Below are 52,515 nucleotides of genomic sequence, written 5' to 3'. Positions count from 1 at the left end.
TTACCTCATATTAGTGAAATCATACAATATCTGTTCTTTTTTGTCTGACATATTGCATAGCATATGTAAAGATTCGTGCATGTTGACACCTGCTTCAGGGCCCAATTTCTTCCTACTGCTGCATAATATTCCATATGTAAAATTCTGTCATTCATCTGCTGATGGGCATTTGGATTTTTCCAACCTTTGGCAATTGTGAACAATGCCATTATGAACATTGGTGTGTAAATGGCTATTCATGTCCCTGCTTTCAAATCTTCTGGATACATGCTGAGTGGCAGAATTTCTGGGTCATAGCACTTCAGTATATACTTTTCTGAGGAACCACCAAACTGTCTTCCACAGTGGCTGTACCATTTTACAGTCTCACCATCAGTGAATGTGTTCCTATTTCTCCATTTCCTCTCCAAAGTTGGAGTTTCCTGTTTGTTTAATAGCAGCCATACTTATAGGTATGAGATTATATCTCATTGTAGTTTTGATTTGCTGATGAAGGTGAGCATCTTTTCATGTGCTTTTTAGCCATTTGTATTTCCTCTTTGGGGAAATATCTATTCATGTCCTTTGTCTTTTTAAGTTGGGTTGTTTGTCTTTTTATTGTTGAGTTGTAGGATTTCTATATATATACTGGACATCAACTCTTTATCAGATATATGGTTACCAAATATTTTCTCCCATTGAGTTGGCTACCTTTTCACCTTTTGAGAAAGTCCTTTGAAGCACAGAAGTGTTCAATCTTGAGGAGTTCTCATTTGTGTATTTTTTCTTTTGTTGTTTGTGCTTTTGTGGTAAGATGTAAGAAGCTACCTTCTAGCTCTGTCTTGAAGGTGTTTCCCTATATTTTCTTTTAGTAGTTTTATAATACTGGCTCTTATATTTAGTTCTTTGGTTCATTTTGAGTTAGTTTTTCAATAGGGTGTGAGGTAGGGGTCTTCTTTCTTTTGGTTACAGTTATCCAGTTCTCCCACCACCATTCATTGAAGAGACCTTTATGTCCCAATTAAGTGGACTTGGGAGGCTTTTCAAATATCATTTGGTTATAGAACTGAGGGTCTGTTTAAGAACCCTCAATTTATTGCACTGTCAATATGTCTATCTTTGTGCTAATACCATGCTGTTTTGACCACTGTGGCTTTATAATAAGCTTTAAAGGCAGGAAATGTAAGTCCTCCCACTTCATTCTTTTTAAGGATGTTTTTGGCTATTCATGACCAGTTTTACTTCCAAATAAATTTGATAACTATCTTTTCCAATTCTGCAAAGTATGTTGTCAGAATTCTGATGGGTACTTCCTGAAATCTATAGACAATTTGGGTAAAAATGGCATCTTAACAACATTTAACCTTCTTATCATTAGTGGACTTTTTATGAACAGGAAAATCATCCCAATGAATGGGAGACAATTTAGAAACTACATCTGATAATGGTTTAATATTTTAATATGTAAAGAAATCATACAATACAACATAAAGCAAACAATATAATTTAAAAATTGGCAAGACTTGAAAAGACATTTCTCCAAAGCATGTGTAAGATTTCTCTACATCATTAGCCATTAGGGAAATGCAAATTAAAACCAAAATGAGATACCTTTTCTTGCCCAATAAAATAGCTATGGTCTTAGTTCCCTAGCCACTAAAACAAATTCTATAAAATGGGTTGGCTTAGCAACACAAATTTGTTGGTTCTAGAAGGCTTCCTTCCTCACAGGTTGTTATTTTCTGGCTGTTCAGCAGTCATGGGGTTCCTATGCATTTCCTTCATATGGGAATGAACAAAACAGCATACCCTTTCTCTTTTGTGCTCCATTTTCTTCAAGCTTCTGGCTGCTCCTCATGTCTTCCTCATGGCTTCCACCTCTGTGTCCAATTTCCTCTGCTTACAAGGACTTTAACCATATTGGTCAAGGCACACCGTCATTCGGCTTAGGCACACCTTAACCTTCAGATGTCCTCTCCACAAATGAGTTCACAGGGCCAGGGGTTGGGACCTTAATATGCCTTTTGTGGGGGAAATAATTCAATCTGCAAAAACTGCTTAAAAATATCAGAATCTATAATGTGTTGGAAAACATGTAGAGAAAAAAGAGTAGTTTACTGTTGGTGGGAATATAAAATGATACAGTCACTATGGAAAACAGTGTGGCAGTTCCATAGAAAGCTAAGGGTAGAATCACCATATGACCCAGCAATTCCACTGCTGGGTGTATACCCAGAAGATCTGAAAGCAGTGACATGAACAAACATTTGCACACCAATGCTTATAGCAGTATTTTTCACAATAGCCAAAAGATATAAGCAATCCATGTCCCTCAACAGATGAATGAATAAAATGTAGATACATAAAGTGGACTATTATTCAGCCATAAGAATGAAGTTCTGATTCATGCTACAACTTGGATGAACTTGCAAGACAGCATGTTGAGTAAAATAAGTTACATAGAAAAGGATACTGTTGTTATGAATTCAATATGCAAAAATTAAGAAACTAGAATACAGGTTACCAGAGACCAGAGTGGGTGTTGGGAATTGAGAGTTTATGCTTAGAATTTCTGTTTTGGATGATGCAAAAGTTAAGGTACTTGATGGTTGCAGTGGAAGCACAACATTGTGAATGCAATTAGCACCACTGAATTGTATATTTAAAAGTGGTTAGAATCGGAAATTTCAGATGTTGTATATATTACCAGAATAAAACCTTTTAAAATTCATTGAACTGTACAATAAAAACAGTGAACCCTGAGGTAAACATTTTATTAGTTGATATTATAGTATGTCATTAATTTTAACTAAAGTGCTACACTGATGCTGTATGTTAATAAAACAGAAATAATTGAGATGACTGTTATGGACACTGTACTTTCTGCATGATTTTTCAGCAAATCTTCAGCTTCTCTCATTAAAAAATAATGATCTGTACAATGAAATTATTCATATCTTCTTTATTAGCCAGAGTGAAGACTCTCACTTCTGGCTCTGGAAGAGGAGGGTCCTCCCCATGTTTCATGTGGAGCACACTTTATGTTTCTGTTGATTCAATGCAGTTCATCCAAGGTGATACATTGGAATTCATGACAGTTTGGTCTTGAAAGTTTGCTCAAGTCTGGGGTCTCATAACTTCTTTCTCCATTCTCAGTTGACTGGACTACTGCTTTTCTGGTTGTGATGGAAATTCAGAGGAAGACAGTTGTCAGCTGAGCTGTTGGAAATGCAACCACTAGTGAGTACAGAATTCTTAACTGAAATTACATGTGTGTTGCCAGCAATGATCAGGTTCCTCCTATTGACTTGGGTATCCTAAAGACATTCATGAGCTCAGGCTCTGAGTTCCAGTTAAGTTTATCCCTGCCCCTGGGATGGTCTTGGAATGTTATGGTTCATCAATAAGTAATCACCTTTCCAAAATTATACTAATTTTTCCAGGATCCACTAAATCTGTTCACTGAACAGATGTGAGAAGTTTCCATTTTTTTATCCAGTCCATGGCCACATTAGGGAAATAATGCACTCACTAATAATTTCAGTTCCTCCAATGGCTTAGGCATGTTGTAAAAATGGATGATAGGTTTTAGTTACTCCTCCAGGAAAGTAGGTAAAAAGCCAGGAACTGCGTGGACTGGACACCACAGAGCAATCTGTCTTTGGGCATACTTCATACAACACTCATGAAAATGTGGAACTGCTGAGATCAGCGAAATCTGTAAGTTTTTGCGGCCAGAGGACCCGCGCCCCTCCCTGCCAGGCTCAGTCCCGGGGGAGGAGGGGCTGTCAGCTCCAGGAAGGAGAAGGGAGAATTGCAGTGGCTGCTCTTATCGGAAACTCATTCTACTGATTCAAACTCCAACCATAGATAGACTGAGACCAGACACCAGAGACTCTGAGAGCAGCCAGCCCAGCAGAGAGGAGACAGGCATAGAAAAAAAACAACACGAAAAACTCCAAAATAAAAGCAGAGGATTTTTGGAGTTCTGGTGAACACAGAAAGGGGAAGGGCGGAGATCAGGCCTTGAGGCGCATATGCAAATCCCGAAGCAAGGCTGATCTCTCTGCCCTGTGCACCTTTCCTTAATGGCCCTGGTTGCTTTGTCTCTTAGCATTTCAATAACCCATTAGATCTCTGAGGAGGGCCGTTTGTTTTTTTTTTTTTTTTTTTTTTAAATCCTTTTTGCTTTTTCTAAAACAATTACTCTAAGAAGCTCAATACAGAAAGCTTCAAAGAATTGAAATTTGGGCACGTCAAGTCAAGAGCAGAACTAAGAGAGCTCTGAGACAAAAGGCAATAATCCAGTGGCTGAGAAAATTCACTAAACAACACAACTTCCCAAGGAAAGGGGGGTGTCCGCTCACAGCCACCATCCTGGTGGACAGGAAACACTCCTGCCCATCGCCAGCCCCATAGCCCAGAGCTGCCCCAGACAACCCAGTGTGACGGAAGTGCTTCAAATAACAGGCACACACCACAAAACTGGGCGTGGACATTAGCCTTCCCTGCAACCTCAGCTGAATGTCCCAGAGCTGGGAAGGGGGAGCAGTGTGAATTAACAGAGCCCCATTCAGCCATCATTTGAGCAGACTGGGAGCCTCCCAACACAACCCAGCAGCCCAGAACTGCCCTGGGGGGACGGCACTCACCTGTGACATAGCACAGTCATCCCTCAACAGAGGACCCGGGGTGCACAGCCTGGAAGAGGGGCCCACTTGCAAGTCTCAGGAGCCATACGCCAATACCAAAGACTTGTGGGTCAGTAGCAGAGACAAACTGTGGCAGGACTGAACTGAAGGATTAGACTATTGCAGTAGCTTTAAAACTCTAGGATCATCAGGGAGATTTGATTGTTAGGGCCACCCCCCTCCCCGACTGCCCAGAAACACGCCCCACATACAGGGCAGGCAACACCAACTACACACGCAAGCTTGGTACACCAATTGGGCCCCACAAGACTCACTCCCCCACTCACCAAAAAGGCTAAGCAGGGGAGATCTGGCTTGTGGAGAACAGGTGGCTCGTGGACGCCACCTGCTGGTTAGTTAGAGAAAGTGTACTCCACGAACCTGTAGATCTGATAAATTAGAGATAAGGACTTCAACTGGTCTACAAACCCTAAAAGAACCCTATCAAGTTCAGCAAATGCCACGAGGCCAAAAACAACAGAAAATTATAAAGCATATGAAAAAACCAGACGATATGGATAACCCAAGACCAAGCACCCAAATCAAAAGACCAGAAGAGACACACCTAGAGCAGCTACTCAAAGAACTAAAGATGAACAATGAGACCATAGTACGGGATATGAAGGAAATCAAGAAGACCCTAGAAGAGCATAAAGAAGACATTGCAAGACTAAATAAAAAAATGGATGATCTTATGGAAATTAAAGAAACTGTTGACCAAATTAAAAAGATTCTGGACACTCATAGTACAAGACTAGAGGAAGTTGAACAATGAATCAGTGACCTGGAAGATGACAGAATGGAAAATGAAAGCATAAAAGAAAGAATGGGGAAAAAAATTGAAAAACTCGAAATGGACCTCAGGGATATGATAGATAATATGAAACGTCCGAACATAAGACTCATTGGTGTCCCAGAAGGGGAAGAAAAGGGTAAAGGTCTAGGAAGAGTATTCAAAGAAATTGTTGGGGAAAACTTCCCAAATCTTCTAAACAACATAAATACACAAATCATAAATGCTCAGCGAACTCCAAATAGAATAAATCCAAAAAAACCCACTCCAAGACATATACTGATCACACTGTCAAACATAGAAGAGAAGGAGCAAGTTCTGAAAGCAGCAAGAGAAAAGCAATTCACCACATACAAAGGAAACAGCATAAGACTAAGTAGTGACTACTCAGCAGCCACCATGGAGGCAAGAAGGCAGTGGCACGATATATTTAAAATTCTGACTGACAGGAATTTCCAGCCAAGAATACTTTATCCAGCAAAGCTCTCCTTCAAATTTGAGGGAGAGCTTAAATTTTTCACAGACAAAGAAATGCTGAGAGAATTTGCTAACAAGAGACCTGCCCTACTGGAGATACTAAAGGGAGCCCTACAGACAGAGAAACAAAGACAGGACAGAGAGACTTGGAGAAAGGTTCAGTACTAAAGAGATTCGGTATGGGTACAATAAAGGATATTAATAGAGAGAGGGAAAAATATGGCAAACATAATCCAAAGGATAAGATGGCCGATTCAAGAAATGCCTTCACGGTTTTAACGTTGAATGTAAATGGATTAAACTCCCCAATTAAAAGATATAGATTCGCAGAATGGATCAAAAAAAAATGAACCATCAATATGTTGCATACAAGAGACTCATCTTAGACACAGGGACACAAAGAAACTGAAAGTGAAAGGATGGAAAAAAATATTTCATGCAAGCTACAGCCAAAAGAAAGCAGGTGTAGCAATATTAATCTCAGATAAAATAGACTTCAAATGCAGGGATGTTTTGAGAGACAAAGAAGGCCACTACGTACTAATAAAAGGGGCAATTCAGCAAGAAGAAATAACAATCGTAAATGTCTATGCACCCAATCAAGGTGCCACAAAATACATGAGAGAAACATTGGCAAAACTAAAGGAAGCAATTGATGTTTCCACAATAATTGTGGGAGATTTCAACACATCACTCTCTCCTATAGATAGATCAACCAGACAGAAGACCAATAAGGAAATTGAAAACCTAAACAATCTGATAAATGAATTAGATTTAACAGACATCTACAGGACATTACATCCCAAATCACCAGGATACACATACTTTTCTAGTGCTCACGGAACTTTCTCCAGAATAGATCATATGCTGGGACATAAAACAAGCCTCAATAAATTTAAAAAGATTGAAATTATTCAAAGCACATTCTCTGACCACAATGGAATACAATTAGAAGTCAATAACCATCAGAGACTTAGAAAATTCACAAATACCTGGAGGTTAAACAACACACTCCTAAACAATCAGTGGGTTAAAGAAGAAATAGCAAGAGAAATTGCTAAATATATAGAGACGAATGAAAATGAGAACACAACATACCAAAACCTATGGGATGCAGCAAAAGCAGTGCTAAGGGGGCAATTTATAGCACTAAACGCATATATTGAAAAGGAAGAAAGAGCCAAAATCAAAGAACTAATGGATCAACTGAAGAAGCTAGAAAATGAACAGCAAACCAATCCTAAACCAAGTACAAGAAAAGAAATAACAAGGATTAAAGCAGAAATAAATGACATAGAGAACAAGAAAACAATACAGAGGATAAATATCACCAAAAGTTGGTTCTTTGAGAAGATCAACAAGATTGACAAGCCCCTAGCTAGACTGACAAAATCAAAAAGAGAGAAGACCCATATAAACAAAATAATGAATGAAAAAGGTGACATAACTGCAGATCCTGAAGAAATTAAAAAAATTATAAGAGGATATTATGAACAACTGTATGGCAACAAACTGGATAATGTAGAAGAAATGGAGAATTTCCTGGAAACATATGAACAACCTAGACTGACCAGAGAAGAAATAGAAGACCTCAACCAACCCATCACAAGCAAAGAGATCCAATCAGTCATCAAAAATCTTCCCACAAATAAATGCCCAGGGCCAGATGGCTTCACAGGGGAATTCTACCAAACTTTCCAGAAAGAACTGACACCAATCTTACTCAAACTCTTTCAAAACATTGAAAAAAATGGAACACTACCTAACTCATTTTATGAAGCTAACATCAATCTAATACCAAAACCAGGCAAAGATGCTACAAAAAAGGAAAACTACCGGCCAATCTCCCTAATGAATATAGATGCAAAAATCCTCAACAAAATACTTGCAAATCGAATCCAAAGACACATTAAAAAAATCATACACCATGACCAAGTGGGGTTCATTCCAGGCATGCAAGGATGGTTCAACATAAGAAAAACAATCAATGTATTACAACACATTAAAAACTCGAAAGGGAAAAATCAATTGATCATCTCAATAGATGCTGAAAAAGCATTTGACAAAAACCAACATCCCTTTTTGATAAAAACACTTCAAAAGGTAGGAATTGAAGGAAACTTCCTCAACATGATAAAGAGCATATATGAAAAACCCACAGCCAGCATAGTACTCAATGGTGAGAGACTGAAAGCCTTCCCTCTAAGATCAGGAACAAGACAAGGATGCCCGCTGTCACCACTGTTATTCAACATTGTGCTGGAAGTGCTAGCCAGGGCAATCCGGCAAGACAAAGAAATAAAAGGCATCCAAATTGGAAAAGAAGAAGTAAAACTGTCATTGTTTGCAGATGATATGATCTTATATCTAGAAAACCCTGAGAAATCAACGATACACCTACTAGAGCTAATAAACAAATTTAGCAAAGTAGCGGGATACAAGATTAATGCACATAAGTCAGTAATGTTTCTATATGCTAGAAATGAACAAACTGAAGAGACACTCAAGAAAAAGATACCATTTTCAATAGCAACTAAAAAAATAAAGTACCTAGGAATAAACTTAACCAAAGATGTAAAAGACCTATACAAAGAAAACTACATAACTCTACTAAAAGAAATAGAAGGGGACCTTAAAAGATGGAAAAATATTCCATGTTCATGGATAGGAAGGCTAAATGTCATTAAGATGTCAATTCTACCCAAACTCATCTACAGATTCAATGCAATCCCAATCAAAATTCCAACAACCTACTTTGCAGACTTGGAAAAGCTAGTTATCAAATTTATTTAGAAAGGGAAGATGCCTCGAATTGCTAAAGACACTCTAAAAAAGAAAAACGAAGTGGGAGGACTTACACTCCCTGACTTTGAAGCTTATTATAAAGCCACAGTTGCCAAAACAGCATGGTACTGGCACAAAGATAGACATATAGATCAATGGAATCGAATTGAGAATTCAGAGATAGACCCTCAGATCTATGGCCGACTGATCTTTGATAAGGCCCCCAAAGTCACCGAACTGAGCCATAATGGTCTTTTCAACAAATGGGGCTGGGAGAGTTGGATATCCATATCCAAAAGAATGAAAGAGGACCCCTACCTCACCCCCTACACAAAAATTAACTCAAAATGGACCAAAGATCTCAATATAAAAGAAAGTACCATAAAACTCCTAGAAGATAATGTAGGAAAACATCTTCAAGACCTTGTATTAGGAGGCCACTTCCTAGACTTTACACCCAAAGCACAAGCAACAAAAGAGAAAATAGATAAATGGGAACTCCTCAAGCTTAGAAGTTTCTGCACCTCAAAGGAATTTCTCAAAAAGGTAAAGAGGCAGCCAACTCAATGGGAAAAAATTTTGGAAACCATGTATCTGACAAAAGACTGATATCTTGCATATACAAAGAAATCCTACAACTCAATGACAATAGTACAGACAGCCCAATTATAAAATGGGCCAAAGATATGAAAAGACAGTTCTCTGAAGAGGAAATACAAATGGCCAAGAAACACATGAAAAAATGTTCAGCTTCACTAGCTATTAGAGAGATGCAAATTAAGACCACAATGAGATACCATCTAACACCGGTTAGAATGGCTGCCATTAAACAAACAAGAAACTACAAATGCTGGAGGGGATGTGGAGAAATTGGAACTCTTATTCATTGTTGGTGGGACTGTATAATGGTTCAGCCACTCTGGAAGTCAGTCTGGCAGTTCCTTAGAGAACTAGATATAGAGCTACCATTCGATCCAGCGATTGCACTTCTCGGTATATACCCGGAAGATCGGAAAGCAGTGACACGAACAGATATCTGCACGCCAATGTTCATAGCAGCATTATTCACAATTGCCAAGAGATGGAAACAACCCAAATGTCCTTCAACAGATGAGTGGATAAATAAAATGTGGTATATACACACGATGGAATACTACGCGGCAGTAAGAAGGAACGATCTGGTGAAACATATGACAACATGGATGAACCTTGAAGACATAATGCTGAGCGAAATAAGCCAGGCACAAAAAGAGAAATATTATATGCTACCACTAATGTGAACTTTGAAAAATGTAAAACAAATGGTTTATAATGTAGAATGTAGGGGAACTAGCAGTAGAGAGCAATTAAGGAAGGGGGAACAATAATCCAAGAAGAACAGATAAGCTATTTAACGTTCTGGGGATGCCCAGAAATGACTATGGTCTGTTAATTTCTGATGGATGTAGTAGGAACAAGTTCACTGAAATGTTGCTATATTATGTAACTTTCTTGGGGTAAAGTAGGAACATGTTGGAAGTTAAGCAGTTATCTTAGGTTAGTTGTCTTTTTCTTACTCCCTTGCTATGGTCTCTTTGAAATGTTCTTTTATTGTATGTTTGTTTTCTTTTTAACTTTTTTTTTCATACAGTTGATTTGAAAAAAGAAGGGAAAGTTAAAAAAAAAAAAAAGAAAAAGAAAAAAGACAAATAAGGAAAAAAAAAAAAAAAAAAGATGTAGTGCCCCCTTGAGGAGCCTGTGGAGAATGCAGGGGTATTCGCCTACCCCACCTCCATGGTTGCTAACATGACCACAGACATAGGGGACTGGTGGTTTGATGGGTTGAGCCCTCTACCATAAGTTTTACCCTTGGGAAGACGGTTGCTGCAAATGAGAGGCTAGGCCTCCCTGTATTTGTGCCTAAGAGTCTCCTCCTGAATGCCTCTTTGTTGCTCAGATGTGGCCCTCTCTCTCTGGCTAAGCCAACTTGAAAGGTGAAATCACTGCCCTCCCCCCTACGTGGGATCAGACACCCAGGGAAGTGAATCTCCCTGGCAACGTGGAATATGACTCCCGGGGAGGAATGTAGACCCGGCATCGTGGGATGGAGAACATCTTCTTGACCAAAAGGGGGATGTGAAAGGAAATGAAATAAGCTTCAGTGGCAGAGAGATTCCAAAACGAGCCGAGAGATCACTCTGGTGGGCACTCTTACGCACACTTTAGACAACCTTTTTTAGGTTCTAAAGAATTGGGGTAGCTGGTGGTGGATACCTGAAACTATTAAACTACAACCCAGAACCCATGAATCTCGAAGACAGTTGTATAAAAATGTAGCTTATGAGGGGTGACAGTGGGATTGGGAATGCCATAAGGACCAAACTCCACTTTGTCTAGTTTATGGATGGATGTGTAGAAAAGTAGGGGAAGCAAACAAACAGACAAAGGTACCTAGTGTTCTTTTTTACTTCAATTGCTCTTTTTCACTCTAATTATTATTCTTGTTATTTTTGTGTGTGTGCTAATGAAGGTGTCAGGGATTGATTTAGGTGATGAATGTACAACTATGTAATGGTACTGTAAACAATCGAAAGTACAATTTGTTTTGTAAAAAAGAAAAAAAAAATGGATGATAGAGAAAAGTGATAACTATATTTGTCACCAATTGTCCAATTTCCAGTTTTTCATATAACTTTATTCATGTTTTGCAAATGGAAGCACTGAATAGGAAGCATTGTTTCTTTTATTTTGGTTATGCATTCAGGAGAATTATAGTAAGTAGAATAAAACTTAGGTCCTTGGGAAAATTTTCAAAAAATTGGAGAGACCAGACCAGTGAAAGGATTTATATTATTCCTGAAAAAACAGGTGAGATGACAATAAAAAGAGACAAGGAAAATAATGCTTGGAGGTCCCATGGAACATTCAAAATGGAAGGTCTCATATGACTGTATGGTACCATTATGGTCTAGATAATTTTTCAGTAGAGCAATCTCAGGGGTCCAAGATGTGGGCAGGAGGCTATCCATATTTCAGTGTTATGGTGATCACCTGAGTTCTGTAGAGTTGAATGAGGCAGCACCCATTAATCCCAAGTTATGTATGAAACCTGTTTAATTGTGCAGAATACTGCTCTTTGATGCAAGGCTTTCGGCTATTTTAATGAATAGTCCAGTGAGTTGTGTTTAGATAAGTACTTTGCACATTAGCTCATTGGATCTTTCAAAGCTCCTAACATGTTTTTAAACAATATCCTAGATGAGAGGAAACAGGTCATCTAGAGGAATAATCCCACCATACTCATGGTTTAAAAATAGCATGTCATGGATATTGGTTACCTTGTGAAGAATCTATACATTTACATGAAATCAGTGAAGAGTGTTTTTTAATGAATGCTCAAGTGCAAATTTTATCATCTCCATCAGGAAGTCATGATTATCAGTTATTGGGAATTTTCCAGCTTATAACACACCACATGTCATGTGATATTCCTTTATACTGGAGGTTTTGTATTCAGTGTGTGTATGTATCTGTGTATCTGAAATGCAGGTGACACTTCAGCTCTGAAAATGATCTGACTGAAACCCACAAAAGAGTTTGAGCTTTCTGTAAACATATAGTCCTTGCTTCCTCAGTGCTACGATCTTGAACATCCTACTCTGAACATTGGTAGGGGTGGCCCTGTCTGAATCCAAATGTCCATGATGTTTTAGGAATCAGTGGCCTTGAAAGATGTAGCTATAGACTTCCCCCAAGAAGAATGGGCTCTCCTGGACACATCACAGAGAATGCTGTTCAGAGATGTAATGGCAGAGATCATCAATCATCTGGTTTCAGTGGGTGAGTCTCTCAAAATATATCTATGTATCCACTTATCTCTATGTATCATCTATCTTTTTTCTGGAGATGTTTATAACAGTTCTTCCATATTGTTTTACAGTCTTTTATAATATTATATTTTTATTTTAATATTATTTTATAAGATGAACAGGTACCTAAGGCAATATATTCCTTTATGTGTTTCTTATATCTAATTTTTCACCCGGTTAGAATATGATTTTTTGACCAAAATTTCATGTCTTTGTTGCCCCTCCATCTCCAATACTCAGAACAGGGCTGGGAACTCAATAGTTTTTTGAAACTATAAGTAAGTGAATTAAATATCTTTCCAGTAATTGTTCTGCTTGGGAGTCTGTGCTGAGGCTTTATACTATAGTAATAAAAACAAGAGGCATATTCTTTTCCTCATTTAAATGATAGAGTTCTGGTGGAGATTGAGTTCTTTAGATTTTTTTTGAAAATAATAACCAACCACTTATAGAGATACAGAATTTCACCTGTTTGGAAATGTGGAGGATTCTGCAGCCTCTGAATTTGAACATGGGAACAGTCAATAAGAGGTCCTCACTGTATTTGGACACAAGGTCAAGAGTTAGCCTTTTGGTGGTGAAGGATTATGATTCTGTGTTCTGGGTACAGTTTCTTTGTCTGACTTTCAATGTTTACCATTTCCTTCTTTGGTGGCCTGCCCTGGAGTTGACCATCCACTGTTATCTGTGTTGTACATAACCCAAAAATCCATTTATCTTTTTCCTGCAAACAGGGTTTCAAGTCTGCAAATCAGATGTGCTTTCCCAGTTGGAGCAAGGAGAGGAACTGTGGAGAGAAGGAATAAGATTTTTCCAAAACCAGAGTTCAGGTGAGCTCTAGGATCCTATGCTTCTGTACAAGAAGTCTGCTAAGTTAGTGGATTTTTGGAAATATCAATTGCAGAATTCCTTAATTCAGTTATATTTTCAGAAATATCGGTTAGGATATTGTAGAAATTTTCAACAAACTTTTTGATATCTGTGTGTCTTTGGTTTTTGTGAAATGGTATACTATTGGTGTTAAGCTTTCACATAATGGCCCTTTTCCCAGGCCATTAAAACATCTTAATGTTTTGCTTCTCTTTAGCTCTCCAACATCTTATGTTCTTTTTGTTTTTCTCATATTTCAAAATTAAAATCCTTTCTAATTGTCCCAAGTTTCCTATAATGTGTTCTACTTCCTTGAGTGTTACTTAATTTGAAATTTGTTCTTCACTAAGGGCGAATGTTTGAAATATACTTGCAGAGACATTTGGGCCTTTTCATCATTTACATTCTTCTAATGCTAATGAAATGGTTTATTTTTTTTTCCCCTGTTATCTCAGGTAGGGAAAGTGGCTGTAAAAAACAAGAAATGATAATACAAAAAATCTGCAGGAAAGGTGCATCTACCTTCATGTCATTGGTAAGCTTTATGGGTGTAAATTTTCAACTTCCAGATTGATAACTGGGAATGGAATAAATTGAGAATTCAGTACAATCGCCTAAGAACTGATGTTGGTATTAGAGGGTAATTGAGCAAAAATTGATATTTTGAATTTAGGGAAAAATTAACTTGAACGCAGAACCATAACCTGAGTTCTTATAAAGAGAAGTGCATAAATATGGCTTATATATCTAATCATCAGAGCATCATTCAGTCTTCAGAATTAATCTGATAGCTCTGCAGTTGGGTGGCTACAAAAGAGAAATTCTCTGTTTGCAGGAGAATGAGGTATGTATATAGCTAACATGTGGAAGATTTTAATTGGAGAGTATCACTGAAAGGTTTGTTGAGAATTCATATGTAGAGAAAAGGTTAAATGAAAGTATTTGGATAACTCTGAATTCTTTCATCTACTTCCAAAATACAGAGATCTCACATTCCAAAGAATCCCTTTAAATGTAATGATTTGCAAGAAGAATTCACATTCAGAACTGCAGTTTCTCAACATGTGTTAATTCAGAAGGGAAAGAAACTCTGTTTCAGCAAACTATTTGGAAAAGGCCTCAATGACCAGTCATCTCTTACTCAACATAAGCAAGTTCACAATAGAATTAAATCATATGAATCTCATGTAAGCAATAAAGCCTTTATTCAATTGTCTGGCCTTAGACAATGCAATGGATCTGACGTTGGAGGGAAATCCTATGAATGCCTTCTGTGTGGGAAAGTTTTCACCCATTGTTCTTCCCTTAGACGACATGAGATATCTCACAATGGAGAGAAGCCCTATGAATGTCCTCGATGTGGGAAAGCCTTCACACATCGTTCTTACCTCAGACAACATGAGAGAATTCACAACGGTGAGAAAAAGTATGAATGTCATCTATGTCAGAAAGTCTTCACGCACTGCTCTAGCCTTAGGCAACATGAGAGGACACACACTGGAGAGAAACCCTATGAATGTCATCTATGTGGGAAAGCCTTTACCAATTGTTCTGGTCTTAGACAACATGAGAGTACTCACACAGGAGAGAAGCCGTATCAGTGCCATCTTTGTGGGAAAGCCTTCACTCAGCATTCTACCCTTAGGTTACATGAGAGAATTCACACTGGAGAGAAACCATTTGAATGCCATCTATGTGGGAAAGCTTTTAGGACATGTTCTTATCTCAGAAACCATGAGAGAACACACACTGGAGAGAAACCCTATGAATGTCGTCTATGTGGGAAAGCCTTCACTAATCGTTCCCACCTTAGACAACATGAAAGGAGTCACACTGGAGAGAAACCCTATGAATGTCTTCTATGTGGAAAAGCCTTTGCCCATCGTTCTTACCTTAGGCAAAATGAGAGAATTCACAATGGAGAGAGACCATATGAATGCCATATATGTGGGAAAGCTTTTACCCACTGTTTTAGCCTTAGAGAACATGAGAGAACTCACACTGGAGAGAAACCCTATGAATGTCATCAATGTGGAAAAGCGTTCACCGGTTGTTCTGGTCTTAGACAACATGAGAGGACTCACACTGGAGAGAAACCTTATGAATGTCATCTGTGTGGAAAAGCTTTCACTACATTTTCTCATCTTAGAGTTCACGAGAGAACTCACACTGGAGAGAAACCCTATGAATGTCATCTGTGTGGGAAAGCTTTCACCAATTGTTCCGACCTTAGAAAACACAAGAAAATTCACAATGTGTAGAAACCACATGAACATGGACTATGTGTGAATGCTTTCTCATTCTGGCCTTAGACCACACGAGAGGATTCATACTTGAGAGAAATGTATGAATGTTTTTGTATGAATGGGAAGTCCTTAAATTTATTTTTGTAAGCTTAGACAACATGAGAGTAGTCATGTTGGAGGGAAGTGGTTTAAAAGACATGTAAATGGGAGAGTTCTCAGGCAATGTTCTGACCTTAGATGATATGGCAGCACTCAGTAAAAATGATCCCTATATGCAGAGTTGATTGCAGCTTTAGAATGATCCTTTAACACACCAGCAAACTCACACCCTGAAAAAAATACTATGTAATCAACATGGTAGAAGTTTTCATCATCCTTACTACTTCAGCTATTCTAAAGAAAGGTTTTTGAAAAGAATCCCTACAGATATCACCTGTGTAGCAAAACCTTTGTTGATTGATGATATACAAATTGAGTGAATTAATATTTATGTAATAAAAGTGGAAGAATCTTCATCTACAACTCAAAGTTAAGCTAGAGAAATGATGTATGAGAGAAATTCTGTATCTGTAATCAGTGTGAGAATTCCTTTATATTATCCTTTAAATGAAATGAATGAACCTAGCAGGAGAAAAATACTAGGTTTGTAATCAATCTGTATGATGATTTAGTCAAGGACCAACTTTTGTGTGCAAAAGAAAATTCAGTGTAGAAAAACACTGAGAAAATCATGAAATGTCTGTATTAGGAGGATAAAACTCCTAAGGCTAATGCCAGATGATTCATGCTAGAAAAGTTACTCAGTGAAAATCATGAGAAATCATTTATTCATGCATCAACATTTGTAAGGTATATAGGAATTCACATTTAAAACATTCTTGGGGTAATAAATGAAGTGAAGTCATCAGTGAGCCCTCATTTCCTAATAGCGTTAATATTTCTCCCACTGAGGAGGCAACTATCCTGAAGGTGAAATAGGTAAACCATCTACTGATTTCTCATCAGAAAACTCAGACTTGACAATAATACAATTTATTGGTACCCAATTCAGTAAATAATCCAGAATTTCGAAAAAGCCTATTATTGAATATATGTAGTAAGGAAATTTAGGATTGTGAAGTGACCTGTGAATATTGAATGAAGAATTTTGTAAGAATATGAAGTGAGAGTCTATCCAGTCAGTTAGTATTTGCTTATATGGAAGCAGCAAAAGTTGTTGAAAAATCTAATAACTTGGCCAAGTTGTAGTTTTTTATGTAGCTCTAAACAGAAATATTGAATTTCAGAAATTAACTTTGTAAACTAAAACATATAACAGAAAATGATGAGTCCTACTCTTAACATTAAAACATATACAAATCAGGGATGGAGTCAAACATGGGTAAATAAATACACTTTAGAAGTCTGATTATACATAAACTCTCCTGTTTAAATGCCATTTATTATTGTCATAAAAACTTAGGAAAGAATTAATATTTAAATAAAAGAAGAAAATGTTTAAATCCTGGAGAAATATGCATACACTGGCAAGAAAATTTGTCAGAATCTAGACTCTGGCTATGTTTCATTCCATATATTAGATTTTTTTTTTTGCAGAAGGGCTAATGTCAACAAGAACAGATATTGTAACAGGCAAGGATATGGAAGTACATTGAAGATGGGGGCAGTGTCTAGTTTCTGGAATGCCTTAAAAGTTATACTAATTCATGTAACCAAGATCTGCCCTCTTAAGGACAGGCACAGAATACTGGAACAGCTGAGAAAGCAGAAGGAAGCCTTGGAAATTTGATTTAGCACATTTCCCAGAAACAAAACTCATAAATCCTTAAATCACCTCATGGAGTGACTCCCAGGCCATCCTATTCACATGTACAAAGGGCTAGGAAAGAAAATGGTGGATGCTGTCTACCACCAGAAAGACAAGAGGTCTATTTCTTGTACTCATTTGTAATTGATAATTATCCTTGCTTTTCATGTGGGAAAATGAGAACCTTGAAGTTTGTAAGATTTATGCAGTGCCCTCATCAACCCCACTTTATTTGTGTGCTTTTGTTTGAATATTTCATATTGATGAATAGTCAAGTTCAGTAATCTTGCATTTTATGTTTAATGTCTCTTAACTTCATCCATTGAGTTTACCCATAAAATATATTTTGGTGAAACTTACACTATTGTACTTCTCCATTATTTCATATATTTTAATCATTTCCTTGATTTTATGTACTACTGCCTTAGTTTCCAGGCTGCTAGGAGAAGTACCATACAGTGTGTTGGCTTAAGCATGGAAATTTTATTGGATCATGGTTTCAGAGACTAGAAGTCTTGCTTTCTCCCCAAAGACTGTGGTGTTCTAGTGCTTGCTTGTTAATCTTTGAGGTTCCTTGGCTTTACTGTCACATGGTGATGTCTTCTCTTTTCTCTTGTGTTCTAAGGATGTCTAGCTTCTGCTTGTCCACATGGTTTTATCTTCATAGAGTCTCCAGTAATAGGATTAAGGCTGAATCTCATTCAGTTTGGCAACAGCTTACTAAAAACATCTTCTGAAATTCTATTTAGAATGAGCTCACACCCCCAGGAATGGTTTATGATTAAGAACATGCATTTCAGCTATGGATACTTATAGCAATGATTCTACATTATTTCTCTAATGATGATAATCTCAAAATATATCTCTATCTGCTGATCTTGTCTCTATTTTTTTTTAGAAAATGAAAACAAAAATAAACAACCAAAACATCCTATATCCCTTATCCCCCCTATTATTTATATATTTTTTCATTATTTTATTAGTCATCAGTCCATACACTGGATAAAGGGAGGGTCTAGTCACAGGGTTTTCACTATCATGCAGTCACTCAGTAAAAGCTATATAGTTATGCAGTTATCATCAAGAATCATGTTGACTATATTAGAGTTCAACAGACTCAGGTTATTTCCTTCTAGCTATTCTAAGACACCAGAAACTAAAAAGGAATATCTACTTAAATGCATAAGATAGCCTCCAGAATGACCTCTTAATACTATTTGAAATCTTTTGGCCATTGAAACTTTATTTTCTTTCATCTCTTTTCCTATTTTTGGTCAAGAGGGCATTCTGGTTCCCATGATGCTGGGGCCAGGCTCATCAATGAGAGTCATGTCCCACATTGCCAGGGAGATTTACACCCCTGGGAGTCATGTCCTGTATGGGGGGCTGGTAGTGAGTTTATTTGCAGAGTTGGCTGAAAGAGGTCACATCTGAGCAACAAAAGAGCATCTCTGGGGGTGACCCTTAGGCAAAGTTATAAATAGCCTTAGTTTCTCCTTTGCAGGAATAAGTTTTCTAAGGGCAAGTCCGAAGATAAAGGACTTGGCTTATTAAATTTGGCTTCCCTATTGTGAGAATATCAGAAATTGCCCAGGTGGGGACACTTAATATTTCCACATTTATCCTCAGTCTCTCAAGGAGGTGCTTGCATGTTTTTTTTCTTCTGCCCAGAAAGAACACTGTGTTGTATCAGGGTACATTAACCTCTACAGAATAACAAGGTCTTAATCCCTGTTCTAGGTTCCATGTAATTATGTTTAAATAAACTGACCAGATGAGTGAAATTAGTGTGATACAGAGAATATAAATTTTGTACCAAATACCCCTTAACAGTTAAAACTCAAGATATGACTGTTGATCTCATTCATATAAAAAACTGTAAGAGCTTACAGTCTAGGAACCTTTACCATAAGCCTTATTGAACATTCTGTACTCCTACATTGTCAATTGCCCAATCTCTGCACACATTCTGATAACCTGTGCTCTTGAATTCAGTTCTCAGCCTTTGCTCGTTATAGTTTCTATTAGCGAGGCCTTACAGTATTTGTCCTTTTTGTTTCTGACTTATTTCACTCAACATAATGTCCTTAAGGTTCATTGACCTAGTTGCATGCCTCACAATTTAATTTCTTTTTATAGTCATTCAATATTCCATTGTATGTAAATACCACAGTTTGCCCTTCCATTCCCCCATCGACATACCCTTAGGCCACCTCCCTCCATTGCAAATCATGAATACTGACACCATAAACACCAGTGTGCAAATGCCTGTTCATGTCCCTGCTTTCAGTTCTTTTGAGTATATAGCACATCATAGGGTTGCAGAATCATATGGCAACCCCATGCTTAGCCTCCTGTGGAACCATCACACTGCCCTTCAGAGGGGCTGCACCATTCTACTTCCCAACCAACAGTGAACATGTGTATCTCTCCACATCACCACTTGCGTCTTTCTGCTTTTTTTAAGTTTTATTACGTACCATACAATCCATCCTAAGTGAACAATCTGGAGCTCCTGGTATAATTGCACAGTTATGCATTCACCACCATAATCTATAAAATAACATTTTTCTTTCTTCCATGGAGAATGAAGAGGAAGAAAAAATAAAAATATTAAAGGAGGAAAACATCAAGCATCCCATACCTCTCCCTTATATTCTGCTCTTATTGACATTTAGCTTTGGTATATTGCCTTTGTTACAATTAATGGAAGAATATTACAATGTAACTATTAACTGTAGGCCCTGGTTTGCATTGGTTGCATTTTTTTTCCATATACTATCCCATTTTCAACACCTTGCAATGATGATATCCACGTGTTCTTCCTAATGCAAAATTTTTTTTTGTACATTTAATCACCATCATTGTCCACTCGAGGTTTCATTAAGTTATATGGCCAAAGTTCTTATCCTTTAGTTTTCCTTCTGGTGTCTAGCATGACCCTAGCCTTCTTTTTTCAACCTTACAGCTTTGTTCATTATACTTAACAATATTGTGCTAACATCAGATAGGTTTGTGCTATCCATTTCTGGATGTTTTCAGTCAATCCTGTTGAACATTTGTACTCCTTCAGCATCACCTGCCCAATCTCTGCCCTCTTTCTACCTCCTGATAACCTGTGTTGTAAACTTTAATTCTTAGAGTTTGCTCATTAATATTAGTTCATATTGGAAAGACCATACAGTATTTGTCCTTTGGTTCCTGGCAGTTTCACTCAACATAATGTCCTCTAGGTTCATCCGTGTTATTGCATGTGTCATGTCTTCTTACAGCTGTGTAATATTCTGTCGTGTATATACCACAGTTTGATTAGCCACTCATCCATTGATGAACATTTGGGCTGTTTCTGTCTCTTGGAAATCATGAATAATGCTGCTCTAAACTTTGGTTTACAAATGTCCGTTCATGTCCTAGCCTTCAGTTCTTCCTAGTATATACCAAGTAATGGAATTGCTGGATGATATGGCAGTTCTGTACTGAGCTTCCTGAGGAACTGCCAAACTTCCTTCCAGAGTGGTTGCACCAGTCGACATTCCCACTAAACAGTGAATAGGTTTACCTCTCTCTCCACATCTGTCCAACACTTGTAGCTTTCTGTTTTTTTAATGGCCATTCTAGTATATGTGAGATAGCTCATGTTTTTGTGTGTTTTTTTGTTTTTTTTCCACATAAAGGGTTTATTTTAAATGTTTTAAGGGTAGGATAGAGTTACATCATGGTGATAAAAACTACAGAATTAACAAAGATATTTATACTTCCAAATGCAGAGTATAGGGAACTGCCTACACATTGTACAAATAAAGTGTTAATTAAAAATGAATTCAGTCTCTAAAGATGAGGTCATTTACCTAATTTTAGAATATGAGCATGAAGACATCAGAACTGTATGCATTCATTCAGACTTCACTAATGAAAATACAAAAAGTGCAGCATTTCCAAGGAACAACAGACATTTCCACCATAACTTCTGTTCTAAAAATTGTTTCTGTTTTTCTTTGGAGAACTTTTTTTTTTCAAGACAATGAGCTTAAGAATGTTTTTGGGCACTACAATTTGTGACAATCAAAACAGTCTCCTAATAGGTCTACAGCTTTCAAAATTTCACGTCCAGTGCACTTTGGGGTTTGGCACATAAAACAATAGAAATGAAATCTGTTTTTAGAAGTAACTGTGATTTTCTTTTTTTAAGAATACACAGTCCCTTCAAATGCTGCATGACAAATATAAGTGAAAGATTACCTCTATTGGCAATATATTTGCTTCACCAGTGCACTTTGATCCTATAACCACTAAGGATCACACTGAGCAAATATACGGAAGACAGATAAAAACAAAGATTTAAAAAAAAAAAGCTAAATATCCTTAACATGCAATTCTAGTTACATTGAACATTCTACTTAGAACAGAACATGCATAAAAGGATGGTGTGCTTTTGAGATTTTTCTTTGCAGTCTGATATGGCAGCCTGACATATCTCTCCCTCCCTTCCTCTTTCTCTCTCTTTCTCTCTCTCACACACAAACACAGTACAATACTATAGCTGGTAAGTTAGGCCAATAAATTTCATACAGGTTCATATCTTGTGTTGTCACAAGCCACATAGTTTTGGAAATTAATGTTAAATTCCTGGAATAAGGAATTGACATTCAGATAAACCAGTGCAGATCTGGAACATGAGCTTAAAATGAAGCCCCAAGCTTATGGACTGGGGAGTAAAATTCATCACAGCATCAATAAATGTGGTCTAAGCCACCAAAAGAAAGAATAGAAAAAAGGCAGCAAATAAACAAAAACCCTTCCCCTTCTGTTGACCTAAAAGCAATAAATGGAACAATTATTATAATAGTCACATACCACATTCTTCTGTAGATTGGCAGATCATGAGGTGTATTAAAGTTGCTAAAATTGCTTGTGGCAAAACCACAATGCAAGTCATTAGGTAATGCTAAAGTGTTACAGTGGACCCAACCCTCAGGATACTTCAAAATGAACTTTCTTTCTCACCCCCAAATTAACTCTACCATGTTAGGCACACATTTTGTGTGTAGTGGATACACCCCCTCACTCTTATATCACAACTACCAGCTTGCACTCTTGAAGTCAGTTTCTGCCTTGGGATTTACATGCAGGGACTCTTGGGAGTCAATAGAAAACACAATAGAACTAAAGAATGAAACTTGCTCAAACACACAAGAAACTTTTATGACTTGGGTACTCAGTGCTTTCACACTACATTGAGAAGTTTGCCTTTGGTCATCTGAGGTAAAAAAATGGGCACAATACAACTGTAGTCATGGACAGAGAATTGAAATACTATGTTTATACTGTGAGTAGTTTTTACCATCAAACAGCATGATAAGGTACAAACTTTAAGGTTTAAATGAGGAAGCAATATGTGTGGAGGAAGGCCTTTAAACTTCTGAATTTCTAACTTCAAGACCAGTCACAGCAAAGAAGTCTCACAGACTTCAGATGCAAAACCTCTGGTGTTGACTGACAGCATGTATGCCTAGCCTTCTGCCCACTAAATACAGAAGATCAATTCTCAGGCCTCATAATTCTGGCACAAGAGAGATCAGTTTCATATACTGCCTTTCCTCTTGCTTTCAAACTACCAAGGTTCATCCCAAAGTGATATATGGAGATTTCACTGATAAGTCAACTACTTTTGCAGTTCTATTTTGGTTTAAAACTATCTTGCAGGAATAAACCATGGAAGGATTCTGTGGCTAAGGGATGCTATCACTTTTTTTTTCCCATTTTAAAAAAGAATTTAGAATATAACATATACGTAAAAGTGACAACTTTCTGAGTTCAATTTAACAAGTAGTTAGCAAATTTCAAAGTATTATAGGTTACAATTCCACAGTTTCACTTATTTCCTTATTATGAAATGTAACATATACAAGAAGGTAATATCTTTCAAAGTATTATTTAACAAGTAAATATATAGGAAATTTCCAAAGTTATTATGAATTATAGTACCATAGTTTCAGTTATTTCCTTATTGTGAAACACAATATATACAACAATATATAGCTTTCAAATTACTACTTAACAAGTAGCTATAGAACAAATTTCAAAGGATGCTATGGGTTACAGTTCCACCATTTCAATTCTTTCCTAACTATTCTAATATCCTAGCAATTAAGAAAATTTATAAATATTCAGTACTCATAATCCATTGTTAAATTCCATCTTGTCTGTTGCTACATTCCTTTCTTCACTTTCCTGATCTTCAGGGAAGTCTAGGCAGTGACTACCCTAACCTATTGTTCTAGTTTGCTAATGCTGCTGGAATGCAAAACACCAGAGATGGATTGGCTTTTACAAAAGGGGGTTTATTTGGTTACACAGTTACAGTCTTAAGGCCATAAAGTGTCCAAGGTAACATCAGTCGGGTAACTTCACTGGAGCATGACCAGTGGTGTCCAGAAAACCTCCATTAGCTGGGAAGGCACGTGGCTGGTGTCTGCTCCAAAGTTCTGGTTTCAAAATGGCTTTCTCCCAGGACGTTCCTCTCTAGGCTGCAGTTCCTCAAAAATGTCACTCTTAGTTGCACTTGGGGTATTTGTCCTCTCTTAGATTCTCTGGAGCAAGAGTCTGCTTTCTTATCTGCAGCTCCTGTGCTTTCTTCAAAGTGTCCCTCTTGGCTGTAGCTCCTCTCCAAAACATCACTCACAGCTGCACTGAGTTTTCTCTCTTTGAGTCAGCTCATTTATATGGCTCCACTGATCAAGGCCCACCCTGAATGGGTGGGGCCATGCCTCCATGGAAATATCTAATCAGAATTACCACTCACAGTTGGGTGGGGCACATTCCATGGAAACACTCAAAGAATTCCAATCTAATCAGCACTGAAATGTCTGCCCCACAAGATTGCATCAAAGATAATGGTGTTTGGGGGACATAATACATTCAAACCGGCACACCTATTCATGTTGAAAAGAGGTGTCAACATTGTGAGCAAAGGGACACATTTAATTGGTCTTAAAGAGGCTGTTGCCTCTGGGTTTTGGAACTTACCTGACATTGGAGCACTCTGAAGGATCTAAGTTTCTGATGAACAAACTTAAGTGAGTGAAACCTTTATATAGTCTCGGATCGGTCATTTGGCATATCTAGGTGAGGCATGCATATGAGTAACCTCCAAGATAATCTCCTAACTCTATTTGAATTCTCTTAGCCACTAAAACCTTATTTTGTTGCCTTTCTTTTCCCCCTTTTGGTAAAACATTCTTAATCCCTTGGTGCCAGGATCAGGCTCATTTCCAGAATCCATGTCCCCCATTACTAGGAAGGCTCATTCATCTTGGGGGTCTTGTCCCACATGGGGGGGGGGTGATGGATTTATTTGTAGAGTTAGGCTTAGAGAAAGTCCACATTTGAGCAACAAGAGTAGCTCTGGAGGTGACTCCTAGGCATAATTATAGATGAGGTTAGCCTCCTCTCTACAGCCATTAGTTTCACCTGAGCAATCCTCAATATCAAGGGCTTGACTTATAAAGTAGGGGGTTCCTAAGTTCACAAAGCATATGTTAAGTCCATGATAAACCTTCCATATCTCACATTATCATTACTTAGTTGTACAATCCTCATCATTTTAAACAATTTTTATTTTAAACTATTCTCATGACCCAAAATATCTTGTAGCTCTTGTCATCCCTTAATTATTTGTCCCTCATATTTGTGTAATACTAGTATGGTATTCCTATTAATTATAGTCCCTAGTATGCATTATGTAGATTTTTTCCATATACCCTTCTGTTGTGAACTCTCTGTGCTTAGTGTCATAGCATGGAAGTATGTCATGCAAGCTCCTGTCTATATTTGTGGTGCTGATCTGTGAGAAATGTGCCTTTAAACACACAAACAAAATATTTACAATGCTTAGAATTCAAGGCAGCCTTTTAACTGGATTTCTAACCAGTTTGTATAGCTTCTAATGTGGGTCAGTAACTATTCACAATTGTTTCTTGTTCTGACTTGTAGTTTAAAGAGACAATTCCAGATTTAAACTGTGCACTGAGCTTTTGACTTTCAAAACAGGTTGAAAATTCCTATATGCTTCCTGTGCCCGAATTTATTTTAAAATAAAGAATATAGTACAGTAAATATGATTGACTTGTTTCAAGCACTTCTATTAAACTGGATAAAAGTATTTAACCCATACCCCAATCCACAAAGAAGGTATTGCCAATAGTGTATGGGTACATGTATACCTGTGCATATACATATTGCACTCATGTATACACATAAGATATAGCTAGATAAACATAGATACATATTTCAAAAGGCAGTAACAAAAATATCAAACTACACTTGCATTGTGGCAGCAGAATAAGAGAGTGTTAATGTGAAGTGGAAAATGATTAAGATCTATTATAATTTTAGATGACTAGGATATTAGCTTAATGTTTACTAATGTGTCTGTAACTCCTCTTCAAACAGACAAGCTCTTTTAAGAGGAAGGGGTTCCCTAAACAAAATGCTTTGTTTTCACATATATATGTACTATTTAGAACAGTTTTGCTGGCAGAAATCATGGGTTTGCAGGGGGTATTTCAGCTTTCATTAAATTGGAAACAAATCAAGTTGTTTATGTCTACAAATTATACATTTAATAGTTCCACAAATTTGCCAAATTCATGATGACATCTAGGAAGTTTTCACCAAATTGTAGAAATAAATATGGAAATCATTAAACATGATGAAATAGATGGTTTGACTTCTACTTGATGAATGACCATGACAGTCCTCTTTGAGTCATTTTCTTTGGCAGTTTCCACTTGTTTGCCTACCATGCTGTCCACAAATTCTCCTGGTTCCCTTTCTGCTGAAGGAGCACCATTAGAATCAGGAAATAATGCAAAGGTCAACTTCTTTATAGTCATCTATGAGCTGATACATAATCAAGACAGGAAGGTAATGTAAACCACATGTTCATTATAGATGCACATGCCAAGATCATTTCTGTCCATTCATCTTGAGAACCATCCTCCATCTCAAACATTTGCTCCACTGCTTTGCCAATCATTGTGTCTGCTAAATATGCATCATGATCTGAGATGTTGCAACTTTATCAGGGAGGACTTTGAGTGCAGAAACTCTTTCATCTTTATTAAGCTGTAGTCCATAAACAGTCAAATCCATTGTATTTTAGAAGATACAAAGAAAGATTTACAAGAAACTGATTGAGAACTGTTCCTTTCCACTGTATAACAGGTCCATTCCCTTCTTTCCACCCACACTGAATTCTGCAGCCTTTGCTGTTCCTCCAGGACTGGGAAATAGGCTTTCTGGGCCCCACACTGCTCCCATTTTTTGAGAGGGGTGTCCTTCATCATGTTTGTAGATAAACTAGCATGTCCTGCATCAGCTCTGGACAGCTGGCAAGGTGTCTTTCCAAATAGGGTCTTATTCATTTGCATTTAAATGAGAAGCAGAGCTGCTGGACTAGGGTGAAAATTCAACATTCTCAAATATGAAACTTCACAGAGTATCACTGTTCTTATTAATTCACCGTCTAAGAGTCTCTTTTAGAAGTTCAGCAAAAAATCACAAGCAGTATGCTGACCTTTGGAGGGCTGCCATCTGCAAGCCCCATGCAGGCCCCCTGCTGTCCTCCTCCTCTCAGGCTTCCCAACCCAGCCCCAACCCAAGCTAGATGGTGTCTCTCCACTCAGGCCAAGCCTCTCCTTACAGCAGTTGCCATCTGGCTCCCAGCCTCTATGTCACATTCACACTGCCCCCCCTCAAAATGTGATGGCCCACCACCCAGGCAGCCATCTCCAAGCCAGGCACTCAATGTGGTTTTGATATACATTTCTGTAAAAGCTAGTGAAGTTGAGCATCTTTTCAAATGTTTTTGAGCCATTTGTATTTCTTCTTCAGAAAAATGTCTGTCCATGTCTTTTGCCCATTTTTTAATTCTTTACTTTTTGTTGCTGAGTTATAGGATCTCTTTATATATTCTGGGTATTAGACTCTTATCTGATATGTGCTTTCCAAATATTGTCTCCCATTTCATAGGCTGCATTTTTACTTTCCTGACAGTCTTTTGATGCCCAAAAGTGTTCAATTTTGGTGAGATCCCATTTATCTATTTCCTCTTTCATTACTCATGCTTTGGGTATAAGGTCTAAGAGAACATCTCCTATCACAAGATCTTTAATATCTTTCCCTACATTTTCTTCTAAAAGTTTTATTGTCTTAGATCTAATGTTTAGGTGTTTGATCCATTGTGAGTTAATTTTTTGCATAAGGTGTGAGATAGGGGTCCTCTTTCATTCTTCTCGATATGTATATCCAGTTCTCCAAGCATGCCACATTGCTGCACTCACTTAGCTTTGGTAGCTTTGCTGTAGATTTTTTGGGATTTTCTACATATAGGACCATGCCATCTGCAAACAGTGAAAGATTTACTTCTTTCAAATTTGGATGCCTGTTATTTATTTTTCTTGCCTAATTGCTCTAGCTAGAACTTCCAGCACAATATTGAATAACAGTGGTGACAGTGGACATCCTTTTCTTGTTCCTTATCTTACATGGAACTTTCAGTCTTGCACCATTGAATATGATTTTAGCTGTGGGTTTTTCTTATATTTCCTTTAGGGGATATTTGAGGAATTTTCCTTCTATTCTCATCCTTTGAAGTGTTTTCATCAACAGAGGATGCTGAATTTTGTCAAATGCCTATTCTGCATCAATCAAGATGATCATGTGGTTTTTTCCCCTTTGATTTATTGATGTGGTGTATTACATTAATTTTCTTGTGTTGAATCAGCATTGCATACCTGGAATAAATCCCACTTGGTCTTGGTGTTTAATTCTTTTAATGTGCTGCTGGACTCAATTTGCAAGTACTTTGTTGAGGATTTTTGCATCTATATACATTAAAGAGATTGGCTTGTAATTTTTTTCTTGAAGTATTTTTGCCTGATTTTGTCATTTGGGTGATGTTGGCTTCATAGAATGAGTTAGGAAGATTTCCCTCCTCTTCAAATTTTTGAAGAGTTTAAGCAGGATTGGTACTAATTCTTTCTTGAATGCTTGGTATAATTCACATGTAAAGCAATGTAGCCCTAAACTTTTCTTTTTTGAGAGTTTTCTGATGACTGATTAAATCTCTTTATGATTGGTTTGTTGAAGTCTTCTATTTCTTCTTGAGTCAATATTGGTTGTTCATGCTTTTATAGGAAGTTGTCTATTTCATCTAAGTTGTCTAGTTTGTTGGCATATAGTTGCTCATAGTATACTCTCATTATCTCCTTTATCTCTTCAGGGTCAGTAGTTATGTCCCCTGTCCCATTTCTGATTTTATTTGCATCTATTGATTTTTTTTATCACATTCCCCAATGCTTTGCACAGATGCTTTTCTATGACATGCCAATGTTAAATCATCAGGTAGAGTGGAAGATGATGTCATTTTTTCCCAAAAGAGGTTGGCTATTGCCTTTCTGAGGCAAAGCAGGGCTTATCACTTTCTTCATCTCAGGATCGATCTGCACTCTCAGTTGCAGCTTTGATTACAGTCAATCTAATCTACTTGTCTTTAAAGTCATTTTCTCATTAATTTATTGCAGTCATATTCCTTTAGTTGGATATTATCTCCATGAGCCATGGAACTGCAGGAGATATGATACTGCCTTTCTTGTGCATACCCCAGCTAATATAGCATATAGGGAAAATCATCACCAAGTTTGAGGATTCTCTATATTTCAGTCCAAACTTGACATGCCAACAGTCCACTTGTCCATCTGCTAGTTTTAATTCCCTAGTAGTATTTTCTGCCTATGATTTTCACTGTCTAGACAAGGCAGATTCTTCCATATGTAGAAATGTTTGAGGACCTCTCCTCCCCTCATAAGGTCCCTTCCCTTCCTAGAATCTTAGTTCATGTAGTTATCTCTGCATAATTCTCTAGTCCTTAAAGCATATATATTTTAATGAAGCATTATTTATTTACTTGTGTTGCCTCTACCACAGCATCCTACCTGTAATCAGTAGTCTATATTTCATATCCAAAGAGGTCACCATATTTTCCTCATCCCAGAAAGGGACATTCCTTCTCAAATTTTTTAATAGAAGCTATATGATTCTTTTATTCATACTTAGATTTGAAATTCACTTGGAATTTATTTTTGTGTATGGTATGAGGTAAGAACATAGTTTCCATTTTTAAGCCATCCTTTCCCTAATGTTCCACAATGACCCCTTTTTCATAAATCAAAAGCATTTTTTGGTATCTACTAAAATTGAACCTACAAGCATACTTTCTAAACTAACAATTCCATTCCTGGATATATTCTCAACAGAAATGCATTCATATGTACTTATAAAGACAGGTTCAAGAATGTCTATAGCAGCTGTATTCAAAATAGATCTACAGTGGAAACTATACAAATGTCCATCCCCAGTAGAATAAGGAAATTAATAAATTCATGCAGTTCAATAATATACATCAATGGAAACAAGTGAGGTAAGGCTATATGCAATAATTTAAATAAATCTCACAAACATTTTCAGTGATAGAAGCCAAAGTAATATAATACATACTACATAATTCTATTTATATCAAGTTTTAAAATACGCAGTATTAATCTATGGTTGTAGATGTCAGGATAGTGGTTAACTTTGGGGAGGAGAGTAGATGCATTGACTGGGAGGGCCCCAAAGAGGGTTTCTGAGGAGGCATTAATGGTCTATTTCTTATCCTAATTGGTGTTTACATGGGGGAGTTCACTTTGTGATAATTCATTGAACTGTACATTTAAAACTTATGCACTTTTTTGTATGTATATTATACATTAATCTAAATGCTATCTTTAATAAGTTGGACCTTATGTCATAGTCTAAGGGAAATAAGACTAAAGAGAAGCATGATGATATTGACTGTGTTTTAAAACTTCAACTTCTGGGTGAGACCAAAGGAAGAGAGTTTTATTTGGTGTAAAAGCTATATTTTCTGTAGCACACTATATAATTTAACTTGTATGGTTAGTTTATTCAATCACCAAAATTACATGGAACCTTGAATAGGGGGTGATACCTGGTTGGTTTCTACAGGTTAGCATGAGGACCTGATACATCCTGTACTAGTCTGAGCAGTGAGTGAGGAGTATTTGTGGGCCCCCCATGAGGAACTGGGGAAAATGTGGACATATACTTCCCTGCCTGGGGAATTGCTATTATTCTCACAGGCACTGGGGACTACCAGTTTGGTAGGTTGAATCCTCAATCTTGGGGCTTGCCCTTATCAGGCTAGTTGTTGCAGGGGAGAGGCTAAGCCTACTTATGATTGAGCCTAAGTGTTGCCCCCAGAGAGCTTCTTCTGTGCTCAGATGTGGCCTCTCTCTCTAGGCCAGCTCAACAGGTATATTGCTGCCTTTCTCCCATGTGGGACATGACTCCCAAGGGTGTGGATCTCCCTGACATTGTTGAATATGTCACCTAAGGATGGGACTGGACCTGGCATTATGGTTCTGAAAAGGCCTTCTGGGCCAGGTGGGGGAGAAATGAAAATAGGTAGAGTTTCAGTGGTTAAGAGATTTCAAGTGGAATAGAGGGATCATTCTGGAGGTTATTCCAATGCATTATATAGATATCCCTTTTGTATTTCATTGTATTAGAATAGCTAGAAGTAAATACCTGACACTGCTGAAATGCAATCCAGAAGCCTTGAGGATGATCATGTAACTACATAGCTTATATGGTGTGACCATGTGATTATGAAAACCTTGTGGCTCACACTCCCTTTCTCCAGTACAGACAGATGAGTAGAAAAATGGAGACAAAAAGTAAATGAATAATAGGGGGAGCAGGGGTATGGGATGTTTTGGGTGTTCTTTTTTTTTTTTTTTTCCATTTTTATTGAGATTGTTCAGATACCATACAATTATCCAAAGATCCAGTGTACAATCACTTGACCCTGGGTACCCTCATACAGCTGTGCATCCATCACACTTAATTTTTGTTCAATTTTTAGAAACTTTTCATTACTGCAGACAAGAAATAAAGTGAAAGATGAAAAAAGAAAAAAAGAAAAGGAAACTCTAAACCTCCCCTATCCCTAACAAACCCCCCTCAATTGCTGACTCCTAGTATTGGTATAGTACGTTTGTTACTGTTTATGAAAAAATGTTGAAATACTACTAACTGTAGTATACAGTTTGTAATAGGTATATAGTTCTTCCCTATATGCCCCTCTATTATTAACTTCTAATTGTATTGTCATACATTTGTTCTGGTTCATAAAGTGATTTCTAGTATTTGTACAGTTGATCATGGACATTGCCCACCATAGGATTCAGTTTTATACATTTCCATCTTTTGACCTCCAACTTTCCTTCTGGTGCCATATATAACTCTGAGCTTCCCCTTTCCACCTCATTCACACACCATTCGGCGCTGTTAGTTATTCTCACATCTTGCTACCAACACCCCTGTTCATTTCCAAACATTTAAGTTCATCCTAATTGAACATTCTGCTCATACTAAGCAAGAGCATCTACATTCCTTCCACAAGGCAGGAGGGAGAGTCAAAGAAGGTAGAGAGGCAAAAGAAAGAGGAAACAAAAAAAATGACAGCTAGGAAGCAGCAAAAGGAAAAATAACCTTAAATCAAAGTAGAATAAAGAATCAGACAATACCACCAATGTCAAGTGTCTAACATGCCTCCCCTATCCCCCCCTCTTATCTGCATTCACCTTGGTATATCACCTTTGTTACATTAAAGGAAGCATAATACAATGATTTTATTAGTTACAGTCTCTAGTTTATGCTGATTGCATCCCTCCCCCAATGCCTCCCCATTTTTAACACCTTGCAAGGTTGACATTTGCTTGTTCTCCCTCGTAAAAGAACATATTTGTACATTTTATCACAATTGTTGAATACTCTAGATTTCACCAAGTTACACAGTCTCAGTCGTTATCTTTCCTTCTTTCTTGTGGTGTCTCACATGCTCCCCATCTTTCTCTCTCAACCGTATTCATAGTTACCTTTGTTCAGTGTACTTACATTGTTGTGCTACCATCTCCCAAAATTGTGTTCCAAATCACACACTCCTGTCTTCTATCACCCTGTAGTGCTCCCTTGAGTATTTCCTGTAGGGCAGGTGTCTTGTTCACAAAGTCTGTCATTGTCTGTTTGTCAGAAAATATTTTGAGCTCTCCCTCATATTTGAAGGACAGCTTTGCTGGATACAGGATTCTTGGTTGGTGGTTTTTCTCTTTCAGTATCTTAAATATATCACACCACTTCCTTCTTGCCTCCATGGTTTCTGCTGAGAGATCCGCACATAGTCTTATTAAGCTTCCTTTGTATGTAATGGATTGCTTTTCTCTTGCTGCTTTCAGGATTCTCTCTTTGTCTTTGACATTTGATAATCTGATTATTAAGTGTCTTGGCGTAGACCTATTCATATCTCTTCTGTTTGGAGTACGCTGCGCTTCTTGGATCTGTAATTTTATATCTTTCATAAGAGATGGGAAGTTTTCATTAATTATTTCCTCTATTATTGCTTCTGCCCCCTTTCCCTTCTCTTCTCCTTCTGGGACACCAGTGATACGTACATTATTGTATTTTGTTTCATCCTTGAGTTCCCAGAGACGTTGCTCATATTTTTTCAATCTTTTCTCCATCTGCTCCTTTGCGTGTAGGCTTTCAGGTGTTTTGTTCTCCAGTTCCTGAGTGTTTTCTTCTGCCTCTTGAGATCTACTGTTGTATGTTTCCATTGTGTCTTTCATCTCTTGTGTTGTGCCTTTCATTTCCATAGATTCTGCTAGCAGGTTTTTTGAACTTTTGATTTCTGCCGTATACATGTCCAGTTCTTCCTTCACAGCCTCTATCTCTTTTGCAATATCTTCTCTAAACTTTTTGATTTGATTTAGCATTACTTGTTTAAATTCCTGTATCTCAGTTGAAGGGTACGTTTGTTCCTTTGACTGGGTCATAACTTTGTTTTTCTTAGTGTAGGTTGTAATTTTCTGTTGTCTAGGTATGGTTTCCTTGGTTATCCAAATCAGGTTTTCCCAGACCAGAACAGAGGGAAGAAATATTCAGTATCTGGTTTCCCTGCGGGTGTGTCTTAGAAAATTGCTCCACCCTTTGATGCCTCGGGTCACTGTGCTTTTCTGCCCAGCAGGTGACGCCTGTTAGCCTATAATTCTTGACTGGTGTGAGGAGGTATGGCCCTGTTCCCCCAGGCTCTGGGGTCTGGTTCTGAATGGAAAGGGCCCCTCCCCTTTCCTTCTAGAGAAGACAGAGCCCCCAGGTGGAGGTCATTAGCATTTCAATGGTCTCTCTCTCTCTGCTTGTGCTGTCTCCGCCCTTCCCTGAGTCACAGCCCTGGAAACTGAAAATGACTGGATCTTTCTCCACTGAGCCGAAAAAGAAATAGATAGTCCCCTTCAGACCCAGTCCAAGGCAACCCTCCGGCTCTCCCAGGTCGGTCGTCACCCAAAGCCTCTGTCTGTTTTTTTGGGGCTGCGTACCTGTAGTGAGCAGTTCACACTCGCTACTTAAAACCCCAGTTGGAGCTCAGCTGAGCTGTATTCGCTTGCTGGGAGAGAGCTTCTCTCTGGCACCACGCGGCTCTGCAGCTCAGGCTATGGGGGAGGGGGTCTCCCGACCTGGTTCTGCAGGTTTTACTTACAGGTTTTATGCTGTGTTCTCGGGCATTCCTCCCAATTCAGGTTGGTGTATGATGAGTGGATGGTCTCGTTTGTCCCCCCGCAGTTATTCTCTGGAACACTCACTTTTATACTTCTTCTTGCCCATCCCCAAACCAGTTAAATCTACCACTGCTCAGTCTTCCACTTCAATTTTGTGCTCTCTTTTCTCATGATTACTATAGATATTTCCAGGATTTATGCCCAGTTCTTTCATTTTCAAAATAAGCATGTACTTTAGAGGCAATTATTTTCTCAATTTTATGATTAAGTATAAAAGGAGACACAGAAAATTTAAGTTACTAAATTAAAGACTTGAAGTGATTGAGAGTTCACCATTTGTTGAATAAATTCACTTATGTGTTGCTTCCTCTTTGCTCCTAAAAATTCTGCATCAGAGAAGTCCCTTTACCTCATTTCTGACCATCAAAATCCCACTGTACTTCAAAGTACATGTTAAGGATTAGCTCTGCCCATAGCCTTTGATTACCTCCCAACTTAATACAGTTTTATCTTCTCTGTGGTTGCATACCATTTTGTAACACCCATATCAAATTTATTCTATAATGGCTGTGCTATTGTACTTGTGAATATATTTCATTTTGTTTCTTTGATTGTTAGTTAATTGATAGTTACAGATACAGTGCTTATCAATAGAGGGATACAATAAATACTTTTTTAATTCAGTGTTTAAATCTTTTTTTTCTGACTCATCATTTATAAAACACCTACTTTCATGGAACTCTATCCCCACCTTTCTCATGATACTTTTTTACTAGTGATTTGCTTTTGTGACTAACTTCAAAGAGGTAATTAAAAAAAGGTTTTCCCCACATTATATTTTTTCATTTAAATTACACTAAGTCAATCACTGTCTTCTAAATAGTCATAAAATTTCTTGTAATACATGCAGCATTTGTATGTGATATGTACATATTTATAACTGATCACATTTCTTCTAAAAAGAATTTAGAAGAATTTAGAATTTAATTTTAAAAATTAAAATAATGAAAAGATATAAACTTGGTAGTAAAATTACTCAAAAATATTTTCACTGTCCATGTATTTTAGGAAGACTTTATAGCATTTCCTCATCTTGTAGAATCCCCAGTCTTCCCTTCTTCCAACTTTGGTTTTCATAACCAACCCCTCTGACTCTTGCAGTATAATAACTGGAGCTCCATCAGCTTGCACTTAGTCTTGATGTAGAAGTCAACCAGCTATGGTGAAATAGGGATACTCATTCACTGCTGGTGGGAATGTAAAATGGTGCAGCCACTGTGGAAGACAGTGAGAAGTTCCTCAGAAAATTAAGTGTAGAATTACCAGCAACCCCTTTACCCAGAAGAATTGAAAACAGGGACTCAAAAACAGATATTTGCACACCAATATTCATAGCAGCATTCTTCACAATTGCAAAAGATGGAAGCAGCCCAAGTGCCCACCAACTGATGAATGGATAAACTAAATGCATATACACACGATGGAATATTATTCAACCATAAAAAGGAGTGAAGTTCTGTTACATGTAACAACATGAATAAACCTTGAAGACATCTTGTAGAGTGAAATAAGGCAGACACAAAAGGACAAATGTTATATGATCTCACTGATGTGAAATAGAGTAAGAAAATGCATAGTCAGAAACTAGAATATAGGTTTCCAGAGGACAGGGTAGGGATAGGGAATAGAAAATTATTTCTTAATTGATATACTATTTCTGTTTGGGGTGATTGAAAAGTTTTGGTATTTGATGTTGTTAATGGTAGCAAATTGTGGAAGCAACTCAAGTATCTACCTCCAGATGAATGGATAAACAAAATGTGGTATATACAGACCACAGAGTTTTATTCAGCTGCAAAAAGGAATGAAGTCCTGGTGCATATGACAACATGGGTGAACCCTGAAGACATTATGGTGAGTGAAATAAGCCAGACACAAAGGGTAAAATATTGTATGATCTCACTGATGTGAAATAATTATAATAAGCAAACTCATAGAGTTAGAATCTAGAATATAGTTACCAGGGGATAGATTAGGTAAGGAGAATGGGGTCTGATACTTAATTTGTACATCATTTCTATTTAGGTTGATTGTAAATGTTTGGAAGTGGATGGTGGTAATGGTAGCACATTTTTGTGAGTGTAATTAACAGTGCTGAATTAAATAGGTGAATGTGGTAAAAGGGGAAACTCGAGGTCACATATGTTACTAGAATAAAAATTAAAAGATAAAACATAGGACTGCATAACACAGTGAACCCTATTATAGATCACAGACTATAGTTAATAGTACAATTATTAGAATGTTCTTTCATAAATTATAACAAATGGAGGGCACTACTACAAGGTGTTAATAATAGGGTGGTATATGGGAAAACATACACCTAATGTAAACTACAGATGATAGTTAATAGTCATATTTTAATAATCTTTCATCAACTGTAACAAAGTTACCACACTAATTTAAAGTATCAACAATAGGTGGGTATACAGGAATGCTGTATTTTTTACATAATTTTTCTGTAAACCTACAACTTCTCTAATTTAAAAAAGTTGAAAATAAAATATTTCACAGACCTGTGCAGTGGGTATTTTAAATGAGGTAATCCATGTAAGTTTCTTCACACAGTGCCTATAACACAGAATCTCTTAATAAATGCTGGCTACTACTCTTTAAAAAAAGTACAATTATTAAAAAATGCTATCATCAATAATAAAAATGTTCCCAACAAATGTAAGGTGTTGGTGGTGGGTGGTGCATTGGAATCCTGTATTTTATGCATGATTGCTCTGTAAACCCACAACTTCTCTAATAAAAAAATGAAAAAAATCAAAGAAATCAACCTTCACATATATGGGGAATTGCTTTTTGACAAGGGTGTCAAGTTTTGCCCATGGGGAAAGAATAGTCTCTTCAACAAATTGTGATGCAAAAACAAGATAGCCATACACAAAATAATAATGGGGGAGCCCTATGTCACACCATATATAAAAACTGAGTCGAAATAAAAATTGATTCAAATTGAACTCAAACTCTAAAACTCCTAGAATCAAACATAGGGAAGCATCTACACAACATTGGGTTGGGTAATGGTTTCTTAGACTTTATACCAAAGAACAAGCAATAAAAGAAAAAAATAGATAATGGGGTTTCACCAAAAATAAAGATCATTTTGCATCAAAGGACTTCATCATGAAAGTAGAAAACAACCTACAGAATAGGAGAAAATATTTGGAAACTACATATCCTATAAAGATTTAATATCAAGAGTATATAAAGAAATCCTACAATTCCACACAAAAAAGACAAACAATCCAGTTTAAAAATGGGCAGAAGATTTGAACAGATATTTCCCCAAAGAAGATATGCAAATAAGTAAAAAGCACATGAAAAGATGCTCCACATCATTAGCCATTAGGGAAATGCAATAAAAACCACAATGATATGCCATTTCATACCCATCAGAGTTGCTACTATTGGAAGAAAAAAAAAAGGAAAATAACAAGTGTTGGATGAAAAGATGTAGATCAGTAGAAACCCTTACTCATTGTTGGTGGGAATGTAAATTGGTGCAGCCACTGTGGAAATCAGTTTGGCAATTCCTCAGAAAGGAAAGTATAAAGTTACTGCATGGCCAGACAATCCTATTACTAGGTGTATACCCAAAAGAATTGAAAGCATGGCTTTGAACAGGTATTTGTATACCTATGTTTCATACAGACTTGATTCACAATAACCAGAACAAGTGAACAACCCAAGTGTCCATCAGCAGATGAATGGATAGGCAAAACATGGTATGTACAAACAGTGGAATATTATTCAGGCATAAAAAATGAAATTCTGAATGATGTGACAGCCTGGAATAACCTTGAAGACACCAAGTAGAGTGAAATAAGCCAGACACAAAAGGACAAATATTGCATGATCACTCTAATATGAAAAAATAATAATCTAATTCATAGAGTCAGAAACTAGAACATAGATTACCAGGGACTGGGGTGGGAAAGGGAATAGTGAGTTAATGCTTAATTGGTACAGAGTTTCTGTTTGGGGTGATGGAAATGTTTTGGTCATGGATGGTGGTGATGGTAGCATGAAATTGTGAATGTAATTAACACCACTGAATTACATATTTTAAAGTGGTTATTGGGTTAAAGTGGTATTAGATTAAAGTGCCATCACACTCTACAGTGACCTCATTTCAACTTGCCTAATTCCATCTGTAATGACCTGTTTCCAATTAAAGTTAAATTTTCAAGTACTGGGGATTATGATTTCAACATATGTTTTTGGAGACCACAGTTCAACCCCTAACAATGAGATACCTGACACTGAGAGTGTCGGCCTTGCCCTTATGGGCCCTGATGGAGCAACTGTAAAACAGACTGGAGAGGCGGGGCAAGATGGCAGACTGGTGAGCTGTATGTTTTAGTTACTCCTCCAGGAAAGTAGGTAAAAAGCCAGGAACTGCGTGGACTGGACACCACAGAGCAATCTGTCTTTGGGCATACTTCATACAACACTCATGAAAACGTGGAACTGCTGAGATCAGCGAAATCTGTAAGTTTTTGCGGCCAGGGGACCCGCGCCCCTCCCTGCCAGGCTCAGTCCCGGGGGAGGAGGGGCTGTCAGCTCCAGGAAGGAGAAGGGAGAATTGCAGTGGCTGCTCTTACTGGAAACTCATTCTACTGATTCAAACTCCAACCATAGATAGACTGAGGCCAGACACCAGAGACTCTGAGAGCAGCCAGCCCAGCAGAGAGGAGACAGGCATAGAAAAAAAACAACACGAAAAACTCCAAAATAAAAGCAGAGGATTTTTGGAGTTCTGGTGAACACAGAAAGGGGAAGGGCAGAGATCAGGCCTTGAGGCGCATATGCAAATCCCGAAGCAAGGCTGATCTCTCTGCCCTGGGCACCGTTCCTTAATGGCCCTGGTTGCTTTGTCTATTAGCATTTCAATAACCCATTAGATCTCTGAGGAGGGCCATTTTTTTTTTTTTTTAAATCCTTTTTGCTTTTTCTAAAACAATTACTCTAAGAAGCTCAATACAGAAAGCTTCAAAGAATTGAAATTTGGGCACGTCAAGTCAAGAGCAGAACTAAGAGAGCTCTGAGACAAAAGGCAATAATCCAGTGGCTGAGAAAATTCACTAAACAACACAACTTCCCAAGAAAAGGGGGGTGTCCGCTCACAGCCACCATCCTGGTGGACAGGAAACACTCCTGCCCATCGCCAGCCCCATAGCCCAGAGCTACCCCAGACAACCCAGTGTGACGGAAGTGCTTCAAATAACAGGCACACACCACAAAACTGGGCATGGACATTAGCCTTCCCTGCAACCTCAGCTGAATGTCCCAGAGCTGGGAAGGGGGAGCAGTGTGAATTAACAGAGCCCCATTCAGCCATCATTTGAGCAGACTGGGAGCCTCCCAACACAGCCCAGCAGCCCAGAACTGCCCTGGGGGGACGGCACTCACCTGCGACATAGCACAGTCATCCCTCAACAGAGGACCCGGGGTGCACAGCCTGGAAGAGGGGCCCACTTGCAAGTCTCAGGAGCCATACGCCAATACCAAAGACTTGTGGGTCAGTGGCAGAGACAAACTGTGGCAGGACTGAACTGAAGGATTAGACTATTGCAGTAGCTTTAAAACTCTAGGATCATCAGGGAGATTTGATTGTTAGGGCCACCCCCCCTCCCCGACTGCCCAGAAACACGCCCCACATACAGGGCAGGCAACACCAACTACACACGCAAGCTTGGGACACCAATTGGGCCCCACAAGACTCACTCCCCCACTCACCAAAAAGGCTAAGCAGGGGAGATCTGGCTTGTGGAGAACAGGTGGCTCGTGGACGCCACCTGCTGGTTAGTTAGAGAAAGTGTACTCCACGAAGCTGTAGATCTGATAAATTAGAGATAAGGACTTCAACTGGTCTACAAACCCTAAAAGAACCCTATCAAGGTCAGCAAATGCCACGAGGCCAAAAACAACAGAAAATTATAAAGCATATGAAAAAACCAGATGATATGGATAACCCAAGCCCAAGCACCCAAATCAAAAGACCAGAAGAGACACACCTAGAGCAGCTACTCAAAGAACTAAAGATGAACAATGAGACCCTAGTACAGGATATGAAGGAAATCAAGAAGACCCTAGAAGAGCATAAAGAAGACATTGCAAGACTAAATAAAAAAATGGATGATCTTATGGTAATTAAAGAAACTGTTGACCAAATTAAAAAGATTCTGGACACTCATAGTACAAGACTAGAGGAAGTTGAACAACGAATCAGTGACCTGGAAGATGACAGAATGGAAAATGAAAACATAAAAGAAAGAATGGGGAAAAAAATTGAAAAACTCGAAATGGACCTCAGGGATATGATAGATAATATGAAACGTCCGAATATAAGACTCATTGGTGTCCCAGAAGGGGAACAAAAGGGTAAAGGTCTAGGAAGAGTATTCAAAGAAATTGTTGGGGAAAACTTCCCAAATCTTCTAAACAACATAAATACACAAATCATAAATGCTCAGCGAACTCCAAATAGAATAAATCCAAAAAAAACCCACTCCGAGACATATACTGATCACACTGTCAAACATAGAAGAGAAGGAGCAAGTTCTGAAAGCAGCAAGAGAAAAGCAATTCACCACATACAAAGGAAACAGCATAAGACTAAGTAGTGACTACTCAGCAGCCACCATGGAGGCAAGAAGGCAGTGGCACGATATATTTAAAATTCTGAGTGAGAGGAATTTCCAGCCAAGAATACTTTATCCAGCAAAGCTCTCCTTCAAATTTGAGGGAGAGCTTAAATTTTTCACAGACAAAGAAATGCTGAGAGAATTTGCTAACAAGAGACCTGCCCTACTGGAGATACTAAAGGGAGCCCTACAGACAGAGAAACAAAGACAGGACAGAGAGACTTGGAGAAAGGTTCAGTACTAAAGAGATTCGGTATGGGTACAATAAAGGATATTAATAGAGAGAGGGAAAAATATGGCAAACATAATCCAAAGGATAAGATGGCCGATTCAAGAAATGCCTTCACGGTTTTAACGTTGAATGTAAATGGATTAAACTCCCCAATTAAAAGATATAGATTCGCAGAATGGATCAAAAAAAATGAACCATCAATATGTTGCATACAAGACACTCATCTTAGACACAGGGACACAAAGAAACTGAAAGTGAAAGGATGGAAAAAAATATTTCATGCAAGCTACAGCCAAAAGAAAGCAGGTGTAGCAATATTAATCTCAGATAAAATAGACTTCAAATGCAGGGATGTTTTGAGAGACAAAGAAGGCCACTACATACTAATAAAAGGGGCAATTCAGCAAGAAGAAATAACAATCGTAAATGTCTATGCACCCAATCAAGGTGCCACAAAATACATGAGAGAAACATTGGCAAAACTAAAGGAAGCAATTGATGTTTCCACAATAATTGTGGGAGACTTCAACACATCACTCTCTCCTATAGATAGATCAACCAGACAGAAGACCAATAAGGAAATTGAAAACCTAAACAATCTGATAAATGAATTAGATTTAACAGACATCTACAGGACATTACATCCCAAATCACCAGGATACACATACTTTTCTAGTGCTCACGGAACTTTCTCCAGAATAGATCATATGCTGGGACATAAAACAAGCCTCAATAAATTTAAAAAGATTGAAATTATTCAAAGCACATTCTCTGACCACAATGGAATACAATTAGAAGTCAATAACCATCAGAGACTTAGAAAATTCACAAATACCTGGAGGTTAAACAACACACTCCTAAACAATCAGTGGGTTAAAGAAGAAATAGCAAGAGAAATTGCTAAATATATAGAGACGAATGAAAATGAGAACACAACATACCAAAACCTATGGGATGCAGCAAAAGCAGTGCTAAGGGGGAAATTTATAGCACTAAACGCATATATTAAAAAGGAAGAAAGAGCCAAAATCAAAGAACTAATGGATCAACTGAAGAAGCTAGAAAATGAACAGCAAACCAATCCTAAACCAAGTACAAGAAAAGAAATAACAAGGATTAAAGCAGAAATAAATGACATAGAGAACAAAAAAACAATAGAAAGGATAAATATCACCAAAAGTTGGTTCTTTGAGAAGATCAACAAGATTGACAAGCCCCTAGCTAGACTGACAAAATCAAAAAGAGAGAAGACCCATATAAACAAAATAATGAATGAAAAAGGTGACATAACTGCAGATCCTGAAGAAATTAAAAAAATTATAAGAGGATATTATGAACAACTGTATGGCAACAAACTGGATAATGTAGAAGAAATGGACAATTTCCTGGAAACATATGAACAACCTAGACTGACCAGAGAAGAAATAGAAGACCTCAACCAACCCATCACAAGCAAAGAGATCCAATCAGTCATCAAAAATCTTCCCACAAATAAATGCCCAGGGCCAGATGGCTTCACAGGGGAATTCTACCAAACTTTCCAGAAAGAACTGACACCAATCTTACTCAAACTCTTTCAAAACATTGAAAAAATGGAACACTACCTAACTCATTTTATGAAGCTAACATCAATCTAATACCAAAACCAGGCAAAGATGCTACAAAAAAGGAAAACTACCGGCCAATCTCCCTAATGAATATAGATGCAAAAATCCTCAACAAAATACTTGCAAATCGAATCCAAAGACACATTAAAAAAATCATACACCATGACCAAGTGGGGTTCATTCCAGGCATGCAAGGATGGTTCAACATAAGAAAAACAATCAATGTATTACAACACATTAAAAACTCGAAAGGGAAAAATCAATTGATCATCTCAATAGATGCTGAAAAAGCATTTGACAAAATCCAACATCCGTTTTTGATAAAAACACTTCAAAAGGTAGGAATTGAAGGAAACTTCCTCAACATGATAAAGAGCATATATGAAAAACCCACAGCCAGCATAGTACTCAATGGTGAGAGACTGAAAGCCTTCCCTCTAAGATCAGGAACAAGACAAGGATGCCCGCTGTCACCACTGTTATTCAACATTGTGCTGGAAGTGCTAGCCAGGGCAATCCGGCAAGACAAAGAAATAAAAGGCATCCAAATTGGAAAAGAAGAAGTAAAACTGTCATTGTTTGCAGATGATATGATCTTATATCTAGAAAACCCTGAGAAATCAACGATACACCTACTAGAGCTAATAAACAAATTTAGCAAAGTAGCGGGATACAAGATTAATGCACATAAGTCAGTAATGTTTCTATATGCTAGAAATGAACAAACTGAAGAGACACTCAAGAAAAAGATACCATTTTCAATAGCAACTAAAAAAATAAAGTACCTAGGAATAAACTTAACCAAAGATGTAAAAGACCTATACAAAGAAAACTACATAACTCTACTAAAAGAAATAGAAGGGGACCTTAAAAGATGGAAAAATATTCCATGTTCATGGATAGGAAGGCTAAATGTCATTAAGATGTCAATTCTACCCAAACTCATCTACAGATTCAATGCAATCCCAATCAAAATTCCAACAACCTACTTTGCAGACTCGGAAAAGCTAGTTATCAAATTTATTTGGAAAGGGAAGATGCCTCGAATTGCTAAAGACACTTTAAAAAAGAAAAACGAAGTGGGAGGACTTACACTCCCTGACTTTGAAGCTTATTATAAAGCCACAGTTGCCAAAACAGCATGGTACTGGCACAAAGATAGACATATAGATCAATGGAATCGAATTGAGAATTCAGAGATAGACCCTCAGATCTATGGCTGACTGATCTTTGATAAGGCCCCCAAAGTCACCGAACTGAGCCATAATGGTCTTTTCAACAAATGGGGCTGGGAGAGTTGGATATCCATATCCAAAAGAATGAAAGAGGACCCCTACCTCACCCCCTACACAAAAATTAACTCAAAATGGACCAAAGATCTCAATATAAAAGAAAGTACCATTAAACTCCTAGAAGATAATGTAGGAAAACATCTTCAAGACCTTGTATTAGGAGGCCACTTCCTAGACTTTACACCCAAAGCACAAGCAACAAAAGAGAAAATAGATAAATGGGAACTCCTCAAGCTTAGAAGTTTCTGCACCTCAAAGGAATTTCTCAAAAAGGTAAAGAGGCAGCCAACTCAATGGGAAAAAATTTTTGGAAACCATGTATCTGACAAAAGACTGATATCTTGCATATACAAAGAAATCCTACAACTCAATGACAATAGTACAGACAGCCCAATTATAAAATGGGCAAAAGATATGAAAAGACAGTTCTCTGAAGAGGAAATACAAATGGCCAAGAAACACATGAAAAAATGTTCAGCTTCACTAGCTATTAGAGAGATGCAAATTAAGACCACAATGAGATACCATCTAACACCGGTTAGAATGGCTGCCATTAAACAAACAGGAAACTACAAATGCTGGAGGGGATGTGGAGAAATTGGAACTCTTATTCATTGTTGGTGGGACTGTATAATGGTTCAGCCACTCTGGAAGTCAGTCTGGCAGTTCCTTAGAAAACTAGAGATAGAGCTACCATTCGATCCAGCGATTGCACTTCTCGGGATATACCCGGAAGATCGGAAAGCAGTGACACGAACAGATATCTGCACGCCAATGTTCATAGCAGCATTATTCACAATTGCCAAGAGATGGAAACAACCCAAATGTCCATCAACAGATGAGTGGATAAATAAAATGTGGTATATACACACGATGGAATACTACGCGGCAGTAAGAAGGAACGATCTGGTGAAACATATGACAACATGGATGAACCTTGAAGACATAATGCTGAGCGAAATAAGCCAGGCACAAAAAGAGAAATATTATATGCTACCACTAATGTGAACTTTGAAAAATGTAAAACAAATGGTTTATAATGTAGAATGTAGGGGAACTAGCAGTAGAGAGCAATTAAGGAAGGGGGAACAATAATCCAAGAAGAACAGATAAACTATTTAACGTTCTGGGGATGCCCAGAAATGACTATGGTCTGTTAATTTCTGATGGATGTAGTAGGAACAAGTTCACTGAAATGTTGCTATACTATGTAACTTTCTTGGGGTAAAGTAGGAACATGTTGGAAGTTAAGCAGTTATCTTAGGTTAGTTGTCTTTTTCTTACTCCCTTGCTATGGTCTCTTTGAAATGTTCTTTTATTGTATGTTTGTTTTCTTTTTAACTTTTTTTTTCATACAGTTGATTTGAAAAAAGAAGGGAAAGTTAAAAAAAAAAAAAAAAAGAAAAAAGACAAACAAGGAAAAAAAAAAAAAAAAAAAAAACACGATGTAGTGCCCCCTTGAGGAGCCTGTGGAGAATGCAGGGGTATTCGCCTACCCCACCTCCATGGTTGCTAACATGACCACAGACATAGGGGACTGGTGGTTTGATGGGTTGAGCCCTCTACCATAAGTTTTACCCTTGGGAAGACGGTTGCTGCAAAGGAGAGGCTAGGCCTCCCTGTATTTGTGCCTAAGAGTCTCCTCCTGAATGCCTCTTTGTTGCTCAGATGTGGCCCTCTCTATCTGGCTAAGCCAACTTGAAAGGTGAAATCACTGCCCTCCCCCCTACGTGGGATCAGACACCCAGGGAAGTGAATCTCCCTGGCAACGTGGAATATGACTCCCGGGGAGGAATGTAGACCCGGCATCGTGGGATGGAGAACATCTTCTTGACAAAAAGGGGGATGTGAAAGGAAATGAAATAAGCTTCAGTGGCAGAGAGATTCCAAAACGAGCCGAGAGATCACTCTGGTGGGCACTCTTACGCACACTTTAGACAACCTTTTTTAGGTTCTAAAGAATTGGGGTAGCTGGTGGTGGATACCTGAAACTATTAAACTACAACCCAGAACCCATGAATCTCGAAGACAGTTGTATAAAAATGTAGCTTATGAGGGGTGACAGTGGGATTGGGAATGCCATAAGGACCAAACTCCACTTTGTCTAGTTTATGGATCGATGTGTAGAAAAGTAGGGGAAGCAAACAAACAGACAAAGGTACCTAGTGTTCTTTTTTACTTCAATTGCTCTTTTTCACTCTAATTATTATTCTTGTTATTTTTGTGTGTGTGCTAATGAAGGTGTCAGGGATTGATTTAGGTGATGAATGTACAACTATGTAATGGTACTGTAAACAATCGAAAGTACAATTTGTTTTGTATGACTGCGTGTTATGTGAATATATCTCAATAAAATGATGATTAAAAAAAAAAAAAAAAAGAAGGGAAAGTTAAAAAAAAAAAAAGAAAAAAGAAAAAAGACAAACAAGGAAAAAAAAAAAAAAAAGATGTAGTGCCCCCTTGAGGAGCCTGTGGAGAATGCAGGGGTATTCGCCTAACCCACCCCCATGGTTGCTAACATGACCACAGACATAGGGGACTGGTGGTTTGATGGGTTGAATCCTCTACCATAAGTTTTACCCTTGGGAAGACGGTTGCTGCAAAGGAGAGGCTAGGCCTCCCTGTATTTGTGCCTAAGAGTCTCCTCCTGAATGCCTCTTTGTTGCTCAGATGTGGCCCTCTCTCTCTGGCTAAGCCAACTTGAAAGGTGAAATCACTGCCCTCCCCCCTACGTGGGATCAGACACCCAGGGAAGTGAATCTCCCTGGCAACGTGGAATATGACTCCCAGGGAGGAATGTAGACCCGGCATCGTGGGATGGAGAACATCTTCTTGACCAAAAGGGGGATGTGAAAGGAAATGAAATAAGCTTCAGTGGCAGAGAGATTCCAAAACAAGCCGAGAGATCACTCTGGTGGGCACTCTTACGCACACTTTAGACAACCTTTTTTAGGTTCTAAAGAATTGGGGTAGCTGGTGGTGGATACCTGAAACTATTAAACTACAACCCAGAACCCATGAATCTCGAAGACAGTTGTATAAAAATGTAGCTTATGACGGGTGACAGTGGGATTGGGAATGCCATAAGGACCAAACTCCACTTTGTCTAGTTTATGGATGGATGTGTAGAAAAGTAGGGGAAGCAAACCAACAGACAAAGGTACCCAGTGTTCTTTTTTACTTCAATTGCTCTTTTTCACTCTAATTATTATTCTTGTTATTTTTGTGTGTGTGCTAATGAAGGTGTCAGGGATTGATTTAGGTGATGAATGTACAACTATGTAATGGTACTGTAAACAATCGAAAGTACAATTTGTTTTGTATGACTGCGTGGTATGTGAATATATCTCAATAAAATGATGATTAAAAAAAAAAAAAAAACAGACTGGAGTGGATAGTCAGGGGCACTTCATTCACACAGAACGATTCCAGGATGTCAAATGCCATGTTTTAGAATGACCATCAGTGTATATGCTGAAATCACCAAGAACTAGGACAGAATTTACAACACTGTTTTGTGAGAAACCAGGTAAAACATATTTTGCACAGTATTATTTACTTGAAATAGATGTATGTTTATTCATCCTATATAAATATGTTTTCCTATAAATTGCCTAATGCATAGAAAAAAGGTAAAAGAAAAATAAGCACCAAGATGTTATCATTGTGACTACAATGGACATGTATTTTTTTCACCTTCCTTTCTTTTTTTAATTCAGTTTTATCAGGATATAGTCACATACCATATAACCATCCAACATGTACAATCAATTGTTCACAGTAGATCATATAGTTGTGTATTTCTCACTCCAAACTACTTTTGAACATTTTCCTTGTACCAGAAAAAGTAAAAATAAGGATAAAAAAATAAAAGTAAAAAATACCCAAATCACTCCCCACCCTATTTTTCATTCAGTTTTTTTGTCCTCATTTTTCTATTCATCTATATACTGGATAAAGGGAGTGCAAGCCACAAGGTTTTCAAATCACACTATCACCCCTCGTAAGCTACATTGCTATACAATCATCTTCAAGAATCCAGGCTACTGGGTTGCAGTTTGATAGTTTCAGGTATTTCCTTCTAGCTATTCCAATACACTAAAACCTAAAAAGGGATATCTATGTAGTGCATAAGAATGCCCTCCAGAGTGACTTCTTGACTCCATTTGGAATTTCTCAGCCACTGAAACTTTATTTCATTTCATTTCACTCCTCCTTTTGGTCAAAAAGATGTTCTCAATCCCACGATGTTGAGATGGACATGTATTCTTATGCATTTTTATTCTTACTCCCTTCCACCCTTTCCTTCATATTATATATCCCCAAAATATGCTTTTTAATCAGAATAAATTATGATTCACCTTAATTTCTTTGCAGGTTTACTTGCCCCTGCCAGCCACTTGTCATAATATAGGTCTTTTTGGCAAAGCTCTAAAAGTATGAGTTTCCAGAAGACAAGACTAGACAGCACAGTTTCTTATTGATCCAGGAAACTCTCAGAATTACTGTCATGGAAATAAGTAAGTCTCATCTTCCAAGAAATGTATTATGGTTTTTCAAAGGTGACATTATAGGCATGACAGTTTGATATATTTTCCTGGATGCTTATGTCCTCTTTGACCTTGAACATTCTGTATAATATGATATGCAGAAAATAGTTGCATTTGTTTACTTAATAATGATTTACACAAGGTCCCTTAATTTTATGTGCTGTGTGACATATGAAATTTTCTACCACGAAATAAGAGATTGGTATGGAGGGCTAAGTCTGCCTGATCTTTTCATCTGGTTAATTTGTTTGTAGTCATTATTTGTGGGATGGACCTCACAGCAGTTGGTTCAGGTGACTTGCACCCCAACCCTAAGATAAATGGCTCCTTTGAATACTACTTGCTTCCTCTAAAAGCTAATTTTTTGCTTCCAGTCCTGACTCAGGCTCTGATGGTAAATGAAACACTGAGTCCCAACATAACTCAGCCTTCTTCATGGGTCAACTGATCTTGAAAATACTGCCAAAGTCAAAGGGACATTATTAAATCTAAATATTTGGAATGTCATGCTGTTTTATTAATATTTTCCCATATATAATGCACAATTATAAACAGATACAATTTTGTATATTTGGACCAGGCCATTGGAATATCAAGCTTTTATATTAATCTCAATGGGTAGATTTTTGTTTTTTACATATTAGCCTCAAAAATGAAGTGGGTTCACATGCCAAAAAATTGGCTACTAGAAACCTTAATACATCCACAAGACCTGTGCCAATTTTGATGTATTATGTACCCCAATGTGCCATGTTCTTTGATGCAATCTTGCGGGGACAGAAGTTTTAGTGTTGATTAGGTAAGAACATTTTGATGAGTGTTTCCATGGAGATGTGACTCAATCATCTGTGGGCAAGACCTTTGATTGGATAATTTCCATGGAGGTGTTACCCCACCCATTCAGGGTGGGTGTTAATTGGATCACTGGAGCCATATAAAAGAGTCAACAAACAAGCTGCAGCTGAAAGAGACATTTTTAAGATGGCCATTGAAAGCTGATGCTGACATTTTGGAGAAGGCCATTTTGAAACACAACCTGGAAGCAAGCAGATGCCAGCCACATGCCTTCTGAACTAAGAGAGGTTTTCTGGATGCCATTGGCCATCCTTTGGTGAAGGTATTGTCTGTTGATGCCTTAATTAGGACATTTTCATGGCCTTCGGACTGTAACTTTGTAACCAAATAAACCCCCTTTATAAAAGCCAATCCCAACGTGGAATATGACTCCCAGGGAGGAATGTAGACCCGGCATCGTGGGACGGAGAACATCTTCTTGACCAAAAGGGGGATGTGAAAGGAAATGAAATAAGCTTCAGTGGCAGAGAGATTCCAAAAGGAGCCGAGAGGTCACTCTGGTGGGCACTCTTATGCACACTTTAGACAATCCTTTTTAGGTTCTAAAGAATTGGGGTAGCTGGTGGTGGATACCTGAAACTATCAAACTACAACCCAGAACCCATGAATCTCGAAGACAGATGTATAAAAATGTAGCTTATGAGGGGTGACAATGGGATTGGGAAAGCCATAAGGACCACACTCCACTTTGTCTAGTTTATGGATGGATGAGTAGAAAAATAGGGGAAGGAAACAAACAGACAAAGGTACCCAGTGTTCTTTTTTACTTCAATTGCTCTTTTTCACTCTGATTATTATTCTTGTTATTTTTGTGTGTGTGTTAATGAAGGTGTCAGGGATTGATTTTGGTGATGAATGTACAACTATGTAATGGTACTGTAAACAATCGAAAGTACGATTTGTTTTGTATGACTGCGTGGTATGTGAATATATCTCAATAAAATGATTAAAAAAAAAAAAAAAAAAGCCAATCCATTTCTGGTATTTGGCATAATGGCAGCTTTAGCAAACAGGAACAAGGCCTAAATTTTTATTTCTATTTTTAATACCTGTGGTAGAAAAATTTCAATTACAACTTTGGTTATGATGGGGGAAAAAAAACTTATGAAGAGAGAAACAAATAAACAAAAGACCTAGTTTTGCTTGTTTGTTTTGCTAAATTTTCCTTTTCATTCCACAAATATTGTTGAACACTTTTATCTGTTTATCTTATCACTGTGTTGTTTCAATATATTCAATAGGAAAATTGCTAACCTGAAGTGGAGGAAAACTTTATTAAAATCATAGAAAGGAGTTGGAAAATATTTATCAATAGGAAAAATTAGTTCTAAAATATTATCTTGCTAAAACTGAAAGAGAATTGCAATATTTGTCTATATAGGGCAGATTACAATTCTGTGCAATAATTTTACCATTTAAACAAATTTTATATATATACATATATATATATAAACAAAGTTGACTCAAAATATTTTTGGAACTGTGCTGATTTTTCACCTATTTCATCATTTTGGACTCAAAAATTTAATTTCCTCTGCTGATTGGTAAAGAAATAATTCATAACTCTTTTGACTAACTTGATTAGAACAATAACTAGATGAAAAGCCTGTTAAACAAAAGCAGTACTTTTTATATAATTTTATGAAGCTGAAAATTTATGTAATGTGATCAATATTTTCTTAAGTTTTTCTGGTTTATGAGGTAATTGTCATCAATTGAGCATTGTGTATTTCATGCTTTTATATAAATTTTGCATTTTCACATAATTTATATTAGTTTTGCCATTTTTTGTTTGTGCTTTGACTTACTCCCTCCAGTATTAGAATGGTTACACTCAAGAGACTAAACACACAAGGGCACAATGACCACATGTGACAGTGGAATTTTGGCTCATCAACCCTGCAGCTGCCAGTTCAGGAAGCCAAACCACAATCTCTAAGTACTTGTCCCAGAATTCTCAGTATCTGGTCAATGGCTGCCAAGTTCATGATTTTTTTGTCCCATCTTCCAATTCAGGACCAGCCAGAAAAAGCCAAATGCCCTCCCCAAACCAATTGCAAAAGATTCCTGACTTCTAGTTGGGCCACTTCTAGCTTCTCCACCCCAGCACACTCCTGTGAGTGCACACCAGAAGTCATTTTCACCATAAAGCCTTCCCACTCCTCTGTCTGCCTAAGATTCTCAGACTTAAACAAGTGATAGTGGCTTCTGTTTGTTCTCATTTGAGAGTAAGGGTCTCCATTTATTTACACAAACTTGAGATAGTTTCTAAGCACATTGTCTTTATTGCCTTTTCTTTTTCTTTTGTATACCGGTTGTTTTGGTTTGCTAAATCTGCCAGAATTCAAAGTACCAGAAATCAATTGGCTTTTACAGTGGGGGTTCAAGAGTTCACAGATTTACAGTTTGAAGGCCATAAAAATGTCCCATTTAAAGCATCAACAGGACAATACTTCCTCTGAAGAAAGGCTGATGGCATCTGGGGTTCCTCTGTCACGTGGGAAGGCAAATGGCTGGAGTCTGCTGGGCCTCTCCCAGGGTTAGCTTCTGGTTTCCATAGCTTTCAAAAAGTCTCTGGGCTTCTGTCTTAGCTTCTCTTAGTTTCTTCTGGAGGCAAACTCTGGATTACATATTTTAGCTTCTCTAAAGGACTCTAGTAAAGGATTAAGACCCACTTGAATGAGCTGGGTCACATCTCCATGGAAACAACCTAATCCAAAGGTCCCACCCACCATAGGTCTGCACCCACAAGAGTGGATTAAAACACCATAGGCTTTACTGGGATACATAACATCCAAACCAACACACCGGTTAATTTCCATTTTGCTCTATAAATGTTTTATTTTGGTAAAATAGTGAATATTCACTGTAAACTTCTTATCAAGGATGGAATGAATGACTCTTCTTGTTCCTCATTCTTAATAATTAAGCACCACTTTTCCAAAAAACTAAGTGTTTTTGTCATTTTGCTTTGGTGTATCTGAACAACTGCAGACAAAATGCTTGTCAACAAGGCAGAGAGCATGATGTGTGGAACTCAGGATTCTGCATTTATGGGGGAGATGCATGAAGCAAATGGTCAACATTTTCAG

General features: G+C 37.7%; 1 protein-coding gene and 1 pseudogene across 1 annotated transcript; one reads left to right on the top strand and one right to left on the bottom strand.

Moving 5' to 3' along the window:
* Positions 1-3,027: 3,027 nt before the first annotated feature.
* On the top strand, positions 3,028-18,611 carry LOC119524755 (zinc finger protein 596-like). Its single transcript, XM_037823418.1, has 5 exons — positions 3,028-3,219; positions 12,417-12,543; positions 13,307-13,402; positions 13,898-13,977; positions 14,426-18,611. Exons 1-5 carry the CDS (start codon positions 3,208-3,210, stop codon positions 15,701-15,703), a joined length of 1,593 nt encoding a protein of 530 aa, XP_037679346.1. The 5' UTR covers positions 3,028-3,207; the 3' UTR covers positions 15,704-18,611.
* A 7,542-nt stretch (positions 18,612-26,153) lies between these two features.
* Positions 26,154-26,920, bottom strand: LOC119524747 (annotated as a pseudogene).
* Positions 26,921-52,515: the final 25,595 nt, after the last annotated feature.

Source organism: Choloepus didactylus (assembly GCF_015220235.1).
Source record: "Choloepus didactylus isolate mChoDid1 chromosome 11 unlocalized genomic scaffold, mChoDid1.pri SUPER_11_unloc7, whole genome shotgun sequence".
NCBI lineage: Eukaryota > Metazoa > Chordata > Mammalia > Pilosa > Megalonychidae > Choloepus > Choloepus didactylus.
The sequence above is the reverse complement of the archived record's forward strand: the minus strand, read 5'-3'. Positions and strand labels throughout refer to the sequence as shown.

Bases quoted from the DNA above. Each gene is read 5' to 3' on its own strand.
- LOC119524755 (XM_037823418.1), top strand. The intron at 12,544-13,306 runs GTGAGTCTCTCA...TCCTGCAAACAG, and splicing joins CAATCATCTGGTTTCAGTGG to GGTTTCAAGTCTGCAAATCA. The intron at 13,978-14,425 runs GTAAGCTTTATG...TCCAAAATACAG, and splicing joins CATCTACCTTCATGTCATTG to AGATCTCACATTCCAAAGAA.